The sequence below is a fragment of the Cornus florida genome, unplaced genomic scaffold, assembly GCF_030987335.1.
Source record: "Cornus florida cultivar Cherokee Brave unplaced genomic scaffold, ASM3098733v1 CherokeeBrave_3.0.0_Hap2_Chr11, whole genome shotgun sequence".
NCBI lineage: Eukaryota > Viridiplantae > Streptophyta > Magnoliopsida > Cornales > Cornaceae > Cornus > Cornus florida.
This window is the reverse complement of record NW_026775581.1, coordinates 132,201,466-132,262,413: the sequence shown is the minus strand read 5'-3', so window position 1 is coordinate 132,262,413 and position 60,948 is coordinate 132,201,466. Positions and strand designations below refer to the sequence as shown.

The window sequence follows — 60,948 nt, the reverse complement described above, 5'->3', positions numbered from 1 at the left end:
TGCCCTATTTATGGCTGTCGATTGAAATCAAAATCGTTCCGCCGATATCGATAGTTGATCTCATCTTTCGCTTGTACAAGATCATAGGAGATTTGTTGTCAGATTTGTCGGGGATATGATTTAATCCTTTTGACCTCCTCCAGTTATAATAGGATTATTCTTACCTGTTGAACTACGTCAGATTTCATTATCCTTGATAATGAAATCTAATCAATCTTATCGAGGGTAGGGTAGGTTTATATTTTTCCCTATCAGGGATGATGAGTGAGTAAGTAGGGTTTTGACATGTGGTGATATATTTTCTTCCTTGATTCATAATAATAAATGTATCTCTCCATGGACGTAACTATAGAGTTGGGTAAATCATTTAAAATATTGTGTTTGATTGTTAACTCCATATATACTTGTGTTGATGTAATGTGCTATGATGATGCTTCCCGATGTGTGATCAATGAAGAATTTAACTATCAACAACAGACTATTGTTGAATGCGTTGGAGGAAGTTAATTATCCCCAATAGTTCAGCCCTCCAAAGTAAAATTTCTAGCTCTGCCCTTGCTTGTTTAATGTCAAAAGAGGAATGAAATAAAAATTAGCACAATCATTTTTGGAATGTGACATATATTTTGAGAAATTCCAAAATAAAAAGATGGACATTTATTTTGGGAAATGGGAGTATTAAATAGTTTAGGGAGACTACTATGTATATTATTTAGTGGTCCAGTCTAATCAAAGTTTATTTAAATGTTAGTGGTTTATTTTTTACATTTGAAGAATTTTGATTGAATAGTTACTATCTAAAATTTCTCAATTCGAAGAGTATGAAAGTTGCAAGAAATCCATTTTACGTACCTTAATTATGCTCTAAAAAAATTTATTTTAAATTTTTTTTATTCATTCAATTTGAAAAATGAAAATCTCATTCATGCATTTGAAATCTCAAAAATATCAGTAGAAGCGAAAAGAGATACAATGTGGATGATGAGGCTTTGAGTTCTCAAATGAGCGAAGTGAGCGTGCAAGTGATGTGTATGTTTCTTATTAATGAAAAAGAAGAAGAAGAAGAAGAAGAAGAAGTGTACTAGGGTGAATTAATAGTAAATAATAATAATAACAAAACTCAATATGAATATGTTATATGTGTGTGTAATTTTTTTGGAATGGTCAAGAGAAGTGTTGTATGGAAAATTGAAATGTAGATATAATTTTTAAGAAGTAAAAAACTCACCGACAAGTAAAAAAAAAAAAAAAAATACTATCTTTTATTTATTTTTCCTTCCCCTATTCTTTCGTACCAAATGGATCTAAGACTAAAGATGATTAAAAGAGCCCAATGCATAAAATGGCATTTGGGAGCAGCTATCTCCACTCCCTGTTATGCTTATTCACACCCCGAATAAGTGAGCCAAGTTGTTATTCCCCATCTCTCTTTAAAATAATACTTCTTTTAGTATTTTTATAATTTGGGTAATGCTCTCGAGTTACGAATTTTTTATATTTAATTATTGAATTGAAATATTTTTGATATACGTAAAAATTTAAATGAATTATTTAATATATTTTTTAATTCATTTGTTAAAATGAAAAACTTAATAATGCAATAACTCTCTTGCAAGTATTACCCTTCAAATTTTAATTTTATATTTGAGAAAAGAATTTTTGGCTCCACCATAACAAAAATTATTGGGTACAAGTTTTCATATATTATTCTGTAAAGTTGTATTGATGACACACGGTAATTTGTTTTAAAGGTACTTTATAATTGAAAAGGATATGACATAACAATATTAAATAATTTAATTCACTTTATATTAGGTGTAACTCTGTCTCATTTGAATTAGACTATAGTTTCTCTTCTTGTTTAAAAGAAATCAAAATGGGTAAGTGGGTCCCACTTTTCGGACTTCTGAGCGTGCGCTTAAAGTATGAGGTGTAGAATGAGATTAATCCCACGCTCTAATCTCACGCGCTTCTGCACTTTTCGGAAGAAGAGGACGATAAGCGTCTTCCAGATCAGATCGGATGGTATGCACGTACCGCATCAAAAATCTACCAGACAAAGTGGGACCCACTGAAATATACACTAAAATTCCTCCATCATTGCCACTTGGGATTAGGGGTAAATTGGGAAATCCAGTGGGCATTATCATCATCCACCTCATGATGGCGCATGCAGCTCCCTGCGGCAGTAAACCATAAGGCTTCGTTTGGATTTGTGGATTAAGCACCAAAAATTTTAATTATTGAATTTTAAGTGTTAATCATAAAAATTAAATTTTAAGTGTCTGCAATTTCAACCTAACACGTGTCATTTAGAATAATGTTATTTAATTTATATTCTTAAATTTGAGTTTTTAAAATTTAAGTGGAAAAATTAAAAAATAATAAATTTGAGTTGCACAGAAAGGGGACCCATCCCAATCTCGCCAGTCGCCGCTATATATGCCTAAAACATCATCTAAATCAGCTTAAAAGGGTATTGAAGAATTTTTATATGCCTTTGCATCTATTGACAGTTTTGCATCTATATCATTGTCATTTTTACATCAGTTTGGAAAAATACGGAGATTAGAGAAATGGGCCATCGCAGTTGCAAATAATGGGTGGGAACACCCAGTCGACTTCTATATGTCTCAGCGTCCACAAGAGGAAGACTTCAAATGCAACACGCCAATTTGCTAAAGTTTCTTTGGACCCAACATCTAAGTACTCACCTTTAACTCTATGTATAAAATTATAAATATATATCTCTGTATATATTATATATAGACACAAATACTTTGCACATAATCAATCATCCTCATCTTTATTTTATTTTTTTCTCTTTATTTTTCTTTTGCTGCTGCTGCTGTATTTCTTTTATATATATATATATATATATTTGTTGGTTGCAACTTACATGAAGAGTTATAGTTCATGAGCCAAAGAAACGTTGTCATCCTCATTTGAAATTAGGAAAAAGTGACATCCACCTCTAAAAGTCAGTGTGGTCCATAGAGTTGCCAACATTGAACAATATTTCTAAGAATATTAATCCATAGTTTCACAATCAGGTCCAATCACAACATCTCAAACCAGTGTCCAATTGAAGGAACATCACCAAGTAGGAGTAATTTGCTTCTTTTTTTATTTTTATTTATTTATCTTTTATCTTGGGTAAATATGCTACGCTACTCTACTTTATGACACGTTCATCAAATTCCAAATTACACACACAATATATATATATATATATATATATATATATATATATATGTAAAAAAGAACAAGGTTTGATTAGGTTTGGATGTATAATTTCTTCTTAATTAAAGTTCATTTAATTTCCATGGAAGTCCATCAATGTCAAGTAGGAACAGACCCACGATTAAAGAAAAAGATTTAGATCCTAACAAGTCTATTTCAATCTAAAGATATAAAAAACCATATTGCTTAGAAAAAGTTTAATCTAACCGACCTCCACTAACCACCAATGGATGTAAACCATGTATATATTATTTATCTTCACATCATTTAGAAAGTTGAAACATTAATTCTACTTAGGTCCCCACATATATTGTGTTGCACATGAATAAATCACATTCAAGGGAAAAGACCGCGTCAATTACCCAAGTACTCCCTAAATTAATATAACTACAATCTCCACGTTATTAATGACATACTAAAATATAAAAAAAAATTAAAAAAAATATCCATCAAATGTTTATACACTTTAAGCACAAGAAGTAATGTTACGCAAACAAAACACACAGACAATTTTAAAGGTCATTACTCTCTCTCTTTTTTCATCATTTTAAAAGAAAAAGTACTGTGTCTAAATTTACGATTCGTCTCTTGAAATTTTTTAACTACTAAACCATCTGTGCAGCGGTGCAGGTTCATGTTTGGATCAAATCAAATAAAAACAGAATTAATTGTAATATGATGTTCTTATAATATCGATCTCTATATATATGTCTATATATGGTAATGGCACATTTCAGGCGGCGGGATCGACATAGTTTTATATATGTATATATATTTATAGTGTATTAAAAGGGTCCTGTACACACCAGACAAACAAGAAAATGCTTAGAAGCTGTTCTCATTCAAGTGACAATTGACGCCAACATATTCAAATATTCAAATTTTATTCAACACAGATAGTGAGGAAAACTGCAGGCATGTTCACACTTAATTGATATGTACTCAGACTCAGACTAGTCATACTGTGTGTCTTATATATAAATACACACACAAAAACTCTTTTTAGTTCTGATTCCATTATTAGTTTCTACACACCAATATGTACAAATTACTCCCTCAACAATCTAAACCTCATGACCATCATTTTCCCATCTCTGAACGCACTTCAACAGTCATTGTTCCATCAGAGTTCCTATCTGAAGCAGTGTTTGCAGGAGGTTTCTCTCTCTCCCACACACACAAACACACACTATTTGTGATATATATATATTAATGCACAGGCATTTGCAGATAGTTTCTGGAGTCTTGAAGCTGCATATGGGCGTGTGGATGGTGTCGTCAAAACAGTCACAGGCTACTGCGGAGGAACTCTCACAAAACCAACATACAGAGAGGTAATGAGAATATATATATATACACATACAGAAACATGTATACATATATATATGTTTCTACATATTTGTGCGTGTATAAATTATTTTATTATTGCAGGTGTGTGAAGGAAGAACAGGCCATACTGAAGCTGTAAAAATCACATACGATAACCGGAAAATCTCATACAGATCTCTATGTGATGCATTCTGGGAAACCCATGATCCTACGAACAAAGACTTTCTTGTACGTATTTTGATCTTCTTCTTAGCCTTAACTTATATTAATTTGGGATTATTTGTTTGTTAATTATATATGTGTTTGGTAGAATTTTGGGATAAGCACACATTATAGGTCAGTGATCTTTCACTCGTCAGAGGAGCAGAGGAAGCTAGCGCAAGAGTCAAAGATCAGACGGCAGATGAAGCTCAACAGGAGGATTGTTACCAAGATCATTCCATTTGATGGCGATTTCTTCATTGCAGAGAACTGTCATCAGAAGTATTATCTGCAGAAATATTGTGGGCTTTGTTCAAGTTTGAGTCTTCGCAGCACTGAGCAATTTGCGGAGTCAAATATCGCTTGCAAACTCAATGGGTTAGTAAACATTCATAAGGAACGACTTTTGTCACGTGATATAAAACCGTTTATACAACAATTTCACATTGCTTTATTTATCACAACCAATCACTATAGCACAGCTTTTGTTTTGCAAAAGTCAATGGCCCTTTGTGACCTAATTCATTTCCCTGGGTGGGACCCACTAAGGCATGATCCATGAGTCATTGCTGAGTCTGCTCATCAGTATCAGTCATTTGAAAGTGAATGAGCCCATGATTTAGTTTGGAAAATGATGTATAATGATATACAACACCCTTTTTAAATTATTATCAAACACTGTAGCTAGTGGTATTTTTCTCATCTAACAAAATAAAAAGTCCATTGTTCAAATTCTGTGCAAGTTTTTTATTAAGAATATATATATATATATATATATATATATATATATATATATATATATATATATATACACGCGCCATATTTGTGGACTGAATAAGCTAAGAGGAGTGTTAAGTAATCAAAACTTATTTTTATTCAAGTTTATTTATTTTAAAATCTCAAGCTATCTAGCCTTTTGGCCTAATGGGATCAAAACAGTTTGTAGTACAGAAGCTAATGACTCAATTATGATCATATAATATAACCATATGGCCTCGATCATCTTTGATTTTTTTGATGAGCAAAGTATTTCAGATGATATAGCATTGCTCGTCTACTCTTGTCCTAGTAATACATCTAGCAGCCAAATGTGCCTAGTCTAGGTATTGCTCTTAGTAAACACTAAAAACCCTATTCGGCCCAATTCCTAAACACCAGCTAATGGGTCGTTGCCCAATTTGTACATTGAGAGTCAAAAACCAAATGAACCCATCTAGCCCATTTGGTGTATTATGATATTAATGGTCAAATTGGGCAACCCGACTAGGCCTACATGGCTTTGTGATTGGGCTGGCCACTCTTGTGGCTTCTATTAGACTAGGATTACATACCATCAACAATAACTTCAGCACCATCATCTCAAACTTTGTTTATCTAATAAATTTGCAGGATTTTAACTACGGATTTGAAAGTAATTATCGATCAATTGGCAACATTTGTGAAAGCCAACGAGTTGTCGATGCAGATAAAGTCAGCGTGCGAAGAAATAATTGAGGATTTAAGAAGAAAAGAAGAAGAAAACATTCCGTCTCCGAAGACTGCGTCTTAAGGAATTTTTGTGGCAAGAGAAATGGTTTGTAGTTTCCAAACTACCTTGGTTTTTTTTTTTTTTTTGGCTCCTTCCCTTTTGAGTGTTCGGAATGCATGGATGAACACAAGGCTGAGCTACACATCTAAAGGAAATTGCAAATGGAGCACTCGAAACATTTCAACAAATCATGTGGTATTAATTTCAAGGGGGTAAACCTACCATACTAACAATTTTGATTATTTTACCCCATGTGTGCCGGTCTTGTTAATTAGGCTGTGAAATGACAAAATTAATTTTATTTTTTTAATTTTAATTTAAAAGTTGAAAAAGGTAAATACAGGGCATTTTGGTCATATGAAAAGTAAGTAGGTTAAAATTAGGATTGCAACTCGGGCAGGTATAAGGTATAACTTAAGCTCAACCCACCATATGAAATGCTAAACCCAAGTCCAACTCTAATCCTATCCTCGACCTTAACTACTCAACCCAAGCCCAACCCATCCTTCTACCTTTTAATTCGGACTTACATTCCGGGTAAAAACTTTAGCTTAATTCGGGTTACTCATATGATTAATCTTTATACTGAAAATTTAATATGATCATGAATTAGTTTTAGATTAAATTATTCTTAAACAAAAAATAATTTAAAGACTTTTTGTAGATTTTTAATAAATTACAAAACAAATTTTTAGAAAACTAATTCTCCTAAATGTTAACATACAATAAGTTAAGATTTAATAAAACAAGTTGCAAATAAAAAAAGTAATCATAGTTTAAATATTATATATAATATATTAAAAAGTAAAAATATATATAAAAATAATATTAGAATTCGGGTTCGGATTGGCTCGCATTTCTAGCACTTCAACCCAAGCCCAACCCTAATTAAATTTGGGTTGAGATTTTTCAACCCAAACCAAACCCTAATTGTAAAAATAATTGTCCAAACTAGTTCGTGAAAAATCGAGCTGGGCTCGGGTTGGGTTCGGGTTACCCAACCCAAGTTGCACCCGTAGTTAAAATTAATGGGAGTGAGAAACGTTATGACTTTTTTGAAAAGTTAAGGGGATTTAATGAGGTTTAATACAAAGAGGTTATAAAATCTCATAATATATGAAAGTTTTATGATCGAAATTAACATTGTCTTTGGTTAGCAATGACTTTATGACTAGGGCTGCAAACGAGCATGTTCACGAGTCTAATGAGCCGAGCTACTGCAAACGAGCCGAACTCACCATTGTCCAAGCTCAGCTCATTTATTAAACCAGGCTGAAAAATGAGCTCAAACTCAGCTCATTTACTAAATGAACAAACCCGAACCGAACGACTTCATTAACTTCGTGAATCGTCTAAGTGATTTTTTTCAGGGTCATATGCAAGGTCGGTCCTGAGACTTTTAAAATTTTGAGAGGTCTTAGGTGAACTTTCAAATTCAAGACTCTTTATAAATAAGGTTTCACACGCGTCCAAAATTTATGAGAGTGCAAAATTTTCATTAAAATGAGACGACAAACACAAGATATATTAATGTTGAAAACACACAAAACAAAACCCAATCTCGATCGGTGCTTTATAAAGAGCACAATCAAGTTTATGTAAAAAAATTAAAAAAATATTCAACACAATTTAGTCACAAAATCTAAATTCAACTACATATCAAAATAAATATGATTATTATTATTTCATAATTGGTACTCACACACACATGTCTCTACTGAGACTAGAACCCCTGACCTCCCTTTGGGAAGTAAGAGGCTGATACCGCTAGGTCACTGACCCGTTAGTATAAACAAATTATTAATTACCATATAAATTGTTGTATTATATAATTTATATGGGAATTAATAATTTGTTTATACTAACGGGTCAGTGACCTAGCGGTATCAGCCTCATACTTCCCAAAGGGAGGTCAGGGTGTATATATATATATTAAGTACGTGTGTTTATTGCCATAAATTTTTTTCCATTGAAAATTATTTATTACCATAAATTTACATGGTATATAAGAGTGTATTGTCTTTTAATTATGAAAATTATGATCACATATACATACTACTATATTTGCATTATGATCCTAAATTTGAGTCCCTTCCAATTGAAGACATGTAATACCCCCAATTTTCAGAGCATTTATTTTATTTAATTTAAATATTTTAATTAAATTTTTTTGACTAGTTAAGTATACTTAGTTGTTCATTGTGGGTGTTAGCTAATTGTTTGTTAGTTATATGTATTAAGTTTATTTGTTTGTAATTAGTTTTACTTGTTCATTTATGTGTTTGTGCATTTAATTATTTATTTGTTTATGTGAGTATTTAGTTGTTTATTTAATCGTTTGTTTGTTTAATTAGTTATTTATCAATTATTATAATTAGTTAATTTAAATGTTTTGGGTTAAGTAGTTGGGATAAGGCTTAGACTTGGAATGATAGAGAACAAGGCCTTAATACTTAAGGCCTAGAAATGATTATTTCTTAAGGGCCATTGCCCATTGGTGTGTATATATATATGTGTGCGCGCGCGCGCATGTTATGTATATATATGTATATATATACTTATCAAAAAAAATATAAATATATATATATGTATATATGTATATATATATGTTTATTACTTATTTATTTATATGTAGTATTTATATTTATTAAGTATAATTGTGTTGTCATAGGTCACGTAGGATTAGGGTTGTATATAGGTAGTATGCGGCTATATATATGTGTGTGTGCATTTATGGCCTTAGGTAGGGTTTTGGCGTGAGAAAATAGAGAGAGAAGAAGAGGGCAACGTGAGAGAGATGACAGCCGCGAGAGAGAGAGAAAAATCTAAGAGTAAGACGGAAGAGAGAGGGTTCGTGCTTGGGTAGAACCGAAGCAAGGAGGAGAGACGACGGCAACCCAAAGGCTACTGATGTTAGAGAGGAAGACTGGAGGCTTAGACGTTGGTTTTTTATCCAAAAACCTAAGGCAAGTTCTATGTTCTACTCTTCCCCTTAGATCCTTTATTCTATGCATTTTTAGTTGGCTTTAGGGAATTTAAACAGAGAATATAAACTTGTTTTAATTATGGAATTCGGGCTGTAATTGCTCTGTATATGTGTGTGTGTGTGTGTCTGTATATATATATATATATATATATATATATGTATTTGCAATATCAAATCTTGTAAATTAACATGCTAAATCTATGTTTTAATTGCTTTAATCATATATAATTGTTTAGTATCAATTAATGTGATCTTGTGGACTTAGTATGCATAATTAGGACCTTAAACGATGAAGGTTGGAATGATTTACAGAGGGGTCGCAAGGAAGAAGACAAACCCATGAGGAGTTAGTCAACTATGTTAGATACCCAGTAGACTAATACGTAATTGACTAGATCAGATACCCAGTAGATATGTAGTTAACTAGATTAGGTACCCAGTAGACTAGTATTCAGTCAACTAGATCAGGTACCCAGTAGACTCATACGCAGTCAACTAGTTTGGGAGTCCAGTCAACTAGTTTGGGTTGTGACTCGTTTCTTGGTTATTTTTGTCCAGGAATTGTATTTGTCCATTTTAATTGAAATAAATGTTATTAATAGACTTGGTAAAATTCCAGAATGCAGAATATACAATATTATGCTAGAATCTGTGATGGTAATGGCTTTATTCAACTAATGTAAATTAAATCTTAGTTTTCAAAGTGAGGCGTTTTCGGTAAAACAATTTAATAGTATTTTCTGGTTTGTGTAGGGGGTCATGTATTTAAAAGAAAGATGGTAAGGATTAAAGTATGAGATGATAATGGGTCTAATCAACTTATAAGTTGTTTATATGATTTATTATTACTATAATTGTTATAACGATTGCATAGATGGTATTATAACTATAATCATGCTCATTACTGTATTTTATGATCTTATACATAATATATTATTAGTTGTTCTTCTAGAGCCATTGTTCGGACATGGCTATGATATATTGATGGGTATAGGTAGACTGGCTAATAAGTTAGATCCAATCTATTTTATGCCATTGTTGGGATATGGCTATGTGATGTGTGTAGCGTGGGTGAGCTGGTTAATAAGTTTATACTCATTCTATGTTGTGCCATTGTCAAGATATGGCTATGATATTTTATAGGTATGTGTGTCATTGTTGCGATATGACTATGATGTATATATACAGTGACGGACCCAAAAAATTATGTTGGGAGGGGGGGGCTTTTAATAACAACATAAATCATATATATATATATATATATATATATATATATATATATATATTAAACCATCCTAATAAACAAAAAGAAAATTATCATTCATTGATAATTCCATTGAGCACATTTACAAATTTTTTTTATTTATAATTAAGCAAATTCATTAAAGGCGTTCCAAAAACAACAAAAGGATCCCATTGAGCACATTTACAATTCAAATCATCATAATAAGCAAAAATATTTTTTTTTGTTCATTGAATCATTCCATTGAGCACATTCACAATTGTTCTCGACGACTTTTCATATTTGAAAACGTCGTATGATACCTTCATTATCTATGCCATTAGATATCTCATTTTCAATATATACTATCAAGCTGTCACTCATCCATTCATCTCCCATCTTGTTGCACAATCGGTTCTTCACGATATTCATAGCAGAAAATCAACGCTAATGTCACAAGTAAATAAACTAGTGAAAGTACCTTGTCTCTTTTGGTTTCCACCATTTTTTTTTTTTTTGCAAGGTCACCAATCCTTTTTAATCTTTCAAACTAGCTATTAGAGTGCATATCCGCAATATAATTCTCAAGTTGATCACCAAGTCTCATGAGAGCATGTGGAGAAAATTCTTTTGGATAAAATTGAGCAAGGCGGATTAGTTTTTGCTTTTCAAAAGCACAAAATGAATCATTCGTACACAAGCAAGCCTCACAAAGCAACAACTCGAAACTTATTTCAGTAAAACGACTAGTTAGCTCTTGAAGTTGCATATCTATGATGGAATAAAACAAATCAACACGATAATGATGCAAAGTCGACTTGTCATGAGCATTACATCGTAGTCTTCCTCGAGGTAGAAATATATCATCCATATTAGGAATAGGAATTTCATGTTTCACACAAAAAGAAGAAACTTCATTGAGTAAAGAATCCCATCCACTTTCTCTCATCCTTTGTAATTGGACTTTGCTTAATTTGACCAAGGACATAGCAACCACAATATCTTGATCTTTCCTTTGAAGTGCCTTTGACAAATCATTTGTAATTCCCAAAACAACTCTCATTAAATGCAAACAAAATATGAAATTAAAGGATTGTATAAATTCTAATAAAAGATTTACTTCAATTTTTTTTTTCTGATGACCCATCTTCTGCAAGTGTCTCAAGTACAGTAACAATAGCTGAAAACATAGTAATCACGCTAATCAAAGTGTCATAATGTGAACCCCAACGTGTATCACTAGCTCGTTTAAGAGAAGTGTTTTGATTTAGGCCTTGCCTACTTGAAATCTCACCATTGTTAAGTGCCTCAATAACTATAGAAGCTTGCTTCTCTCGAAGAATATCACAACGTTTACATGAACCGCTAACTACATTTATAAGATTAGCAACAAAAGTGAAGAGAGAAACAATATCCTCATGTTTTTTTGCCATACCCACGAGAGCCAATTGGAGTTGATGAGAGTTTTGAGACCATTGAACTGACCTCGCATATTACTAGCCCCATTATAACATTGCCTTCGTAATCTAGAAATGCTCAACCCATATCTAGAAAATAAAGCATCAATCGCCTTCTTGAGTGAGATGGAAGTGGTATCAGAAACATGCACTAGACCCACAAAACATTCAACTACATGCCCATTCTTGTCCACATACTATAAAACACAAGACATTTGCTCCTTTGTTGATTTGTCCTCAGATTCATCAATTAGAATAGAAAAAAAAGCGTCGCCAATATCTTCGATAATAACATTGAGAGTCTCCAATGCAATGGCATTAACAATGTCCTTTTGGATCTTAGGTGCTGTTAATTTGTGATTTTCAGGAGCATTTTTGAATGTAACCGCATTAATATCTTCATTATGATTCGCAAGAAATCACAATGTCTCAAGAAAATTCCCTTGGTTGCTTGAATCCTCAGATTCATCGTCACCACGAAATGTAAGACCTTGTCGCAAAAGATGTTGAACACAATAAATTGATGCAATCAATCGTGTTCGATATGTAATTTGTGTCTTGTCTGAATGCTTGAAGAAAATTGACTGAATGTGTTGCTTTTGCTTCATTAATGCTTAGCACATACTGGAGCATTAGTTGTGGGCACTTTTCGGACCTCCAACGTGACTTTGTAATTTTTCCAAACCCTTCTTCCAATTAGAAAATCCTTCACTCACGAAGGTATCATCACCCGATTATTCTCTAATTTTTGGTTTAAAAAGATACCAACATAGACAATATGATTCATCTTTATCTATGCTATATTCTAACCAAGTAGAAAATGCATAAAACCAAGCCGGGTTGAATCGTCGTAAGCATTGCCCATAACTCTTATAAGGAAAATGATATTTTTTAGGTTGGCAAGGACCCTTTAGTATATATGCTCTCCGAATTTGATCTCAGACATCGGGATGGTAATTCAATATCAGAGTTCGTAGTCCAGGATCTGCAGCCAGATCCTCAAGGTTGATCTCTACATCATTTATCTTTGAAGAGTCATCATCTCTTCTTAGAGATGGTGGCATCCCTCTTGTCACAAAATTTTCTATTACTGATCAATTTCCTATAGAGAGTGACGACATTTTAGCTTGGTTTCTTAGTGATCAATTTCCCATCAACAAAATAAACAAATTCAGAAATTGCATATTATAACAAATTGTGCGCCTGTGTTGTTGTGCATTGCACTAAAAAAAAAATAAAATAAAATAAAATATTAAGAAATTTCATATAACAAAATAATTGTGCGTCTGTGCTGTTGTTCATTGTACCAAAAAAATAGAAATAAAATATTAGAAATTGCATATGCATTGCTATTAGAAAAAATAAATCAAAGGGCATACCTGTATAAAAGAACTTGATCTTGCAAGTTGCAACACTAAACACTCCCAATTTCTCAAAATTGTTGTTATTGTACAAAGGGCCTCAACATACACCAACAATCAATTGAAATAGCTGTAAATAACAAAAATGAATAAATAAATAAATTTAGCAGAATTTTTCAGTATTTAATTTGACTTCAATAAAACTTTATCGCAAAATTTTGAACCTACTTTACCCAAAGATAAAAGAAAGTTAATTCCATATACTACATACATCCTACAGTTCCCACCGGCTACTACAAAGGGACAGAATGTCCTACTTTCCATTGATTTAAAAGTTAAAGCAACTGAACAAGTACTGATCCAATCATCCAACCATAGTTTTAGAGGCGACAAACAATTTCCTTTTATAGATAAAGTCCCTCTTTGAGAACTTTTTACAAATTACAAAACCTTATTATATTCCTTTTCAGAATCTCAATTCTCCGTCTTTCAAAAAAAAAAAAAATGCAGTAAACAAATCAAAAATTTAACCAAATCAAAAAATACAGTAAACAAATTAAAAAAAAATACAGTAAACAAATAAAAAAAAAAATACGGTTAACAAATCATCTAACCAAATCACTGGTAATCTCTCTCTTTTCTATATAAATTTATGTGTGTATGCATTTATATATGGGAATTGGGATAATTCTAAAAAAATAAAATTTTGTGGGTCAAAGGACGAAACAATAGGGTCAAAATTAAGTATATCAAACTCACCGTAGTGACCTTACTGTGGTGCCGAAATTAGTCTTGAGAGATGAGAGTCTTAAGAGAACCAAATCATCGTAATGAATTTTGAAGGTTGAATCCCTAATTTTCGTTCAGGAGGCAGAGATGAGAGTCTTAAGAGAACCGAAATGTGAAAGAGTAAAGTTAGGAGATAAAATAATATTTTTGAGAACTTATATAGTGGGGGCATTTGTGAAATTTCAGGAAGGGCATTGTATAAATTTTTAAAAAAGTGTAGTATATAATACAAAAAAAAAAAATTCCAGACGGGGCATTGGCCCCCCTAGTCCCCAGGTAGGTCCGTGCCTGTATATATATACATATATATATATATATATTTATATTTATATGTGTGTCCTGATACGAGATTGAGGTCTCGGGATCAGTGGTTAGGATTGAGGCGTATATTGCCAGCAAAGATGAGTAGCTGGATATATAAGATGCGTGGGCCCTAGTAGAGGGGGACTCTTGATCACTTTCTGTGCGATTTTCTTGAGATACCACTATCCGGTTGAGATTGCCTTATAGTCCAATAAGTGTCTTAATGTGTATATATACGTATCGACTACGTAGATATTGTATGAATTGGCTAGGGATGTATCTCTTATTAGTTCTCTGATTGGTCGTAGTAAAAAGAATTTGTTCATGGGTTTTAACCCAACTTTGTTATATTTTTCAGGTGCTTATCAATTCCAGTCTTAGAGGTTGTATGTGCTGATCAAAGAACATTCATCTTCACTCTTCTGGATTCATCGACATGTGATATTATCCTGGTTCTTAGTTCAGGCGTAATTATTTATTAATTCAGGAGACTTAGAAATTATATAAGTATTGGTTTTATTAGGGGTCCTTGATTTATAGATTCCCAGGTTGTAAACTTTGAATATTAGTTTTATTGAGGAAATGTAACTTATGAAGATTTTATTATTTAAGTATTGATTATTTATTATTTAGTTTTTCCATTCAGCATATTATTTATTTTATTATTTTTCCTCTTTTATTCTATACTTGATAAATACTTTATTAGTTTGACATCTCCGAGTTTTTGGTTTTGGGCCTGATCAGCCCATACATAATAAAATTCAAAGGTATCACAAGCTTGCCCCGGCCTGGGCATATGTTTTCAACTCTGTGTTGAAGGTCCCAAGTTTGAGCAGTAGGATAAGTGTATATGGGAGAACACTATACACTATTTACGTGTCAAAAATAAATAAATAAAAAGAAAATGGAATACTATTAATATTATATTTGAAATGTAAGAACACTATTAATTAACCTTCATTATGAAAGAGATGAAGTTATTTTTTTGAACAATTTGAATATAGAATTCATATTTTGTTGTTTTTTATGCAATGAAGGGAAAATTGAGGGAAGGTGTGAGTCATGTGAGGTACCTAGGTTAAATTATTGCTGCTTCTTTACACGCTTTTAGAGATAACATCCACATTTCCATGGTCCTCCTGTGCTTTTGTGGCCCCCCTCCCCCATGGAAGAAAAAGGCAAATATAGATTCCACTGCTTGTATTGTATGTGAGGTTTTGGCATCCCTAGCCCCCACTCCAGCCAAGCCCCCAACAATATTCTCATTTACCATTTCACACTTTTTTTCTTCGTGTTGTTTGGATCAAAAGAAAGGGATATGCATCAATCGCACATGCCACATGCTTGTAGGACTATTTTCAGATATTAAAGGTGAGATGGGAATCCGGCCTCTATTATAGAGATAAATTACACTTCCATGTATAATGTGCCCAACCCAAAATAAAAAATTAAAAATTAAAAGTTTTTTTTTTTTTTTAATTTATTTTTTCCCCTAAAAGAGGTGCAACTGCAGCCAAATTCTTTGTTGAGTTTTGCTCATATACACCCTTTTTAAATGCCGCGTTTATTTATTAAAACTTAAACCATTAAACCCTACATCTTTCTCGAAGAAAGAGCAGTAAATAGAACCGAACTAAATCATTCTCTCATTCAAACCAATATGGGTCAACATTAATTCTTCTAGAGTCCAACCTAATCTGGATGGATTTGAACAACCATTCATTTCATTTGGTCTTCGGTTGAAAATTGTCAACGTGATTTTTCTTCAACCGACGCTGGGACAGAGGTGTTGACCAACCATCACCCCAACTTGAAACCAACTTATATTAGAACATCTTAGTTGTCTGTTAACCATTTTTTTTTTTTTTTTTTTTTTTTTTTGTATAAAATATATACTGTCACATATAATTTATAAATATTTTTCATTTTCAGTAATTTGTTAAGATACATTACTACATCATCAATGTGTAAAAAAGTTGTGTATTTTACACAGCCCTTTTACGTATCCACGTAAACATATTTTCTCTTCCCTCTCCTTTTTCTACTCGTCGTTCTCTTTCTTCTCTTTCGTTCCTTTTCTAGAGTTTCTTTTTTTTATCTTTTTACATTCTATTTTAATGAAATAAATATTTAATAGCCAAAGATTAGATATATATATAATTGTTGTTTGATACCGTTATTTATATAATTGTAATGAAATAAATATATATATATATTAATCACGATTTTATATAATTATTATTTGATACAGTTATAAATTTTTGTGTAAATCTAATCTGACACATCATATTTACACAAAAATTAGATATTAGAAACCCAGTAACTCAAGAGTCAATTTTTTGAAATTAACTGCACAAATTTTGAACCTAACCCAATCAACCCCACAAAATTCAAGTTTAATCCAAGCTCCAAAAAAGAAACTTGGATTACATCAATAACTAATAAAAAAATAAAAAATTAGATGGTCGGTTATCATTGACACTAAACAACTTATTTCAATCTAAACTCTCAGATGTAACGTGAAGAATGGCCCGGACATGGAACTAGGGTTTTTATACCTTGAGTTCAGCTCAGGTTGAGATCAAACAATGGTCCTATTTGCAAAAAGACAAATAATTAAACACAAGTTGCCAGCAAGTTTGTTATGAAATTGAAATACAAGAACATCTTATGGGACAACAATATGTGGTCTAAAATTACTAGTAGGACCACTAATTAAGAGTAGGGATGCAAAAGTACATGCATATACCCCACACATTTTTGGATGAAACATATCAAAGAACAAACATAAATGAAACTGAAATGAGACAGAACTTCCAAATTATAAATTATTGATCATCTTTTTATGTCTTTCCATGAACTTGTCGTCATGATCTATGGCACCTTGAATGACCCCTACCCCACACCCCTTATTAAAGCAAACAAAATTTCAATTCATCAAATTATTAATTGTCATTATATTTATAATAAATAAATAAAACAAAAAGCTATCACTTCACTTGCCTTCTTGGTTAGAAAACCTTCATTGTTCTGGAGATAAAATACGCCGCCCCAAGCGCAGTTTAATTGTTATTAAGGCAGTTTCCGTGCTATCCTGCGCCAACACAGCCCTTTCTCGTGGTTACCAAAATCACCAACGCACGCCTTTACACACAGCGCTTTCTTTTTTCTTTTTAATAGGAAAATTAAAATAAAAATTGAATTATCCGTACATTTCCAAGACTACTCATCTATGGTGACGAGTACAGGACGCCAAGCTCTTCTCAGTAATCGCTGCCGTAACGTCGCCGATAACGGCCTTAGCGACCGTTGTCCGCCGCGCCGCCCTGTCGCGCCACCGACAACACCACCGGCACGGCCGGTTTCAGGTAAAAACAGTTCCCTCTCATTCCCGACCTTATCCGAACCTCTATCTTCGAACGGCGGCGAAGAGACGAACAAATCCTTCAGCTTGTGCCTGACGATTAATTCCTTGCTCTTCTTTTCCGGTGAATCGCCGCCGACGGTTCCCTGTCGATCGGGCGAGTCGTCGCGGCGGGGAAGGCGGTGGCCGGCACCGGCGTTGCGGCTGAGGAACATCCGTAGGGTTCTGCGGCGTCGGAGGTGAATTACGGGGCTTGTGGTTGGACTCCGTGTAGGGCTTCCGGCTACGGCGCACTGAGTGGCTAAAAGCTTGAATTTCTGCAGAGTGGCCATTTATGGATATAATTTGAAACAATTCTCTGTCCGTGTCGATCGATCTGCAGTCTCTTTCTCTCACCAAATGATCTTGGAATCAATCGATATCATAAATGATTTATTTCTAGAGAGAGAGAAAGTGAGATCTTAGCTTCTGGTGTGTGGGTTTGTGTGTTGGCCATAGATTCTTTGATTCTTCTTTACACTTTCAAGTGAGAGACAGAGAGAGAAGGAAAGCTGAGTTGCATTTGGACAAAGGAAAGGGCGAAGTTTATTATTTATTTATTTGAAAAAAATAAATAATACGGGACGGCAAGGGAATAGCGATCGTCTCGATTGGCTTTTTTTTACATATCCGTCCATGGAAAGCATGATGCTTACACGTGGCAAGATCTTGGAAAACAACCAATTGAAATTTAAAATTTGAAAATGCCTATACATTTTTGAGCTAATTAAACAATTTTGTAATAAAGCATTATCCAGTGGTGGTAGAGCGTCCAGATCTAAATTTATTCTTAAGGTGTGGTTTTAATTTTTTTTTTCTTTTTTTATTGTAGGAATGGTTAATGAATTATATAATTTATAGGATTCACATGATGTGATGGTGTTTTATTTGTACAAATTTAATGTAAGAAGGATAATTGAAAATGTTGTAAATTATATTGACTTTTACATTGAACAATTATTTTGGATCAACTAAATATAAAAAAGTGGACATTTATTATGGGTTAAAGGGAGTATCTAATTTTGGAAAAAGAAAAAAAGAAGGGAGTATCTAAAATAAAATTATTTGATTAAAGGATTAATTTCATCAAGAAAAATGATTTTAAAATTGAAGAGTAACAGAAAATTCTTTTATCAAATACTTTTAATTAGTAAAAGTGGAACCCCATTTCCTTATATCTTGCATAGATAATCAAGGCCTGAATATAACTATTCTTTCATTAATCATGAACTTCTTTAATAGTTGAAGGATTGAGATATATACATATTTTTAATTATTTTATTTATTTAACATTCTGACTTAGAGTAAATATTAGAATTGTGCAATATTTGATTGATTTTTGTTCCTACTCGGCTAACGACATGACACACTGATGGGAAGACACATGTCTACTTAGAATTTAAATATGTAATTTTATATATATATATATATATATATATATATATATTATGTACGGAGTATATCCCATCAATACATCCAAATAATATACGGGAATGATTTTTGATTTTATTATTCAAGACTCCTGCCACTAAAATGTCTTAAAAGAATAGTCTTACCTCCTCACAAAGAGACTATTTTCCAATTTTGGACCCGTCACCTTTGGATCCTAATAAAGCAACCTGAAAGTTGGGTCAAGATCCACCTCCTGCTTTGTATACTTCCACATACACAAAGGGGAAATAAAAAAGAACTAGATACATACATCGACTCCTTTCATGATAATTGATAAGACTACCAAAATTGTAAAGAAAATTGAATTTTTATTGTAACACGCGCTACTGTATTTCAAAACCTTTATCTTCAAGTTCGCTAGGTCTACAAAACAGTGGGGTGATTTCTTTATTTAGAAAAAGAAAAGGATAAATCTTCGCCAACGCCAAGAGACCTATCATTATGAGTGCCGGCTTAGCACTAAATTGAAAAACTATTATTAATCTGAATACAATTGATAAATAAAAAGCACCCTCATGACAATCATACCATAAGACGTATATATAATGTATTTATTTGGAAAGTAACTCAAAATGTAATGTAAAAACACAAAAGGAATAGACCATGCATTCAAAATCCCAAATGGCTAATACATTACTCAATCATACAAAATGACAATGTATATGTAAATCCAAAATATGAAACATTATTAGGTTCTTGACAGCTATATTTACTATATACATTCCTCCTCAAACTCACTTCTATAGACGTTGTCTCAAGTTTTATCTTTCTATGAACAACAAAACAAAGCGAGGTAGTAGATCAAAGAAAATGAAATTCTAACCCACTCATTAACATCAGTTCACGAGTGTTAACAATACTATTATCACCTACTTTTAATACTTGAAGCAAAATGAAAAGGATATTTCAACCACTAGAATTAGGTGTAGTAGAGCTGCTAACCCATTTATGTGAATCCGGCGAAAATGGGGGAGGGTTAGCCTTCAGAAGCCCAACATCATCCTCCATAATGTCCACAATGTCCACTATCTCTGCTTTCTCTGCATTGTACTCTTCATTCTTGATTCCTTTCAAAGCCTCCAGCACTTCTCCCATTGAAGGCCTCATGTCCTTCTCCTGTTGCAGACAACGGAAAGCTAACTGTGCCACCAATGTAGCCATCCTCCTCACAGTGCTATCTGTTTCAAACCCAATGCTTGGATCGACCAACTCATGCAATGTATGATTTTGGATTTTGTTGACAGCCATGTTAGCCAAATTAATGTCATGCCGATGCCTGTTAGTGTCCACGGCTTGTTTTGATGAGATGAGCTCAACCAAGACAACCCCAAAGCTATAAACATCACTCTTCTCGGTTAGTTGATAGCACTGGTAGTACTCAGGATCAACGTAGCCAGGCGTCCCTTGTGGAGCAGTCGACACATGGGTTACATCATTGGGAAACAAGCGAGACAGACCAAAGTCAGCCACTTTTACGTGGAAATCATTCTCCAGGAGAATGTTGTTGGTTTTAACATCGCGATGAATGACATCCGATGCATGAAGGTAAGCCAGAGCCTCAGCTGTTTCTATGGCAATGTTCAATCGGACAGGCCAAGAAAGCAAACCAGAATTTGATCGTTTTCCATGTAGATGATCGGCCACCGTTCCGTTAGAGATATACTCATAAACAAGGAGGAGTTCTCGGCTTCGTTTTGATGTGCATCCATGTAGTGTCACAAGGTTCTCATGCCGTAAAGTAGTCAGGATCCGAACTTCATTCACAAATTGCTCCACACGCTTGAAATTGTTCTCGTATAGACGCTTAACTGCAACTATGCGACCATCTTTGAGCTTGCCTGATAGAATTGAAAGAACCAGTTCAGAAAGACAACCAATTATAAAATGACTAGTTATATTGGTATAGATTAGATAAACAAGGGTTTATCCTCATACCATAGTACACAGTGCCAAAGCCACCATCTCCAAGTTCTCTAGAAGCATCAAAATTTTCAGTGGCTTCTTCGAGTTCAGCATAGGTGAAGACCTGAGCTCCAAAGTAGGTGCTTGCATTTTCAAGATCGGACTTTGAGGAGGGATAAGAAGGAATGCTTTGGGAGAAATTAGTTGAAGGAGTGGTAGTAAGGCCTTTACTTGAAGGAGGAGCCTCAAGGTCTTTGCTTTTAGTTTGCAAAGATGCTGCAGCAAGCCGTTGTTTTTTCTTTTGTCTCCAGGATAAGAAAAACCATACTAGGCCAACGCAAATAAAGACTGTACCTCCAATGGCGAGGCCTGGAAATAAAAGAAAAGGAATTAAACTTCTTTACCAAGCCACTAACCATGTTGGAACTTGAAATTATCAACGATTCCTAACGGTATGGCATAATACCTATTGGAAGTGTCACATTTTCACTTTTCTTGCCACTGCTCCCTGCAACAATCATGAGATCCAGTAACGTTAGATGAAACAGGAATGACTAAATCGAATTAGATTAGATAGTGATCCATAGTTGAATTGTATTCTTCCAATTAGTCTGTTGGTAACTGATCTTCTCTTTACAACCCTTTTCAATAAACTAATCCACTTAGATTGTTAGCTAGCAGTCTGTATAGATGCAAACATCCTTTCACTGAGTTCAAACACCAAGTAAGAAGCAAGTGATGATTTTGAAAGCACTGAAATAGAAAAAGGATCTACTAAAATATTTCTTCTCTCGAATGCCCAAGAAACAAAAATGCAGGTAATAGAAAGTCAAATTAAAGATTTGCTATGTAAAATTTCAAAGAAATAGATGAGCTTGTAACTCGTTGTATTGAATGTGCCATTGCAGTTAACCACAAACAAAATAAGATAAAAAGAGTATAAATAGTCCATCTCAAACTGTTCCATATAGCCCAAATTTTGCCATTACGTTGTTAGCTTATCACCCTTTATAAAGTTGATCATCTCGAGCATTGCTGTGAATAAATTAAACCTTGTCCAGAATTGCCGGTGGTGTTCATAGATCAAAAGTAAACACCAGAGCAATGAACCATAAAATCAGAGATTAATATTGATAAACAATAGATACAAAAGGGGCACATCCCATCTCGCATTAAACTAATACAGACACGAAATGAAATAACTGGAACTTCAGCAACCAATAATTTTGTTTTTGGTTTCTTCTCTGTAATTCCTTTATTTTATTTTATTTTTTGTAATTTCCCATATTCGAAAAAGTCAAATTTGAAAAAAAAAGAAAAAAAAAAAAAAAAGGGGAAAATGAAATAAATCAAACTTATCAGTGAAAGTAGAAAGAGGACCAAGGAATTTCAGGTAGATAGGATACCATATTAAACTAGAAGTATCTCATGGAGTAGAACTTTTATTACAGCATCTTGTGATCCAATTAGAGGATCAACAATATAAAGAATTAATATGCACAGCGACATTATTCTAACAGTGGTGAAAGTCGTATAATTCCAATGAAAAAAACACAAAATCCTCCATAAAATTAAAGGGAAGGAGAACAAGGAAACAGTCTCAACACTTTTCAGGAAAGTTTCAGCATCAGAGCATTTGATTTAAAAAGAAATGTCCTTGTACAAACCAAATATGTGAGATGATAAAATGCACAATTTGTGGCAGTTTCCCAGCTATTAAATTATGTAAATAAAGAATCTTCAAATACAGCATCCAAAAACTATCACTTGTGGAACTTCAATATCCACGGTTTAAAAGGAAAACTACAAATAACAGGAAACCTATCTGATTTTGTGCCTTGGCTTCGCAAATTCTGCATTGAAGTTATATATTAAGATATATACACAGCACAAGTATGTGCACATCGTAGGTGTGAGACCCCATGCAAAGGGGTAACTATGTCTATTGGGAAAAGACGAGATTTTGCAACTGGCAAATGAGCTCTGTGAAGAACTACAGGCCGTTTGGCGAATTAGATGCAACCACCCTAGCTTGGCATATTTCACACTGTTAAATTATTTAAATTCAGAATGTTGACAACAAGGTAAGGGAAGTTGAGTTGTACCTTGGGTACCATTCCAATTCTCTGCAGCATGTCCTATTCAATTATGTTGAATAAAATCTATTATTAATAACTATGCAACCGAGTCATGATGACTACAAGGAGCACTTAGTTAAAGAATAAAGAATTCCAGACTTGTTCAAAATCAGATTTTGTGGGCATGTTGAAGTCCAGTTACGGAAACAACTAATCTATTTCAGGACCTAGGCATCATGGTCAGCCATGTTGGTTCCAAAAGGTTCTAGTTCAGGACCTAGACAATGGTTGGTGAAGTTGGTTACAGAAGGTATGGCTTCTCTAAGTCTTTATGTTTCATATATTGTACACCCACATTTCTAAGAAAAGAACATATTATCAACAAAGAGCAGTACAACAAATTTGAAGTTCCATGTTCTATTTATGTAAGACAGAAAAATTCATCAATCTATTGTATTCTGAAATTAGAGGACCATAAATGTGGGAAATCATAGGGATTGTGAAGTGTGAAAGTACAACAATGTTTCTTTAAGAAAGATGAGAGAAGACTGATGGAATTGAGCTAATAGAGGATAACATGCCAAAAGGTGAATTAAATTTTTTATGTTGGGTACTCTTAAGACCCTAAAATGCTAAGAATAAAGAGAGAACTAACCATGCACTGATGGTCACACTACATTTATAGACACGGAATCAGAAGTCAAAAACATTTGCCTACACTTCCAGAGATGAGACCACAATTAATGAAGGTGACCAGATATACTACGCACTATACTCTATTTGCTATGCCACATCCACCATATATAAGTGCCTTGTCAAACATAATTTAATGATAATACTACTCCCATAAAACACTATTCAACAGTAATCAGCAAAGCATTTCTATGTAAAAAACCAATTAAATTAAATTATACTAACCTCTTTACCTGGTTTGGGGGGAAAGAGTACTCTTTCCTCCCATTCAATTATACTCGAATGATATTGAATTATGAATAAATCTTTAACAAGTAACAATAACTATCACTTATATGGCAAGAAAGGTACAGTACCTGCTCTTAGACTAGGACTAGGAGGAGATTTATTTACAGGGCACTGTCCATTACTGCACATACAAACAGGTTGTTCCGAATTCGAATCAAATGTGCATCGCCCACCAAGTCGGGTACATTCCGAGCACTGATTATCATATGGGTCACTATAATTCACGCTAAAACCTTCCATCAAAACATCCCTCAGAGTCAAAGTGGACCGATTGCCGATGAGCCTCTCACCGGCCTCCCTGAGTACTGGAACCGTGATGCTAACATTGCAACTAATGAACTGGACTATCGGATCACTTGGAACCGGACCAATCAAGTAAATAGCAACACTAGAAATTAATCCACTCACACTGCAATTAAACAGATTGTGAGCTTCAACGCTTATAGTCGGAGGAGAACAACCATAGAACAGCGTAAGATCCTCATTTCTCAAATTGGTGTCGAAAATAGTAGAATCGAGAGTGGAGTTAATGAATTTTGGGGGACAAGTGTTGTTCCATAGGTCTAACCTGGCAAGGGTTATGGTTTTTTCAGTTTGGTTTATCTGAAGAACTCGGTAAGTCACCGAGTTGGTGGTGAACTCGGTGTGGTTGTCCCGGCATGTGAGTCGGAACCCAGGTGGGCCGCAAGAGTCGGGTCGGTCGCCGCCGGTGAATGGATAGGTAATGTTGCTGATCGAACCGCAGGTGAAGGTAGGGTCACAATCGGAGTAGGTGACGTCATTGCAAAACGACGGCGTGAGGTAACCGGAGAAGACGACGAGGACGGCGGCGACGATCGTAGAGAAGGAGAAAAGAGAAGTGGAGGAGTGAGAGAGCGTCATTTGGGTGGAGGAGTGAGAGAGTCATGGTGCGTAGGACAGAGAGAGGATTTGAAGCAGTGTGAGAGTGGTTGGAATTTTGAACGTTGAATTACCTGGGACGAAGCCTGGCTGGCTGGCTGCTTTCGTTGACTCGAGACTGTTGTGGGGTCTGTTTTCGTGCCATTCCAATTTGCCACCCACAAACATATATATATATATTTATGTAAACTGCCAAAAAAACACCCTAATTATTTATTCTGCATATAACACCCTTTTATTACAAAATATGCATATAACGTTTATTTTGAAAAATTGGTGCAAATTGCCCCTTCCGTGAGTGTGCCGTCAGATATAGCCGTTAAAAAGCCCATGTGACAGTCACGTGTCATAAATTCCCTCCTTAATTCCAAAATTGCCCCTCTCTCGTCTCTCTCTCCTGCCTTCTCTCCCTCCTCTCCCCTCTTTCTTCTCTGATACGCTTCAAAACCCAGTCTTTTACCTACCAGGACCTCCAGAAAAAGCATGCTTCAATTCCCATTATTAACCAATCAGAAACTCCTACAACATATACTCAGTAGAAGAAATTGGAAAGAAAAAAAAAAACAGAAATCTCATATTTTCCATGGAAGAAAGCAATCAGAAAATCAGAATTTAATAAAGAAAAAAATATGTTACTGGGCACTGGATAAGGACTATTCGCAGTGATTTTACAGATCTTTATTTCGCCCTGATGATAGTAATTAGACCTCACTTACCCTGGGTGTTACCCATTATCTTCTTCTCTTTTCTTCGGCCTCTCCACCACCGCCGCTGCCGCTGCCACTTCTACAATTAGAGGGCGAAGACGAGGAAGATGAGGCGGAGGAAGATGATTGGTGAGTCTCTTCTCTCTATTATTGAATCAATGTTGGAACCTTTTGAAGAGGATTCCAGCACATTTTGACCTATATTAGAGTCTTATTTGTCATAAAATTTAAATATCGGTATTATATATATATTTGAAATGTTCTTTTAAGTGTATTCAGTATTTTAAATTACTCGTAGTGCACATTATAGTTTTGTAACTGTTCAATTCAAACTTCGTTTGATCGATCTTATCCTTAGAAGTCAACCTCATCCCATCGAGATGCCCACACCTCTTGATTTATCATATAAGACACTATTATTGTTATGGAATAATTTTGGTCAGCAATAAAATAATTAACAATAAAAAAAAAATTATGAAATAATTAATATTTTTTTGTTAAATGATAAAATCTGGACTCCTTCGCTACGCATGGTGTGTACCCACCGGTATAGTTGATCTCGAAACATCTCATGTATAAGAAAAAACAATAGTCAATTAATTTAGAGTTACCAAATTAATTTAGATTTACCAACTCTTGGTTTTAATTTTGTTATACATGGGAAACGAAACTAACTCGAATCCCCACAAAAGCTTAAATGGCCAAAATTCTCAACCACCGATCGCATCTGGAAAGTACGAGAGAACCAAACATATACTGTATATATTATATTGTATTATCACAAGAACAAAAACCAAGTCAATAAAGACTGCTTTCACACACACAAATAGTGTTATTATTATAATGATAACTAATCTAGCTTTAAATTAACTAATTAATTTAATTTTTAATTACCAACGTAAGAGTCATATGTAGACTTTCGGAAGCATTAACCTGCCCACACGCGCTACAGGAATGGTTGATTCACCGTGTTTGGTTGTAGGGTCACCTCTAATCAGACTACCGGCACGATTAATATGTATTTTTCCAATTAAAAGCACGATTAATATTATCATTAATAATTTATAGAAAATGAAAGCTACAAGTCAAAGTTGGAGGAGTCAATATTGATAATAAAGTAAGAAGAAAAAATGGTATGGAAGCACTCCAAAGGCAACCCTATTCAGCAGGTTTGTGTGACAAGCCCATTTTGTTATTTTGGGTACATACTTGGTTTAGGCCTTGGAAATGAACCAAACTTCCGAGATGTCAACATTGACTACAGCTAGAGGGTGTTACTCTATAACCAAAGTTGAAAAATGGCAACTTAGGCTTTCACAATTTTTCCAATGGAGGATGGACAGTGGAGGTTTCTTACCTATATAGTGTACACTTCGACCATTTCCGAAAATCACATACTTTGTTCAGGAGCACTGCCCACTTACATCCCTTCTCAATATTGGCAACGAAGGATGGACAATTGGACAGTGGAGGCTTCTTACATGGTATACAACGAGTATATTTGCATTTAAAGACACTATAAATGAGTATTACCCTGCCTAGGTGAGGTGCTACTTGACCATTACATTATTTTGCGAGATGGAACATAAATTCTCGTGTTTGTTAGTTTAAACTTTTATCATTATAACAACTTATTAATAGGATTAATATGCCCCTGCCCTCATAACTTCTCCCGGTCCTTTCTATACTGCCATGCTAAATTAAAAATCCAGACAACACTTGTGATCAAAAGGCTAGGCTGCGTCTATCTCATCTTGGATTGAGTCATTCACACAAATAATTACTTGTTCACTTGAATGATCAATTGATGGATAGATATACCTAATTCAAGGACACTTGTGAAAGTTGCAATTGATTGCACCTTCAAGGACACTTGTAAATTCCAGGACTATATATAAAGTTTGTATACCATAGTCGACCTAGTGATTTTGGACCATGAGAAACCTCTGGAGCTAGCCTGGAATGCCTATGAAGAAGTGAAAAACAAGGACGAAATCCTTAGACCAGCCGACAATCTATAGCTATCATGGACCTTATTATCTTCTGAATATATGAGTTATAGCTAAACGTACAAGATGGAGCAAGAAGATTAGGGGGCACATACCAGTTCCGCTTGGAATCCCATTACACTGTAACGTATAAGGTTGATCCGAGCAGTAGCAAGTAAACAAATTCGAATCATTATACCCACATCGCCCACCGGATTTCACACATTGGCTGCAGACTGCATCATTTGCTTGCCACGACAACCCAAAACCACCCTCAAGAGCTGCTTCAAGACGTTTTGAAGGTGAAGTAGTGCTTGTTAAATCTAAAGCAGTCGTAGCTGCTGATTGGGAAACTTGAACTATGACTTCGTTACTGCATGTTAACCCAGGAATGGTACCGGTCCCTGAAAAGGGCTCGTAATAGCTGTTGTTGTTATTACTATTCGCTGGGCAACTAAACTGTCTAGGCACAGGCACTTGGACAGGAATCGAGGGGCAACCATACAATAGAGTCAAGTTGGCAATATCAGAAGAATAGCTGAAGAGACTCCAATCCAAGGTAGCATTAACAAAATTTGTTGGACAAATATTATTCCACAAATCGTCTCTAGCAACTGTGAGTTTCTGTACTGTGCTGTTGATTTCTAGAACTCGGAATGTTGTTGACAGAATTTTGAGGCTTGTGACATCTCCTTGGCAACTTAGGTTGAAACCTGGGTGACCACAGTACCCAGGTCGATTCATTCCCCAGAAAGGATAGCCTATCTTGGAAATTTTTCCACACCCAAACAACTGATCACCACAGGTCGTGAATCGGTCATCATTGGCACACACAGATCTCGGCACGCGGATTAAGATGAAGATCATGAACAGAAAGATGAGAAAGGAGGTTGGGAAGAGGTGGGGATCCATTTTTTCAGAGTGAGATGAGCTACGAAAATTTTGAAGCTACCCCAAATTCATAAGAGGGGATGGAGTGTCCTCAAATTCAAACCCAGGATGTGGACACTATTGAAAATTTGATTTTATCAGCAACTATCACAACAAGAAACTGAGTACCATTGACAAAGTAGAGCACATTTGTGGAAGCTTAATTTTCAAATAGGTGGAAGCTTCTATTGGAATGGAAAAAGTTGACATAGTCTAAATAAATACAAATCTAAAATAGCAAACGTTTTCTGCACGGGATTTAGATAGATTATTTATGACCATGCATTTACAACTTTTTTTTTTTTGAATTTTTTTTTATATATATATAAAGAGAATAATTACATGATGGCCCACTTGAAACCGAAAGGGTACCAACAAAATTTGGAATTCTAGGTGGGCTGGTGGGGTAAGCATATCAACCTCACAAGAAAGCAGCTGCTTTTGGATTTTAATATTAACACCACCATGATCAAAGTCAAAAACAGCAGTACCCGGATTCACATTAAACATGTCCAATGAGTTTTAAATCGCATCTACGAATAGAGGAAAAATTGCATATATCTGATCCTTTTCAAATCCTTCAAATGGACCCTAACTCTATAATAAAAGGAGCCTCACACATTCTAACCTTTATATACAAAAATTAAGATGACCCCACGTAATTGTTGTTCGAAGATTCAATATACATGGCATATAGAATCTGATTATCTGTCCAACTAGAAGGATTGGAATGGTTGGGAAGGATGATTTTGGCATAATATAACTAGTTTGGTGAACTAAATTTGATGCCATTAATGGCTTCTTGAGAAGTCAACTTGCTGACATGAGGTGAGCTAGTGGGCATGTAAAAGTCCAGAAATTGTGCTCTTAATGTTGCAAAATTACCAACATGTCCAACATGGCAGGTAAAATTCCCTAAGTTCGGGTAAACCAAGTCACTACTAAAATGCCAAAAGGAAATGATGACAACTAAGAAAAAGGTGAAGCCTAAGTACTTTATTTTGCTGAGTTATATGGAGTCTGATGGAAATTTTGGTAATTTTGAATTATATCCTTGCAAAAGTACTAGATTGATCACATTATTTTGATCACTACAAAAAGGGCTAACCGTATCTTCTACGGAATTAAGGAACCAAAATCTACCCAAAAAGATAATAAAGAAAAGAAATTAGCCACACTCAACATTTCTTTTAAAGTGTTTCATTCAAACCTACCAAAAACTCACTTGGCTTATCAATCAATATATTTCATAGCATCCCAAAATAAAAGTAAGCAAAGAACAAATATCTAGATTTAAAAGTCCCTTCCACACGTTTAATTTGGAGGAGGTTTTAAGACACGTGAAAAGAACCATGCACGAAAAATATCTAAAATCAATGAATCTATATATGTGTTTGCATATATAATGATATAATATAAAATACCTTTGTAATACCTTTGTAATATTTATTACAGTAAAATTTTGTTGTGAATAAAACTTGCCAATAAACTTCCACAACTATTAAAAGTAATTATATTTTGCTTACTTGGATTCTACATACTTGGTATATGTGGTTGTTAATCTACCTATTAGAGTATATAAAAGTAGTTGCAGGCACCATCATATTCATCCTCCAAAAATTTTGGTGAGATCCAACACCAAACACATCAAATATGTACGCATCCAATACATTACTGTTGGTGACTGTTGGAGAATAAATCCAAGTTAACAAGTGGAAGGTTAAAATAGAATAGGTGTGATCACTGGTGTGATGATTAGAACTAAGATGAGGAGATGCAACTCAAATTCAAACAAACACACTCAATCCCTATTACATGGATCTAGGGGTGGGGGCTTGGGCCCACCAAAAAAATATTTATATTATACCTAATTTTAGCCCAGTCCAAAAAAATAAAAAATTTATTATTATTATTAGTTCATCCAAAAAAATATTAGTTCATCTCATTAACAATTTCTAAGTCCGCCCTTGACTAATAGGCACCATGTAACCTAAAAATACACTCTTTAAGTGGGTTCAAACCAAAGGTCAGATGGTCCAAATCACAAACCCAAATCCAAGCCATGGGTCAAGCGATCCAAAGTTACAAACCACATAAACCTAAATCCGATGTATCGCGCCATATAAAAATTGGTCCAAGTCAAATGACCAAACTCAGAGGTGCAAATTATCTTAAATACATAGTATCTAATATATACTAGCCTCGTTCTAGATTCTTTATATTTTATTTTATTTATTATTATTATTTTATTTTGTTTTGTTTAATCTTGAATACTATATTTTCCACCAATGCTTTGACATTTAGAAGTTTAATGTTTACTTTGCATTGAACTTTATAAAGACATCAATCTTGACTGATAAATCAGTGGATTGTGATTATTGCTTCTCCGATGTGGGATGTTTTTGGATGCATCAGTGATGTGGAAATTACCATCAAAATACACCAGTGTGAGCAATATTCCTATTGTTAGAGAGAGCTTAGTTACACAATTCGTCCACAGTGTGCCGAATTTTTTTTTATTTATGAAATGAGCAGAAGATCCGGAGCTCGCCACAATAAACCAACCCAAAGCCTCTCAAAAAAGGATTGGTGATTGACGGTGGAAGGTGCGATTTTCTTACTAATTCACTTTATACACTTAAATTTATATGGAACACTTATATTATCATATATAGATTTATTATTTATATTATTATTCAATATATAAATTAATTACTTAAACTGCACATGTGCCCCAGTTATATGGCATTGCTATACTACCATATATATATATATATATATATATATATATATATATATGTTTGAAAATATATCACTAAAAAACTTTCCAATTGGAGAATATTACAAAAAAAACCACGCATTTATTAATGAAAAAAGTTAGCTTATTTATTATATATATATATATATATATATATATATATATCATTAATTGAATAAATAACAATGAATATATTTGCATATGGATTTAAATAAATAAAAAAAAAAAAACAAAATATCTATATGCCATGACCTTATATAATTTTATTTAAACTTAGTATATAGACGCTCCCACTTTTAAAAAATTTAGACTTTGACGCACTCGCTCCCGCTCCATGTAACTTAGTGAGAGAGGCTTTCTAAACTAAAGACCAATGGTGGTAAATACTTTAATATATGAACTAAAGTCACACAATTCTTTTAGATGGGTGTCACTCTCATGTTTCATGTGCACTTTCACCCTCTCTTTTTTAATTAAATTTTGTAGTTTTCATGCTCCACTCTCACTCTTACTTTCATTCTTGCTCTATATGACTTGTAGTCTGTATGGAGGCATTTAGCAGTTTTGTATGACACTACCATTTTATTATTTTGGGTATCCATTTTTCAATATGTATGTAATTCCTTTTGAAGGTAAGAGCTAGTGAAGGGAAGCAGATAAGCACGATATTTTGAAGGTTTTTGATGTACTTGGACAGGATCAAGAACGAGGCTGGATTGGGTATATGTGACAGAGCAAGTTCTAGGATTTAAACCAAGCTTCCGAGACATCAATATTGACTACTGCTAGAGGGTATTATGTACCCTATAACCAAAGTTGAAATAGGCACCAAAAACTATAAGTCACTTTGTAAACTCCAGGACCATATATAAAGTTGGAAAACTTGGAAAAACATAGTCCTAGTGATTCTGGACCATGAGAAACCTCTGGAGTTAGCCTGGTATGAGTCGTATGACTATGAAGAAGCAAAAAAACAAGGACAAAAGCTTAGACCAGCCAACAATCTAGAGTGATCATGGACCTTTACCTTCTAAACATATGAGTTATAGCTAAACAAGATCGAGCAACAAGATTAGGGGCACATACCAGTTCCACTTTGAGTCCCATTACACACTAATGTATAAGGTTGATCCGCGCAGTAGCAAGTAAACAAATTGGAATCCAAATCATACCCACATCGCCCACCAGATCCTACACATTCGCTGCAGATTGTATCATTTGCTTGCCACCGCAACTCAAAACCTTGGTCGAGAGCTGCTCCAATCATTATTGAAGGTACCGTGGTTGTTAAAGCCACAGCTGCTGTTTGGAAAACATGAACAATGAGTATGTCACTGCATGTTGAAGTTGATGACCCTTCAATGGTGATGGTCCCTAAATAGGGCGCGTAATAGCTGCTGGTGGCGGTACCATTCGGTGAGCAACTAAACTGACTAGGCAGTAGTGCTTGGCCAGGAATTAAGGGGCAACCATAGTAGAGAGTGAAGTTCACTGTATTGGAAGTATAGCTGAAGAGGTTGGAATCCAAGGTAGCATTATAGAGATATTTTGGACAAATATTATTCCAGAAATCATCTAGAGCAACCGTGAGAGTTTGTGTTGTGTTGTCGATATCTAGCACTCGATATGTTCTTGACCGAATTGTGAGCCTTGGGACATTTTCTTGGCAGCTTAGGTTAAAACCTGGGTGACCACAGTATTCGGGTCGGTTCCCTCCCCAGAAAGGATAGCGCATGTTCGGAAGGTTTCCACACTGAACCAGCTGATCACGGCAAGTTGTGAATCGCTCATCATCGGCGTATACAGATCTCGGGGCATGGATTAAGATGAAGATCATGAACACGAGGATGAGAAAGGAGGTTGGGAAGAGGTGGGGATCCATTTTCAACATAGAGAAATAGAAATAGATGAGCTATGAAAATTTTGAAGCTACCCAAATTCATAGAGGGGATGGAGCATTCCGTCAAACTTACACACTAGAAATTTTGATTTCTCATCAACCATCATAACTAGAAGAAAATGAGTACCATCGACAAATAAATGTAAGCTTCTGTTGCAATTGAAAAGGTTAACATAGTCTAAATAAATACAAATATTTAATGTTTTCTCTGCACGGAATCTATGAGAAAGTATTACTATGTGTACTCCAAATCAATTCATAGTCATACTTTTTTCCTGAAAGCTCCTCATTTCAAATTGAAATTTGAATGACTGGCCGAGAAAGCATATCCACCTCTGAGGAAACCAACTGATTTTTCAATTTTAATATTAACACCACTATGACCGTTGTAACACGTCAAAAGATCAAAGTCGAATAGCCGCCCAGATTCTAGAATTCCTAGCACTAAATATATAAGAAATTCGAGGGTGGACAACTGCAAAATTGCTCTATTGTAATTCCGAAGGTACGAATTCATGACCAAAAATAACATATACATGTTATGTCCTAACAGTCCCTTTCTAAGGCGAATTCATTTCACGATCTCTCTCTCTCAATCCTATCCCTGTCCCTATCCCACAATTTCATCCCAATTTTATCTCACATACTCTCTTGTGGCCACTACGTAGGCACAGTCATGCCAGAAAGATACAAGTTAGCTTCTAAGAGAGAGTTCACTCATGATCGAAAAGTTTCAGTTTGATTTAAGATTAGCAATATAAAAATCCTAGTAAATAATCTGGTCAACAATGACTAGAAATTTATGAACTAGCGGCAAAAACAAGGATATAGTCTAACAACAAAGACTCTTGCCTTCGTTGGCCCACCTGAAATTTTCTCGATAATTGCTATGTGAATGTGGGATAAGTGAACTGCATGTGCTCGGTGGTGAATTATAGGTTACTCAAAGAGGCCTGACACTACCATCATCGGACAAAAATAAATAAATTTTAGGTAAAACTAGAACTAAAAAAATGGCCTTGGTCTAAACAAATTGTGCCTCATCGACTTTTTAATAACCTGTGGGAACTTTGTAACCTGCTTTTGATGAAAAGGACAGATGAATAGAGATGTTCATTTTGATGAACATCAGAACAAGATGTTGAAAAAGATGGGATTCATCGGGACAATACTTGGGTCCAACACTTCATCCAACCTGCTGATGTGGCCCAATAGATCTAAAATAAGAGTCCAAAAATAAAAGTTAGATTTAAAATACATGTCCAAAAGCAAAAATTAGACAATGTCCGATTTAATTTTAACACTTACGGCGCCTTTTCTTGTAAGGAGGGTAGATTTTGAGGACGAAATGTTCACAATTTTATTGGGTCACATTAGTAGGTTGAATGAAGTTCATCTAATTTGAATTGGACCCAAGTATTGTTCATTGATCAAACTTTCGATTTGATTTAAGAGACATGTTTAGTCTAGGCATTAGAAAGCAGAAAGTTAAGTGATTGAGGACAGAGAGGAAAATAAGATGAGGCAAGAAAAAAAGTCGTCATCCTCTGTTTGGTTATGAAGAGAAGCAGAGAGATGGTTAACAGAGGAACCACTAACTTCTTTTTGGTCACTTAGAAAATTAGAAAGAACAGACCAATTTTGGTAATTTGAATTAAACGTTCAACATTTCTTTCAACTTTTAATTCATACCTACCAAAAACTCAAACTCATCTTACTTTTCATAAGATCCCAAAATAAAAGTAAGCAAAGTACAAAAGCCATCCACATGTGAAAGTCCCTTCCACGCGTTTAATTCCATCGACCATCAGACCTTTCCGATAATAGAGATATTTCTCAAATTTATTTAGAAGGAAAAAGAAAACCCCATTAGACTGCTTTTGGAGGAGGTTTTTAAGACACGTGAAAAGAACCATCGATGAGGGATTGAGGGGTATCTTAGATCAATCTACCTATATGTGTGTGCTTATAATAATAATAATATATATATATATATATAATAAAAAAATACCGTTGTAATCTTTTGACATGTAGAAGTTCAATGTTTACTTTGCATTGAACTTTGTAAAGAAATCAATCTTGCAGATACTTCGTGAAGTTAAATAATAATAGTGGATTGTGATTATTGCATCTCCCATGTGGAACTTGGGACTTTATGAAATCATCACCGAATCAAAATACATTAGTATGAGCAAAGTTAGTCAAAAAAAAATAATAATAATAAATAAAAAATCTACATATATAGAATCCAAATTAGAGTCACACTTCATTGATGCTATCTAAAGTAGGACCAATGGTGATAAATATTTTAATATGTGAGTTAAGTCACTTAATTCTTTTAAATGAGTGTTACTGTCATATTTCGCGCATACTTTCACTCTCATTCTTATTATATGTGACTTAAATTTTGTCATTTTATATCCTCCCGTTTTTGTATAACTTAGTTAAGGTTAATTATTCGATTTAAATTTGAGTCTCTCAAAAAATTATACAAACTGTAATTTTTCCAAATCCTACCCGCTCAATTCAACTAAATCTCATGTTCCCTACTGTATTGTGAATAGATAATTCTATTCATAGTGAGAGTCAACTAACCGACTACTTACATGAGAGAGAAAACTTTGCGAGTCCCACCATGTTTTGGAGTCTCAGCAAAACCCTATCTCTTGATTTACAATATGGACTATGGTAATAGGAAAAAGATTTTTAAGCTGATAAGAGACCGACAACTTTTGTGCAAAATAGAAGGAAGTGATTTATAAATATGGAGGACTTACCCGGGTTTTGTATAGACAACGTTGTACCTCCGATAGCCGTTGGGCACTTACTGGACAGGTAAGGCGGGTCGGGGCAATAACAGGTGGATTGTTTTGAAGCAACATCATACCCACACTGTCCATTTGACCCGGTGCAGTCGCTGCACACTTTATTATCCACCTTCCATCTAACCTCGAACCCGTCTCGGACTACTTTATCCCAATCTGTAACCTTCGTGGATTCTCCCAAATCCATTTCTTTAAATACTGGAACAATAACACTGGCATTACAATAGATCCCAGGGCCTAGGGCTCCAAGGACGACATAAACACCATTATGTCCACAGGAAGTAATTGGGTCTAAAACAGGAAGGTTAATACCCGTAAGGTTAAGTGGGTTAAGCCCCGGCGGCAGGTTAAATGAAGTCGGGCAGCCAAAAAGATAGGTGATGTTAGGATATTGAGAGGCAAAATCGAAGATAGCATAATCAAGAGTGGTGTTAACTAATTTCTGTGGACAAGTTGATTCCATAACATCTTCTCTAGCAATCTTCATAACTTGTGTGGTCTGATCCAAACCCAGTACTCTGTATGTCAAGTTCATGATGTTGATAGTGGTGATATTGTTGTTCTTGCAATTGAGGACTAGTCCCGGATAGCCGCAGTTTTTGGGTTGTTCCTGTCCGCGGAAAGGATAACCTATTCCGGTGATGGTGCCACAGCTGAACTTTGTACCACAGGTTTTGAGGTACAATTGGTATGGGTTGCTCAAAGACGGTGGAATTTGAACCAAAATTAAGAATTGTAGGAAGAAAAGCGGGAAGAAGAAATTAGAGGTTGAGAGGATTTGGGAATCCATTTGAAGGAAGCCGAGTGAAGAGAGAGTGTTTGGGAGATGATGATATTGATGAGTAATGGGGAATAGTTAGGTGGTTGAGAGCGGATGGAGGAATCTGGAACTAGACATGACTTCACTAGATGGTAAAGATCACTCAAAGGAAATGTGACTCAGAAAGACCCGGGATTTTTCTTGACTTATTAAGACTCTCATGATGTTGATATGTTTATATCAATATTACTAATACGTACTTAGTATTTGATACTTGTTGTACAATGTGAATTGTATTTTAAAATTATACCAATGACATTGTTTAACAAGCCATCAAAAGAAAAGGATCACAAAAATGTCCAATAAATTGGCCAACATATTGTATAATAGTCTTTAATAATAAAAAATTACCCCTCCCCTCCAAATTCCCAATACGTAAGAATCAGTTCAGAAATCTAAGAGGGGAGCACCTTTCAAAGACCTTACTAATCATCACGAAACTGCTCTTGTACGTTAACAATTTAAGATAAAAATATAATATAAATTATCAATTAACTGTTATAGTCACCTAAATAATAATTTCACACGGATTGGTTTGTGATATAACAATTTAAATTTCTATTTATCATATGTGAAATGTGAACTCAGAGCATTTAGATAACTTGCAAGACAGAGACTCTTGAATTCAAATTAAGTCTTGTAATAATCCAACTAACTCTGATTCTTCCTTACTTTAAATAATCACTTTTGCAATTGTGTTGGGACTTGGGATGAAAAATATTAGCTAGAACTTAATTGGATTAGATTTGTATTAAGGATTAGCTAGAACTCAATTGCAACTCAAGCTGAGTTCAACTAGTTTTTTATTTATTTATTTGTTATTATTATTATTTAACCCAAGCTCAAATAAGGTTTAAAACTTTCAACTTGGGTTGTGCTTGGGTTAAAGGTCCGGTTACATTGATCAATGATTGATACTTTTATACATTAAATTAGGTTTAGATTGACTCCTCAAATTACCAACTTGTCCAAGTTATACACTGTTCAATAACACCCTCTTATTGTTTCTCTTAAGAGAACTATGCCTAGTTTTAGATTTAAGCATAGGTTATTTTATTTTATATTTTAGATTTTGACTTTTAACAATTTTACATATAAAATAAATATATCTTACAATTTTATTTTTATGGTATAATAATTTAGCATCCTTTTGTTCCGCCTACCTAGCTAATTATAGTACTCCCCACCTGTCGTCCCAACAACTATATTATTAAATTCTGTTATCTAGATTGGTTGGCAATTTATGTTTTGTTTTGACCGAGTAAAAGATCTCCATCCGTTACATAATCAGACGGTTATTATCCAAATCACATTTTTGACCTCTTGTGAATCCAAAACAAAGTAACAAACCTCCATGCGTTTGGCGTGTACACTACGTAAAGCTAGAACACAATGTGGGACCTGCTTTTTGACTCGGATTGTATTGGGTTAAAACTGGGCCAGCGTCCTAACATCCAAAAACCACCTGGGTTAGCCCAATAAAAACAAACCCATTTCTACATGAAGATGTGCTGGGACTGACCCAGTAATAAAATGGGCATTTAAATTAGCCTGGGTTCAAATATGGGCTAGAGTAGAAAACGAAGCTCATCCCAGCCCACTATGGATCTGGCGCACAGATCCAAATTCGATCACACTCATAGAATATTTTCTTTTTGGAAACTCAATTACAGTACTCGTTGTTTAATGTGTCACGCTTGAACTTTAGTTTAATAAATTCTCTTGCCCAGTTATATTTCCTTTCAAAGGAAAAGAGGTGAGTACATACCTGGTGCAGTCGGAGAAGCACCCGGGGAACCACCTCCACCATCCAGTGCAGCATTGCACGTCTTGGATCCGGAGGACTGATTCGGGCAAAAGCAAGAAAACTGATTCAAAACAAGGTCATATCCGCATCGTCCATTTGAGCTTCTGCATTCGCTGCATGTTGTATCATCAACCTTCCATTTCACCTCAAACCCGTCCCTAATGACTTGATTTAAACGCGTCAAATTCACAACATCCCTAATAAATCTGCTTGGAATGGGCACAACAACGCTAGCATGACATGGCCCGGGGCCTTGAGCTCCAACCGTAACATAACCATTCGTGTTAGCAACCCCATCAATGGGACAAGTGAATTGTCCCGGAATAGGAACATCAGAAGGTGGACAACCATACAAAAATGTAACATTTTCATAACCTGAAGCATACTCAAATAGTGTGGAATCAAGGGTTGTATTCACAAATTTATCTACACAAGTATCATCCATGAAGTCATCTCTCGTGATTTCGAGAACTTTAGCATTTTGTTTGATACCCAAAATGTGGTATTTCACATTCATAATCACTATATTAGGCTTACCATCATCACATTCTATCTCTAGTCCAGGATAGCCACAATTTGCAGGTTGATCACTTACCCGAAAAGGGTAATCCACCGGAGTGAGCATGCCACAGTTGAAAAGACTACCACAACTTGTATACCATTGATAAGTATCATCATTTGAAGATAGAGGAATATTGAATAAAATTAGGAATATGCAGAAGAGAAGTGGAGAAGGTGGGAATGAGAAAATAAGGGACTTCATGTTTGGCAAAGAGGAAAGCTAAGTTAGAAAATTCAGGAGAAAGTGAAGGAATTTAGATATAGATGCCTCATTCCAATGCAGGATGTTTCAAAGACACAGATTTGAAAGCAATAGATTGTGACATTAGTTGACCGGTGATTCCATTTTTCACAGCATAGGGGTATCTCATAAAGGACATGGTGCTTATACGGACCAATTTGTATGCAAAAATCCATATCAACTGATGTAGAAAATGACACTTCTAATATCATTTGATGATAGCATTTAATTTCTTTAGAAATTTGAGTTTGAAACATTGGACCATGTTATTAATTTTATTTTTCTTTCGGTTGCTTAAATATCCCATCGAACCCACGTGATCGATCAGATAGAATTAGAACCAGGAGGGGTATTCAGATTGATGGAGCTCTCAATATTAATTACAGAGTGCTTGTCAATGGTTCAATATTCAAACAATTTTTTTTTTCAGGAAGGAAAAAAACTGCATTGCGAGTGTAAATGAATATGTTACTATCACTGCTTTTAAAATCAATAAAACTTTGTTTGAACTTTTAAGTTACAAAGACAATCCTCCTACTATGTTCCACCATGTTATTCATACATCTAACAACTAGCTACTTGAGAAAACCGCCAAACGCTTCACCGAGTTTCTACCTAATTATGTTAATTTGACAGTAATCATAAATTTCAATGTATAGTTGAAAAAATGTTCTGATGAATTGTTCCAAAAAGTTTTTGAAACCTTTTGTTGTGATGTATCACACTGAACAAACAATTTTTGAATTATTTTCTTGTTAGACTTGTCATAACATAACTGAAAGAGCTTAATAAAATGGTTATTACTTGTTTGGGAGCAAAGTATTAATTTAGTTCAGTTCTCTGAAAAATGGCAAAAAAACTCCTTATTGGGGGAAAGGATATACTCTTTTTACTTTGAAAGGATAAGAGATATCACTGGACCACAGATTAAAACGAGCGTTTCGCTACATATTATGAGAGATGCACTAATATATATATATATATATATATATATATATATATATGTCAGCCCCTAAGATGCTCTTGTATGTGGCACTTCCATCTGCATTACTGCAATTGAAAACATTGATTTACAATTGACAAAGCCCAAAAACATTGAATTATTCTCACATTCCATCTTTTATGTGATGTATAAAAAAATTCTGCACCTGGTAATAATATTTTTCTTCTCCTCCAATTCTTGATCTGAGGTACAAAGGTTTCGGGATAAAAGCTGAACTACTAAGTTTCTTCCGGTATGCTATGCAGGCCTTCACAAGCTCCTGCACAATTTGATCAAGGATTTGAGAGTTCTATTTTATATATATATATATACACGCACGCACATCACCAGCTACATAAATGAAATGAAAGTCATCCAAATGCTACTTGAACAAAAAATGCAGTGGAATGTCATATAGGAGTATAATATAATCTTATGTTCTCTGTTTTTTTTTTTTTTAAATCTTATGTTGTCTACTTTTTAGCACACTGTTATCAGTATGTGGGCCACCAAGATAATGAGATGGGCCTAACCCATACGATTTATTATTTTTTAGTAATAAAGAGTCCATAAATGTAATTTCGCCCGGCCCAAAGACAGAAGAAGAAAGTTTCTTTCGAAAAAAAATATATAATCCGCTATCAGAAATAAGTTAAAAAACAATTCCGCTGCCGGGACTCGAACCCGGAGCTCTCGTAAGAGAGCTGAGAGACCATTTCAACATTTTAAGTTGGCTACAGCGGATTTTTGTTAGGTTTACCATATTTTATTATTTATGTAGTAATAAAACAATGTACGAGTATTTAGAATGAGGCCACCACTCATCTCTCTCTTCAAGAGTTTGGGCCCTTAATTAGGGCATCCTGGCCCACCACACAGAAGAAGCCCATCCTCCTACTTGGGCTTCCTTCATTCTTTAAGGTAATATTAAGGGAAATTACCACAAGTCTTACCCTTTATTATTATTATTTAAAGACAACTATTCTATTTATATACCTTTACTACATTAGTTATACTCTCACTAACTTAAATATAAAATAAAATTTTCATATTTCATAGTATTTTGAAGTCCAGAGGCTTTATTAATGTTTTGGAGTTTAATCAAATTTATTTATTTAAAAATGTTTTAGAGGCCAAGTTGTTAAATTCAGTCAAAATTTTAATATAAACTAGTCTTGCAAGTAGGGTTCAAACCATACCAATAACCTATTTTGCATATTGTTGAACTGATGTGAGTCATGTTTTCAGTTTAGATATGCTAAAACTAGAAAAGCAAGTATTCCCAATTCAGAAAGTCAAAGTAAAACTTTGTTTTCAATTTGAAAATATGAAATAAATTGAAGACAAGTTTGTCGATCTAGATTTTTATATATACAAATTTAGGGGTAAATTAAACTCACCTTCCTTAAGGTTTGGGCAAATCTCACCCACATGGAGTGATTTGAGGTTATTACTCTAACCTCCTCTAAGGCAGTTAGTGGGTTAATAGACATTAAATATAAGGGTGAAAAGTCAGTTATGCCCTATAATTTTTAGTGAAAATTTGCTTTTCTATCCAATATATATATATATACACACACACTTGGGTTCTGTCCTGCTATGCATGCTCCACATACGAATTTTTCTATAAGCTATATTACACATAGTAGTATAATATAATCTTAAGTTGTCTTCTTTTTTTTTTTTAAATCTTATGTTGTCCACTTTTTAGCACACTGTTATCAGTATGTGGGCCACCAAGATAATGAAATGGGCCTAACCCATACGATTTATTATTATTTAGTAATAAAGAGTCCATAAATGTAATTTCGCCCGGCCCAAAGACAGAAGAAGAAAGTTTCTTTGGAAAAAAATATATATAATCCGCTTTCAGAAATAAGTTAAAAAACAATTCCGCAGCCGGGACTCGAACCCAGAGCTCTAGTAAGAGAGCTGAGAGACCATTTCAACATTTTAAGTTGGCTACAGCGGATACTTGCTGTCATTTATCATATTTTATTACTTATATAGTAATAAAACAATGTCCGAGTATTACCACTCATCTCTCTCTCTGTTCAAGAGTTTGAGCCCTTAATTAAGTCATCCAGGCCCACCACACGGAAGAAGCCCATCCTCCTACTTTGGATACTCATCTTACTTTCAGGAATTGTCAATGGGAAATAGTATTGAACATAAATTTAATTATACAATTTCATAAGCAATTTTTTTTTGAATGGGTTAAAAGGGGGGCTAATACTACTATTAAAAAAAAAAAAAAAAATTAGGCTGAACATGCTATACTAAAATTTTTTTTTGGGGGGGGGGGGGAACTCAAGCCCACCCAAACCCCCCTCTGTGTCCGCCACTGCTACTTGGGCTTCCTTCATTCTTTAAGGTAATATTTAGGGGTGCACACGACTTCGGTCGAAACCGTATAGTATGGAACCGAATCGTAGAATTGGTTCGGTTTCAGTTCGGTTCCATAAGAACTATTAACTGTTTGATTTGTTTCCTTTTTGCAGTGTTGTAAGTTGTAACACTGAAATGTTCCCCGAATTTAACACTGAAATATTGTAAGTTGTAACTTGTAACTCAATAGTGTTTCATAACTTCCATTACTTAACATAATACAATATCAAAAATTTAAATATAAATAAATACAAATACAGAAAATAAAACTGATACTTAACTACTTAAGTCTGATAGTTTTAATTGTATAATATTACATCCCATACTGAAATCTGATACTTAACTACTTAAGTCTGATAGTTTTAATTGTATAATATTACATCCCATACTGAAATCTGAATAACCTTTCAAAATAAAAAAACTGATAGTTTGAAATTCTAAATACTAAATTAATAAAATAAAATACTGAATTACAACACCACCATATGCTACACACAAAAATATAATAACTATTGCATACTGAATTCAGATTTTTGCCTGCAATAAAATCTGGTATGCTACACACAAAAATCTGATAGTTTGAAATTTTCAGATGAGACTTGAGAGGAGGCAACTATCAAACTATCAAAATGTCAAAATTCAAATTTTTGCCCGCAATAAAATCTGAGATGAGAGTGAGGATGAATGAGTGATGAGAAATCTGAGATGGGAGTGACAGATCGATCAAGGACTTACCGAGTAATCTAAGATCGGAGATGATTAATGACAAAATCTGAGATGGCGAGGGCGATGAGGACTGAATTGACGAGAAAGCTTCAGATGAGACTTGAGAGGAAGCGACTCAGGCGAGGGCGATGATGACTGAGGAGATGAGAGGAGGCGACTCAAGCGAAGGCGATGAGAGCCTGAGAGGTCAGACTTCAGAGGAGGCGAGGGTTAGCTTAGGGTTCGTTACTTCGTCTGTTTAGATGAGAGATTGAAAGGAGGCGAGTACTGACTGACTGAGAGAGTGAGAGATTTAGGGCAAAATATTTTTTTACGTGTCTATTATCTAAGGTCCAGCGACTCAAGCCTTATCTTTACTTATTTTTCAATATAAAATTAAATATATAATGCATATTATATATATATATATATATATATATATATATATACTATTATTAAATGTGCAAAGTTTTTCAGTATTTCAGTATTTATTTATTAATTAATATAAATTCTATAAAACTCAAAATTACCTAATAAAATTAAAATTAATTCAAACTAACAAAATATAAAAAAAATTTAATTCAAATTATAAAGTTCCACAATGGTTTTAAGTAAAAAAGATTACATGAAAGTCTCTTATAAAACTACAGAGCTAAAGAAATAATAATCACACCTTCTCGGTTTTTTAACTAAGATCAAGTATAGTACTAAATTTTTTTGGGTCGGCCTTTTGGCTAACCTTTCTTGATCTTTTGGCTAAAATAAAATGTAGTACTACTTTCTCGGCCTTTATGCAAAGAGTTTCAGTATCTATTTATTAATTGATATAAATTTTATAAAACTCAAAATAACCTAATAAAATTCAAATAAACAAAATATAAAACAGTTTAATTCACAATAAAGAGCTCTCATTAATTATTATATCCCACGATATAAATTCTATAGAACTCAAAATTACCTAATAAAATTAAAATTAATTCAAATTAACAAAATAAGTATTTATTTATTAATTGATATGAATTTTATAAAACTCAAAATTACCTAATAAATTAAAATTAATTCATTCTATAAAACTCAAAATTACCTAATAAAATTAAATTTAATTCAAATTAACAAAACATAAGAAAAGTTTAATTCAAATTACAAAGTCCCACATTGATTTTAAGTAAAAAGGATTACATGAAAGCCTCTTATAAAACTATAAAGCTAAAGAAATAATAATCACACCTTTTCGACATTTCGACTAAAATCAAGTGTAGTACTAAATTTTTTTTGGTCGGCCTTTTGGCTAACCTTTCTTGGTCTTTTGGCTAAAATCAAGTGTAGTACTATTTTCTTGGCCTTTGTGCAAAGAGTTTCAGTATTTATTTATTAATTGATGTAAATTTTATAAAACTCAAAATTACCTAATAAAATTCAAATTAATTCAAATAAACAAAATATAAAAGAGTTTAATTCACAATAAAGAGCTTTCATTAATTATTATATGCCACGATATAAATTCCATAAAACTCAAAATTACCAAATAAAATTAAAATTAATTCAAATTAACAAAATAAGTATTTATTTATTAATTGATATAAATTCTATAAAACGCAAAATTACCTAATAAAATTAAAATTAATTCAAATTAACAAAATATAAAAAGAGTTTAATTCAAATTACAAAGTCTCACATTGGTTTTAAGTAAAAGGATTATATGAAAGCCTCTTATAAAACTATAGGGTTAAAGAAATAATAATCACATCTTCTCGGTCTTTTGGCTAAGATCAAGTGTAGTACTAAATTTTTTTGGATAGGCCTTTTGGCTAACATTTCTTGGTTTTTTTGGCTAAGATCAAGTGTAGTACTACTTTTCTCGGCCTTTGTGCAAAGAGTTTCAGTATTTATTTATTAATTGATATAAATTCTATAAAACTCAAAATTACCTAATAAAATTCAAATTAACAAAATATAAAAGAGTTTTATTCACAATAAAGAGCTCTCATTAATTATTATATCCCATGATATAAATTTTATAAAACTCAAAATTACCTAATAAAATTAAAATTAATTCAAATTAACAAAATATAAAAAGAGTTTAATTCAAATTACAAAGTCTCATATTGGTTTTAAGCCTCTTATAAGTGCAGTACTAAATTTTTTTTTGTCGGCCATTTGACTAACCTTTCTTGGTATTTTGGCTAAGATCAAGTATAGTACTACTTTCTCGGTCTTTGTGCAAAGAGTTTCAGTATTTATTTATTAATTGATATAAATTCTATAAAACTCAAAATTACCTAATAAAATTTAAATTAACAAAATATAAAAGGGTTTAATTCACAATAAAGAGCTCTCATTAATTATTATACCCCACGATATAAATCTTATAAAACTCAAAATTACCTAATAAAATTAAAATTAATTCAAATTAACAATATAAGTATTTATTTATTAATTCATATAAATTCTATAAAACTCAAAATTACCTAATAAAATTAATTACAAAGTCCAACATTGATTTTAAGTAAAAAGGATTATATGAAAGCCTCTTATAAAACTATAGAGTTAAAGAAATAATAATCACACTTTCTCGGCCTTTTGGCTAAGATCAAGTATAGTACTAAATTTTTTTGGATCGGCCTTTTGGCTAACCTTTCTTGGTCTTTTGACTAAGATCAAGTGTAGTACTACTTTCTCGGCCTTTGTGCAAAGAGTTTCAGTATTTATTTACTAATTGATATAAATTCTATAAAACTCAAAATTACTTAATAAAATTCAAATTAATTCAAATTAACAAAATATAAAAGATTTTAATTCCCAATAAAGAGCTCTCATTAATTATTACATCCCACGATATAAATTTTATAAAACTCAAAATTACCTAATAAAATTAAAATTAATTCAAATTAACAAAATATAAAAAGAGTTTAATTCAAATTACAAAGTCCCACATTGGTTTTAAGTCAAAAAGATTACGTGAAAGCCTCTTATAAAATTATAGTGTTAAAGAAATAATAATCACATCTTCTCGGCCTTTTGGCTAAGATCAAGTGTAGTACTAAATTTTACAGTATACTACTACTCACAGAAAATATAATAAATTCAAATTATATGACGAGGCCGCTTGATATACGCCAAAATGATGTAGTGCATGTGTGGTTCAAGAAAAGCCTTTTGGGTCAAGTTTAAATTTATAAAAACCACTACCAATACTACTACTAAAGTAGCAAGAGTGAGTAGAGATCGTCCCAAGGGATTATACGTATTGGAATGTAACTTCAACTCTAATGTATCACAAGATTGCAAAGAGAGAGATTGGTTTGATTAAACTAAGGTGCAATGAAATTAAAATGTAAGTAAAGTAAACTAGTTAGAGATAGAGATTTAAGAGCTATGAAGAGAGATCTCAGGGTGTTTGAATCACCACTAAACTCATGTAATTAATCACTTGCTTTCCATTAATGGGGAATACATTGTTGTGAACAAAATGCGACTACCGATTGCAATATTAAGTATGGACCATCTAATTTATTTATGAATTGTCGACCTAAACTAAGTAAAGCACAACCCATTAATTTTGAGCATGACCCATCTAAGTAGCAACAATTGTAGCACACATCAATCTAGAGAATCATGGAATTTGCAATATTAAGCATGGACCATCTAATTTATGTATGAATTGTCTACCTAAACTAAGTGTAGCACAACCCATCAATTTTAAGCATGACCCATCTAAATAGCAACAATTTTAGCACACATCAATATAGAGAATCATGGAATTTGCAATAATAAGCCATGGAATATCTAAGCAAGCATAGATTGTCTTCCTACCTACAAGTATGAATTAAATTGTAGAACAACCCATCAAGCATAAGTATAAACCATCAAATTAATTAACAAACCCATTCAATGAAAATCCATGCTTAGTCATCACTAGATTCTCAATCAACCACATATAGACATGCAATTAATATAGAAAAATTAGTGTAGAGATCAATTCTCAAATAATCACACATAAGACAACATGTAATCACATAGAGAATTAATAGGAAGAATTAATCCATATAAATCATGTAAGAAATAATTCCTAATTTAATCACACATAGACATGTAAATAAATTAGAGAATTAATAGGAAGAATTAAACCATAGAAATCATTGAAATATACCAAGATTCATTAAATTCACAAGGCTAAAACACTAATCACAACAATATATAAAAATCCCCAAAAATAAAAATACAAGAATTTAGATTACACAAGACTTAGGGCTCATCCAAGCCCTAAGTATAGATCTAGCCAATCATGGAGGAGGTGGATGTGGTTATGGAATCAAGCTCCAAATATGACTCCATCTTCTTCTTCCTCTTCTTCTTCTTCTTCTTTGAAGCTCTAGAGATGGAGAGAGAGAGTGGTCTAAAGATGGATCTTGAAATGTGCCTCCACTTCCCTCTTTTCTTCTAACCTTAATCTCTAACTTTGCTAGAGAGAGAAATAAAAAATACAATGTAAAAAGATAAAAAGATAAAAAGTTTCTTTACAAAATGGGTCTCTTCCCTTTATATAGAAGGTCATTTTCTTAGTCACTAAGTCAGGAATATAGCCCCAAAAATATCTAATCCCGTACTATGTGATAGGTAGACTTTTGGGCGCGCACGGAATAAGACAGCTCGCTGCCAGCAATGTTCAATCGATCAAAGAAAAAGTTGGATCGATCAAAGAAGTTAGATCGATCAGAAAAAAAGTTGGATCGATCCAACTTGGCAGTTTTTCAGCATTGGCCTCCTTTTGCTCCAAATCAGCCTCTTTTTGCTCCGGATCATCACTAAGACTTAGTTTGACTCCAAAAAGGCCTTAAGAATCCATTTTTAGCCCATTTTAACATTATTGACCTGAAATAGACAAAAACACAAATAAGTACTAAAACGGGTAAATAAGATAGATAAAGGTCCTAGAACACTCAAGCTTAAGGGGTTTAAAAGTGTACTTTTCAGCTCTCATCACACCCCCAAACTTAAATATTGCTAGTCCCTAACAATGAACTACAAAGTAACAAAATGAAATGAACAACTAAACAACTATAAATAGAAAGTAATGAAATGATAGTGCCACTTTCGTAGGGAACACGATTGCACTTAGCATATGCAATAAGCCTTTTAAACCCCTAGGTTACCCCTAGTGGACGAGTGAAGTCTCGTGAGGGTTTCCAGAAATGGTACCCACAAACATTAAGCTCATTCTTTCAAAAGGGGCACCAATATTGCAAACAAGCATTGGGAGAAAACTACCTCAAGTATGCAATTTTTCAAATATTTCCAAGCAATCTCCCAAAATTTCAATATCAAGCAAGCAAATATGGTCATCTACACATCAAGAAAATGATCATGCAAATCAAAACAACTCTAGAATTCTTTTGAGTGGACCAGTATCAAATGTGTTGATATCTAAGCCAACTAAAGAATTAATCACATCCTTACCCTCAAACTAGTATACAAATCTAGTCCCGATCATCAAGAAAAAAAGTAGACCTTTTATTAAAGCTTATTGTTCTAGGTGCGTTTATTCTTTTCACTCTATTTTTTTTTTTTTTTTTTAGGATCAAAGATGGAAGTATGGTGCAATGTGTTGATCATTAAGCTTTCTAGCGATTCATGAGGTCGAGTGTTAGGTCAATGACTCCTAAACCAGACGGCTTTAGGGCATTAGGCATTCAAATACCCCTACGGACTTACAAGCTCAAATCAACTAGGCTACAAATCAAAACAACCTCCATATAATCATTTCTCACTTCTCACCATTTAGGAAAAATCCTCACTTTTTATTACTTTTGCAACTTTTTTCTTTTTTTTCTTTTTTTTTTTTTTTTTTCAATTCAATTATTAACCTAGTGTTTGGGCCCTCCACCTTTCGGCACGAGAAATTCAGTGCTTGATGAGGCTAGAATTCCGGCTACTTAGTGAAAAGGGGTTGTTATCCACCTTTATCAAGAATGAAAACTTTCAATGCACTACTAGCTCAATTGGGATATAACCAATTCAATAATCAACAAAGCATGTACCCCACAAATGAATGCTAGTGTGCATCTGTGCTAGTGTAGAATCCTAGAGTGAATCTCAAAACAATCACAAAATCAAGATGATGTAGACCACAAGTGCAAGCAAGATACCAATTTTTCAAAAAATTTACTCCTAAATGGCATTCATAAGGCATACAAGGAGTATTGGACTCTTAAGTCAAGCAATTTTTAAATTTTAAGCAATATAGTCCTCAAAAGATCAAAATCATAGTTAGATATGGACCAATCATAGAAATATCCCTCAAATACACAAGTCATATTCAAAATTTTGAATTTAAAACTAATACTGCAAAGCATCATTCCCCCCAAACTTAAATAGCACAATGTCCTCAATGTGCAAGAGAACAAAAGAAAGAGTATACCAGTGCAACTAAGTAAGAATGATCGGGACCGAAGTATCTGAAGTGGGTGGCATGGCCCCCCCAAACTTGGGATGAATTGTGGTCCTGAAAATTGGCACTTGGATATAAACTCATCAGATAACAAAATGGGATAATCAGTGCACAGTGGGCATGCAAGTGTAAATGGGATAAACAGATAAAGAAATGAGAGAGGTACAAGGGTGGTCCTGAAAATTGGGTAACACTCTCTTACTGAATTCACTGTGATGTACCTAATGGAGTCAAACATACAGATATGAAAATATAATATATGACATCTATAACAAAAACAGATATATAAAATAGATAAAGTGCAGGTATAACAAAAATATCAAAGTCGACAGACCGGCTGTAAAAATAATCATGTACAGTGACAAAAGTAAAGTATTAAAAGGAGAGAGGGATCATGAGATAAAAAGGACTGGAAACTCAAGAGGATGAGATAGGACGGGCAGGTCTGGCTCCACAGATGTCTCTGGATAGATCTCTGAACATGGTCGCGACATCCATGCGGAATGCAGCAAAATCAGCTCTGTGGGCTGTGAGATCAGCTCAGATGGCAACAACAGTATCCTCAAGCGTTTGCAGACGTATTCCAAAGCCAGGGGTCATATCTGGAGCCTCAGGCATAGATGAATCAGAAGAAAGCTCCTGAGTCTGCTCCTGCTCATGAATGGGCGACCTGGCTAGAGAGTCCTGCTCTGCCTCGTCTGTAGGGCGCTCTAAGTCTATGTCTAAATGTTCAGCAGCTGGATCGACTGGTGCGTCGTCCGTTGCGGGATATGCTGCGGCTGCCTCTACTGGTGCCTGTGTCTCTATCTGGGCCTATGCTTGTGCCTCCTCTAGCTCTAACTCCGCTGCAGCCACTACTGCGTGGTCCTGCAGTCTGGTAATAATGGAACGGTAGCTCTTGTTCCAGTCCTTCCTGAGGAAGTGACAGGAACCTCTCTCGGGGTGCTCCCGAGGATGGATGGGGTAGCGTTAATCGATGAGAATTTGGGTAATGAGATGGCTGAAAGAAAGAAACTTAGCCCGTCCGGGCGTCTCCTTACTGATGTACTCGTCATACAGCTTCCTCATCACGCTCCAGATAAGCGCGGGAATGGACACCCAGTGCCCGGTGTAAAATGAGTAAAGGGCTGTCAGATAATCGCCCTTCCTCTAGATCTTGTGCCCGGCCATGTATATGTTCCGATAGAGAACGAAATCCGTGAACCATAGGTCGTCGGGAAGGAATGTCCGAGTGGCGAAGGTTTCGCCACTGACATGGTGACTTGTGAGAAAAACTGCCATGTCGGCATAAGAAAGCCTGAATAGCCTCGGATATGTGTCTTGAAACTCTGGAGGATATCTGTGTGGACAGCGGCAAGAGTGGGCTAAAGAGTCCACTATGATGGTGATCGGATGGCCATCGACAGAAGTGACCATCTCGGCTGTGGTACGCGGCGATGGTTGGAGGTTCTGGTAGAACAACCGTACCAGCCGCGGATAGACCGGCTCTGTGATGGGGGTAAGAATAGTGATCAGGCCACTCTGAATGATATCATGATAGGCTGATCGGGTCAGCACCGATCTAGAGAAGAAGGCCGTGTCGAACTCTGACTCATGGTCGATCGTCATGTGCGCATATTGAGGTGTAGGCCTATCTCGCCCCAGATGAGCTGGCTGAGCAGGTTAAGCTGGCTGAGGTGGTATAGGTGAATGTTCAGCTCCAGTCTGCGGTGGAGACGGTGATGGTGTGAATGCAGGATGAGCCGCAGAGGTGGATGGTATATAGTCATCCTCAGGCTCATGAGATGGTGACTGCGGTGGAGTAGCCTGTGCTGGCTCCTGTGATCGGTTGGTCAATCATACATCAACCTTCGCAATAGCACGAATCATTGTAAAATAGGGCTATTGGTCGGGTAAGTCGAACCACTGGGACTGCGCTAGTCTATGGCAACCTAAGAGTCTAGAATCGTCCTTAGAATGATAAGGGGGGTTTATAAAGAGTTTTGTTTGTTTGTCACTTAAACTTAGAACTTAGAATGCATAAAATAGTAATGTGCTAGGAAATAAAGAGATATAATACAAGTAGAGAAGCCTAAAGAAATGAATCCGCTCCATTCCTAAACACATGCTAGATTAGAGCTAAATTGGGGAAACAACATAAATATGTGACCATAGAATGCTACAACCAAAATTGCTACATTCCTTCAAGAAATTCATGAAATCAATAGCAAGTATAACCTATCAAAGATGCACATGTTTGAACTACCTAAACTAGTGTGTAGCCTTGGACATGCTTACTAAGTTAGAGATTATCAAGCCTTTAATCACATGATAGGAGCACATGAAGTCAAGAGTCAAGAATAGTCCATCAAATGAGGGTCCTAAGCTATGGAATATCAAGATTCTCATACAACATGCCAAGAAACCCATTTCACAATCTCATTTCCAATGTCACTATGGAAATGCAAGGCATACAATCATGAGAAAATATGATCTAAGACAAGATAATACATTCATCATAATCATTTATAAGAAATTAGGTTCATTACATCAAGTGTAACTCTAGATTGTGAAATAATCAGATATATACATCATTTTCCCCAAAATAAACTAAGGCTAGAACATGCTTACTAGAGAGGGTTTCATCACCTCCCTAGAAGAGGGTTTAGTTACCCATGGTGGCCCTAGATGAAGGAAAAAGCTTGCCCTTTTCCTCCATTTTCGAGCTCCCTTCCTTTTGCTCCAAGAACCCTCTTCTTGCTCATCTTTCTCTCTCCAAAAATCTGATCCAAAAGTGAGATGTGAGATTGTGTGGCTTTCCTCCCCTTATCTACCTCCAAACAAGGCTCTCTCTCTCCTCCAAAAACATCCCCAACCACTCCATAAAGAGGGAGATAAAAAATGAGGGAAATAAGGTGCAAGTGGCTGAATTCCAAAGGGCATTCTGCCCAAATTTCGAGTGCTAGAAATAGGGCCTCGAGCACTCGAAAATGGGGCAGAATGCTTCATTCTTGCCTTGCTCTGGCCGGACCTACTTCGGTAAAATGGCCATAACTTTGCGTTCCGAACTCTGAATGATGAACCGTTTGAAGATTTGGAAAGCTAATTCAGAGTTCTAAAAACTTTATGTTTTAGTGAAGATACAATTCTCAAGTCTGGTTAGTCAAAATTGAAGAGCAAGGCAGAAATTCATTGCTGCCAGGCAGTTCTGAGCACCTCTGATAAAAATATCATAACTCTCTGCTCCGAACTCCGAATGACGAACTGTTTGAATATTTGGAAAGCTGATTCAGAGCTCTAAATATGTCCTGTTATGATAGAAGTCCAATTCTTGAGTTTACAAGGTCAAAATGGCGAGCAAAGTCCAGGATCCACTGCTGCCAGAAATTCAGCCTTGTGCCTTCCTATGTTCAAAACTCCACAAAGCATCATTTTTACTTCCTTTTTGTAATTTAACCTGAAAATGTGCAAAAACATACAATTAGAGATAATCTATATAAAATACACAAATAAAGAACTTAACTAATGCAATTAAGGGTGCTTAAATATACAATATTCGGCGCTTATCACACCCCCAAACTTACATTTTGCTAGTCCCTTAGCAAAACTAAAATGAAAAACTTAATGAAAAGACAACCATGGGCATGCTACTACAAAAATATCATCCATGGTAAAATGAAATATATACATAGCTCAAATATAACTTGAAACAGACAAAAACTGGAGATGTGGTCATTGGGAAAACTACCTTGCATATATGAAACATTGATACAAAAATTGACTAAATATATTTCCACATACATGCATCGACATCAAAGTCTATATAAATAACTCAATTATCATCTCTTGAATGGAAATCAACTCTAGCTTCAGTAAAAGTGAATTGGATTCTCAACATACGGCTTTTACTTTCTTTTTCAATTCCAAAGCACAAGTTTTCAAATCATTGAATTCCCCTTTAAATGAGGTCCCTAAGGCATGATTTTACTTACAAGACAACTTTTGTTGCTTGTTGACAATTTATTGTAACTCATAAGCGAAACATAGAATGGTTGTGCAATGCTGAAGTCCCTTAAGCTTTCTAACCAACCTATGTAGCAAGCGTTAGGCCAACAGCTCCCAAACCAGATGGCTTTAGGTTGTTAAGTGTAGAGACACTCCAAAGGGCTTAATAGCTCAAGTTGGAAAGGCTACGAACTCCAGCAAACCATGCTTATTACAAGTTTTTTTTTGAATGACCGTGCAATGTTTAAGTCCTTTAAGCTTTCTAGCCAACCCTTGTAGCAAGTGTTAGGCCAACAACTCCCAAACCAGACGGCTTTAGGGTGCTAAGTGTGGAGACACTCCTAGGGCTTAATAGCTCGAGTTAGAAAGGCTACGAACGTCAACTGGTCATTTTTTTCTTTCTTTCTCAGTTTTTTTTTTTTAGACAACTTAAATCATGCCAAAGATATTCATCTATTAGGTTCATCAAATCAGATTAACTAGGCCAAGGTCAAGGTCAATTAAGTTGCATGCCTCACAGTTAAGTTTCAAATGTGCATCTGTGCATTGTGAAGCTTAAAAGAGTGTCAAATCCAGCGAGAATTTAATTGAGACATTTATACAAACTAATTTGAATCTACATGATCATTTCAACTCAAATTTTTCTTTATTTTCAAAAATTTCAATTGCTTCTATACACAAGGTATTAAACATATGTTTCATCTCCGACAAGTGTCAAGTTATACTATCATTGCTTAGCAAAAATTATGAAACAAAAAATGCATAAATGCACCCCCAAACTTGAATGACACATTGTCCTCAAGGTGTGAAGACAAGCATACCAAAATAAGAGCAAAAAAGGGGGGAAAAGAACAATAATACCAAGTGGAGTGACGACGACGTAGATGTTCAGCTATGTGAGTGCGCAAAGCGTCCCCCAAACTTGGACAGGAAGACCTGTCAAAACACAACTACTATATACAAGTAAAAGCATAGGCTTTTAAGAAAAACAGTTACATATATAGATTTTTTTAAAAATTTTAAAATTTAACTTCTTTTTTTTTTTTTTTTTTGGTTGGCATGGAGGCATGGCTCGGGTGGAGAGAGAGAAGGTTTGTGGGTGATAGGGGTGTGGGTTTGAGGGTGGTTTGATGATGGTGGTGAGATGGGGGAGGTAGGAGGAGGTTGGGTTGTTACATGGCTGGGGTGTGGTGTGCATGGGGTGGGTTGGGTGAGTTGGGAGCCGAGGTGGTGGGTGAGTGAGGAGTTGGCTCCGAGAGTGGGGATGAAGTGAAGGAAGAGATGAAATGAAGTGGGTTTAAAAGAGAGGAGGTGAAGCTTGGTTCGAGCACTCGAAGTGGGTCTTCGAGTGCTCGAAAATCCGGCAGTGGGCTCGGCTGTTGTGGTTGGGGTTTGTATGGTTGTGCATGGGCTGCGTGGTGGGTTGAGAGAGAGAGGAAGGTTGGTTTAGTGGAGGGGTTGTGAGGTTGATGAGTTGTGGAGAGGTTGAGCCGAGTGAGAGGGAGTTAGTTGGTTGAGTTCGAGCATGGTTTGTGAGGTGGTGGTTCGGGTGAGGGGTGGTTTGGTTGGTTCATGCATGAGAGGGAAGTGGGTTTGCCGAGAGGGGTTGTGTAGGTTGGTGTTAGAAGGTTGGGTGGTTGTGTTGGAGAAGGATGTGTTGGGGTTGAGAGAAGAGAAAAGGAAGGTGGTGTGTTGGGTTGATTGTCCATGGTGGGAAAGTGGCCGAGAGGTGGAGGTGAGTGTGTTGCCGAGAGAGAGAATATGAGGTCTGGGTTGATGGTACAGAGAAGATGAGTTCGAGCACTCTAAATTTAGCTTCGAGTGCTCCAAAAACAAGCAGAGCCTCGGAATTGTTTTTGTAGAAGTTTCGAGCACTCTGGATTGGCCTTCAAGTGCTCGAATGTGAGGCAGTGTGCTTGGGATGTTTGGGATGGAGGTTCGAGCACTCGAAATTGGAATTCAAGTGCTCGAAATGGAGACAGTAGCTGCACATGAAGGGCTGAATTTGAAGGGCATCAACGAGCACTCCAAAGGGAGCTGAGATTGCTTGAAATTGAAGCAGAGGGTGCTTGGGGCTGAAAGGTTGGATGAAATTTTCATGGCTGAATGCATGGATGAATGCATGAAGGAATGCATGGATTATTGATAATTGCGACATGGGAACATGCAATATTGGAGGCAAAGCAGCTAGCACTCGAACTGGAAGGCATGGATGAATGAATGCAAATTGAATGCATGGCTGCATGAAACATGAAGGCAAAGGCTGCAAAATTTGAAACTTAAAAGCTTGCATGAGGTTTTCTAGCAGATTGAATGGATGAAAGAATGCATGAACTCAAATTGCATAAAGGAAGTTGACTACATAGGTGATAATGCATGAATGCAATGCATGCATGCATTCATGGATGAATGAGCTCATGGTTTTTATTTTTTATTTTTTATTTTTTATTTATTTATATATTCTTTTTATTTTTTATTTATTATTTTTTTAAGGATGGAAGAAAAATTGCAAGCCAATGCATAGGAAAATATTTAAACTTTACACTTCATCTCAAATGCATGGATGGAATTCGGTCTCTTCAAATGCATGGATGAATGTAGGAAAATTTTTTGAACCTTTGCAACATCACACAATGCATGAATTAAATTTCTAAAATTTTTTCTAAAACTTTGCAAATTCATTCCAATGTAATGCATGGATGGAAAATTTTGAAAACTTTTCAACTTCGTTCTAATGCATGGACAATTTTCAAACTTTTGAACTTCAATCCATTCTAATGCAAGAAGGGAAAATTGTCAAACTCTACACTTCATTGCAATGCATAGAAAATTTAGAAAATTTTTCAAACTGTGCAATTTTCCGCCAATGAATGGATGAATGAAATTTGGGAAAACTTTGAGACCTTGCAACTACTCTCTTCTGCAAGAATGCATTTAAGAAACTTTTCAACTTTTTGCAACTTCAATGCAATGTATGGATGATTTTGAGGAATCATGATTGTGATTACCCTCGGATCCGAGACATGGGTTGATCAAGCCCAGGCCCAAACCCGAGGGAATATCAAACAATTAATATTTTATAATGAATACGGAATACAAAATAAATTAAGAAATGAAATTAAAGCTGGAAGGAACTAAAAATAGAATCCGCAAAATATTATAATTATTAAAATCCATCAAACTCAAACTCCAAAACTCCATCAGTTTACAACTTGGGAATCCATCTCTAGTGGATCCCTATTAAACATCCAAACGGAAGATAGAACAACTGTAATAAACGTCCAGAAATAAAACTATAGAGAGAGCCCTACATCGTCGGAAGAGTGAAAAGAGAACTCTGCTCAGCACGAACACGTCTAAGCCTGGAACTGTCGTGTACCTGAAAAATAGAAGTGGGTCAGGCTCACGCGCAAGTTTTATACTACTACAATCCAAACAGAGGCCCGATACGCATGTACATCCTAAACAACTCAACAATAGCTAATAGTCCGTAAATATATATATATATAGTCACACTAAAGGACTCTCACTGGACTACAGGCCGGTCTCAACTTGAATAGAGGTAACATGCTAAAACGCACACGAAGTGGGCATATGTACCTATACCTAAACAGGGTACACCTCCAACCATCGTAGCCAGCTACACATCCCGATGCATATACGCTCCCTAGCCATCGGTCCTGAGGCTCAAGCTCATACCGAGGCACCATAACAGTACATATATAAAATCCATCCAAAATCCCTGGTATTGCCCCTCAACAAGTAGTTGCCATGACAATACAAATCCACGGGACTTAACTTTTAGTTAATCCCATCCTTATTCTAAGTAGGTGGGTAATGGTATTGTTTTAAAAACCAAACCCATCCTTAGTATGCCACCGTCCCATACCTGTGCCTATTTTCCAATCCTCCAGTAGTCAATAATACCAATAAATCAAGTATATATTAACTAAATTCCAACATCCAACATTCAATGTTAGCAGTGATAAAATAAGTATTGATAAACAGGGTCACAACAACAACATATACATGCCCAATTTAAGTTGTTCCCTTTAGTCTGATATAAAGACAGAATTAATTAAAACTTCCATTTAACACCTTACAAATGACATACAGATATGTAGGGTATGTATCACAAAATCCTAACCTCCACAGTTGATACTAACTGTGATAATGTAAGCATCAAAACAATATTCACAGTATGTATGTAGACATGCTCAAATTATAGTGTTCCACAAAACCGATCTAGTGTTAAACTCAAATCCTCATAGTATTTAAGTTCCAACAGTTGCTATTACAGAAGTTAAGATAGCTATCATCTAGACCCATCCTTCCAATAATTTATACTAGCAGTGGTAAGGAAAAACGTGAACCACAGAACCACAATGCATCCACAAACATGCTTAGTCTAGGTTGAACAAGCATACAACACTACTGTAACTACCAGTTTCATAGCAAAACAGATATCATTTTAGTTTGGTTTAATCTTCATTAATCCTGAAATCATTTAAGAGTGCAAAAAGTATGAAGCCTAAGGGAAAGAGTAAGGATAGAATCTTGCCTCAGAAACTTTTGTTCAAAGTTTCAACGTCGTCTTCTTAAAAAATCCCGGCGAGTTCCAAAACCCGGTTACTGTTCATGGGTACGAAACACTATTCCTGAACTCAAAATCTGATCTCCACCGTTCAGATTGTGCGACACTGAGTCATGAACCTATCCTCCAAATTTCAGCTTGATCGGACCACGGACGAAGCGGGATCAGATGTTTGATGAAATCTGGGCAGAATAGAAAAAAAACCTGTGCGACCCAGTTACTGTTTACGAGTACGAATCACTGTTCCCGAGGTCAAACTCTGATCTTCACCGTTCAGATTGTGCGTCACTGAGTCGTGAACCTCTCCTCCAAAATTCAGCTCGATCGGACGACGGACGAAGCGGGATCGGAGCTTTGATCAAACCTTGGCAGAATGTGAAAAACTGCGTTTTTCCTTCTCCATTTCCACAAAATGTGAGCTTTGTTTAGAAAAAACCCTACACAGACGTCTACCTTATACTTATAGAGTTTTCCTAAACCCTAGGTTTATTTAAGTCCAACTCACAATCCTAACCGGCCCATCCAATTAACGTAGAAACCTACGACGGCTATAATATAAAACCCTAATTTATACTATAATTAAAACCCTAGTTAGATGTATTTACCTAATTACCCTATTCACCATTAAATACTTAACAAATAATCTAATTGAACAAAATAATAATTAGTAAACCCAATTAAACCAAATAAGACACACGTAAAATAAGACACACATAGAATAATTAAACCAATTACACTTAAACCATTAATGCCAATTAAATAATTAAAACACTAACAAGTAATTCCAATCAAATAACTAAACCAATTACACTTAAACCATTAATGCCAATTAAATAATTAAAACACTAATAAGAAATTCCAATCAAATAACTAAACCAATTACACTTAAACCATTAATTCCAATTAAATAATTAAAACACTAACAAGTAATTCCAATCAAATAACTAAAAATAAATATCATTTAAATAAATTAAATTACCACAAAAAAAAAACAATTAAGCACCTAATAAAAAAAAATAATGACACATAATCAAATAAAATGCACTTAAATAATAAATTAAATACCATTAAATACCAGGAATATCCTTTTTAAAATTAGGGGTATTACAATGATCCAACAATGTAGGAAGAGAAGAGGCTATGCATGTGAGTGCCATGTCGAAAGTCCAAGAAAATTGCCTGATAGAGCCGGAAACTTCCGGGAATGAAAACAAGAGTTGAGAAGGTCTAAGAAGCCAGTCTAAAATTGCGGAACACAACTGAAGATCATTTTAGAAAAATTAAAATTTTGGTTTTCCGAAACCATTTCCCAGAAAATTTCAAGGCACGAGCAATTTGAGAAGGTAGGGAAGCTTGGAAATTGAAAGAATTGCTTCCTATGAGTGCTAAATTTAGCGTCGATAGCTAGACGCACCGAGATCAAGTTGGTCCTCCTTACCCTATACCATGTCTCTCTAGAGAGTCATATTTCCCCAGATAGGATAATTCTTTTAAAAGCGGAGGAAGACTTTGAAGACAAAAGTGGAAAAGAGGTAACGGAAAGACCTCAACCCACTCTTCATCCTCAATGAAGAACTTTGGATTATGGGGCTTATTTGGATTATAGGAAGATGGGATAGGTGAGGGTGCACCTAGCAAAGGCTTTTGAAGGGTCATATTGAGCACGGGAATGCTCGACAACTTATCCTTCAAAATTTCAACATCCTCCTCACACTTATCCGGCGGTTCGGGCTCAACAACTTGAGACAACTCAAATGAGGGAATGGGATGAGATGCAAGCTCCCAAGAGAGTGATACATTTGATGTTGCCCAAGAAAGAGAGTGAATAGGTGGAGGAATATCAAGCAAAGAATTCACCTCCCAAATGGAATTGGCAACATCAAAATCCGCATAATTAAAATGAGCTAAGCATGTTTTTAGAGGATCCTCTATTAAAGGAGGTGCATCAAGCAAGGGATTATGTAGAGGCTGTGCTGGATTTTTATAGGATACAATCTCATCATCATTATTTTCCTTATTTTGAACCACAATTACTTCATTTTGATGCGTGGCAACAACTTGATCTTCAACCACCATTTCATCATTTTCATATGTGATGACCACTTGATCATTCTCATGATGAAAGTTACTAGGAGTAATTTCATCATTCATAGAATTTTCTTTTGGATTGGCCAC

At 34.9% G+C, this 60,948-nt stretch overlaps 5 protein-coding genes across 7 annotated transcripts; 1 reads left to right on the top strand and 4 right to left on the bottom strand.

Annotated features, from left to right (window-relative positions):
- Nucleotides 1-3,883: 3,883 nt before the first annotated feature.
- Nucleotides 3,884-6,614, top strand: LOC132284186 (uncharacterized). The gene is made up of 5 exons (XM_059786269.1): nt 3,884-4,400; nt 4,474-4,577; nt 4,675-4,800; nt 4,883-5,151; nt 6,163-6,614. Exons 1-5 carry the CDS (start codon nt 4,283-4,285, stop codon nt 6,320-6,322), a joined length of 777 nt encoding a protein of 258 aa, XP_059642252.1. The 5' UTR covers nt 3,884-4,282; the 3' UTR covers nt 6,323-6,614.
- A 10,589-nt stretch (nt 6,615-17,203) lies between these two features.
- LOC132283956 (uncharacterized) lies at nt 17,204-18,416 on the bottom strand. The gene is made up of 2 exons (XM_059786007.1): nt 17,632-18,416; nt 17,204-17,513 (listed from the first exon to the last, which is right to left on the bottom strand). Exon 1 carries the CDS (start codon nt 18,113-18,115, stop codon nt 17,642-17,644), a length of 474 nt encoding a protein of 157 aa, XP_059641990.1. The 5' UTR covers nt 18,116-18,416; the 3' UTR covers nt 17,204-17,513; nt 17,632-17,641.
- A 1,502-nt stretch (nt 18,417-19,918) lies between these two features.
- On the bottom strand, nt 19,919-37,176 carry LOC132284080 (LEAF RUST 10 DISEASE-RESISTANCE LOCUS RECEPTOR-LIKE PROTEIN KINASE-like 1.4). Of its 3 annotated transcripts, none has more exons than XM_059786145.1 (4): nt 36,196-37,176; nt 21,643-21,684; nt 21,210-21,545; nt 19,919-21,112 (listed from the first exon to the last, which is right to left on the bottom strand). In XM_059786145.1, the coding sequence occupies exons 1-4, from the start codon at nt 37,031-37,033 to the stop codon at nt 20,181-20,183; spliced, it is 2,148 nt and encodes a 715-aa protein (XP_059642128.1). In that variant the 5' UTR covers nt 37,034-37,176; the 3' UTR covers nt 19,919-20,180. The 3 variants fall into 3 exon arrangements, with proteins under 3 accessions (XP_059642128.1, XP_059642130.1, XP_059642129.1); XM_059786147.1 differs by lacking the exon at nt 36,196-37,176 and adding an exon at nt 27,947-28,914; XM_059786146.1 differs by lacking the exon at nt 36,196-37,176 and adding an exon at nt 24,304-25,529.
- LOC132284083 (LEAF RUST 10 DISEASE-RESISTANCE LOCUS RECEPTOR-LIKE PROTEIN KINASE-like 2.7) lies at nt 31,488-36,185 on the bottom strand. The gene has a single exon (XM_059786150.1). It carries the CDS (start codon nt 33,407-33,409, stop codon nt 32,591-32,593), a length of 819 nt encoding a protein of 272 aa, XP_059642133.1. The 5' UTR covers nt 33,410-36,185; the 3' UTR covers nt 31,488-32,590.
- Nucleotides 37,177-38,805: 1,629 nt separating the features above from the next.
- Nucleotides 38,806-39,633, bottom strand: LOC132282160 (LEAF RUST 10 DISEASE-RESISTANCE LOCUS RECEPTOR-LIKE PROTEIN KINASE-like 2.4). Its single transcript, XM_059783782.1, has one exon. The coding sequence runs from the start codon at nt 39,631-39,633 to the stop codon at nt 38,806-38,808; it is 828 nt and encodes a 275-aa protein (XP_059639765.1).
- Between the last annotated feature and the right edge of the window lie 21,315 nt (nt 39,634-60,948).

Bases quoted from the DNA above. Each gene is read 5' to 3' on its own strand.
- LOC132284186 (XM_059786269.1), top strand. From the start codon at position 4,283: ATGTACAAATTACTCCCTCAACAATCTAAACCTCATGACCATCATTTT. The intron at 4,578-4,674 runs GTAATGAGAATA...TTATTATTGCAG, and splicing joins CAAAACCAACATACAGAGAG to GTGTGTGAAGGAAGAACAGG. The intron at 5,152-6,162 runs GTTAGTAAACAT...ATAAATTTGCAG, and splicing joins ATCGCTTGCAAACTCAATGG to GATTTTAACTACGGATTTGA.
- LOC132283956 (XM_059786007.1), bottom strand. From the start codon at position 18,115: ATGGCCACTCTGCAGAAATTCAAGCTTTTAGCCACTCAGTGCGCCGTA.
- LOC132284083 (XM_059786150.1), bottom strand. From the start codon at position 33,409: ATGTTGAAAATGGATCCCCACCTCTTCCCAACCTCCTTTCTCATCCTC.
- LOC132284080 (XM_059786145.1), bottom strand. From the start codon at position 37,033: ATGGATTCCCAAATCCTCTCAACCTCTAATTTCTTCTTCCCGCTTTTC. The intron at 21,685-36,195 runs GTAAGTCCTCCA...TGATTGTTGCAG, and splicing joins GTTGTCTATACAAAACCCGG to GGAGCAGTGGCAAGAAAAGT. The intron at 21,546-21,642 runs GTATTATGCCAT...TTTTATTTCCAG, and splicing joins AAATGTGACACTTCCAATAG to GCCTCGCCATTGGAGGTACA.
- LOC132282160 (XM_059783782.1), bottom strand. From the start codon at position 39,633: ATGAAGTCCCTTATTTTCTCATTCCCACCTTCTCCACTTCTCTTCTGC.